Genomic DNA, 72,089 nt, shown 5'->3' on the forward strand with positions numbered 1-72,089 from the left:
TGCTATAATATTTCTATTTGTCATGTTCTCACAATTCGAACTATGAAGAGGGATGTCGTAATCATAATCGAATTTGAGAACGCAATTAACATTTCCATATATATAGAATTTCCTTATGCTGAACCATTCCAACATTGCATTCATATATATATATATATCCTTGACTAAATTTGATTAAAATTTCAATCTAAGCTTTTAGATTTGAAATGAAGTATAAATTCCTCTCCCTTAGTTATAGCAAAACAACTTTTCAAACCCTGCAACTTTGCGAATCGAAACTTTTGTTTTCTATAATTAACATTGCTAACTTGCAACACTTAGTGTAATAATTGTGCTCCCACTAGCATAATAATTACATTCTTATTAGCATAACACTTATGCTCCCACTAGCTTTGACATGTACTCAGAAATCATCTGGACTTCTATAAATCAATACTTATTGACTTCCTTACCAAAGTTCAGATTTCTGGTACGAGTTGCTTCGATAATACTTTATCTATGCCTTTCCAACTCATACACATTTCCTTAGATAGCTCACATGTGTGTCTAAACAATTTTAGAACTTACATCAATAAGTCTCAAATGTTTAGACCTTTGCCATTTCTCACAATTCGAACTATGAAGAGGAATGCCGTAATCATAATCGAAATTGAGAATGCAAATATCACAATTACTAACTCTTTAAATTCTTCTTAGTGAAAGCGTTTCCTCACAATCATTTTCATGAATTAGAGAGAAACCTTATGACACTTAGATTTTTATGGTGTATGTGTTCCTATCCATGTGAATCTGTCATAACCATAATCACAAGACAAGGTTAGTGACAAATCATATGGATTGAACTTGTTCAATCTTAATTTCTTGCCACCCGGGGGCACAAGGGCCTACTATTGCTTCCAAGTTGTTATGCAAACAATTGAGCACTCATAGAACTCACATGCATAGTCAACTTTAACTGGAATGGGCAGACAAACGAGAATACGTCAACACGATAGGTTACAAACCTCAAGTCGTATGCTAGCGATAAACAATCGGTTTTATTCTTGATTAGTTCTTGAAACTTGTCAAAATCCTTAAGACTCCCACTGACCTCTTGACATATAAGAATTTCTTGTGAAGAACCATTCCTTGACAAACAAATATTCAAGAGTTAGTGCGGATTCTTATCAAGACAAACACCTCACATAATTGGTTTTTGTTGGTCTTTGTTTTATCCAAAACATCACAACTTACCAATTTCAAATGTACAAGAGTAGAAAACATTAGACTCTACATTTGATAAGTGTTATAAACCTTTCTTAAGATTGTGTCACTCAAGGCACAATCTTGGAGTATGACTCTAAGACTTGATTTTGGAACGAAGTATGACTCATCTTCTTGACTTAACCATTTCAACAATTCACGATTCCTCTTTTTAGCAATACAAATGTACTAAGATATCCTTAGAAGACCAATTATGATATGGTTTTCCATAATCATTAAGATGATCATAAAACAAGATACTAAAGTACTCTCCAATCTTTTCAGATTGGAGAAACTTTTATCTTTCTGCCTAATTTGATTCTTCTCATTCGTTCTGCCAAACATTGAAACTATTTCAATGTTTCAGAATTACACTTAAACTTGTAAGCATAACCATATTTACTGAACTTTAGTAAATTATAACGAATAGTCTTATCGCTTTTTGTGGTGGGACTTGACCAACGCACAACCAAGTGTACCCAATCCCCTAGTCCTTCACTTGACTCATATATACATGTGAACAATGAATTAGTCTTAATTTCCCAAAGACAAAAATTCTTATTCATCATACAATACCACTTGCATGATTCCAAGTTTCTATCCAACTGAAACTTGGGTGATGAGAATCTTTCCTTATTTGGTAAATTTTGACGCTACCACAAATAAAAGAATCAAATCCATTTTCTAATATTGCTATTAATGGAATCATATAAACAACAATTTTCACAAATGCCATTGTAAGGAAACTTAAAATAAGATAAAAAAAAACTTTTCTTTATTTATAAAACTGCGGAAAATTTTTCCTTACAATGAAATTACAAATGAAAACTATGTTGTTATCTATTCCTAAGCAATCTATCACAACTCTTAAGCAAAAACTCAAAATTCTGATCACCGAACCATGCAATCGAAATCTATATCTTTGCGATCAGAATCAACTTATTCTTCCTTTAAGTTTCCTTTCTTTTCTTCAAGTCTCCAAAACATCAAAATGTAATTACATTACATCATGTATTAAGAATATCCAAATAGGAACTTAAAATAGAGTTAGATATTGGACTTACCTGAAGTAGAGTAAAACTTTTTGACTTTACCATCCGTATAATCTTTCAGGAAAATAGAGCAACTTCGCAACCAATGCCCCTTCTCTTGGCAATAGGAACATATGGACCTTTTGGGAATAGTATACTGGACTATCTCAGACTTAGCCTTTCTCTTTACCATTTGGTCAATCGACTTGACTATGGCTGATCCTTTTCCATTGGGAAGAGAAAGCTTTTATGGACTTCCAATGTCACCATTGTCAATGTCCTTGGAAGTTTGGGAAGTAGATCTTCCAATCAAATTTGATTTACTAGTGCACCAAATCATTGCTGATTAAATAGGTAAGATCGATATGGGTCATGTCGTGATCTGTCATATAGTAGTCCTTAATGAACCCGCTATATGACTAGGGAAGCGATTGAAGAACCCAGTCAACAACCAACTTCCTTGAGACTTCGACACCCAACTCTCCCAGCCTGTCAATATGTAACTTCATCTCCAAGATGTCGGCACATACAGACTTCCATCTTTGTGTTTGCTTGCCAATAGGGCTTGAGTGACCTTAAACTTTTCAAGTCTTTGAACTTGCGTGTTAAGGAGAATAATTGGAGGAGATGGAGGAAGTGAAGTATAATTTCCAGTCCCATTAATGCACGACAAAGGGATTAATCTTTCACCTTGATCGCCATATGGGATATTATCTTCATTAGAAAGCTTTTTCTAAGAAAATAAGGAAGACCATAATTGTCAGAACTAGACATCTATGAGGGAGAAATTCAAGTTAGTTGATTTAAGTCCTTAATATAACACCCAAAACGAAATATTAAGGCTAGGACCCAACACAATATTCTACAGTTGCGAAAAGGGATGCCGTAATCCAATTGTAGAATATTTGAAGGTAGGTAAATGACAATTCACCAATTTCCACCATGAAAAACGAAATAGATTGTTAAGTTTTAATTGGATTTAAAATTCCTAGATCCTTTGAGATTCATTGAACTTTTCAATGACATGTTTAAATCTCGATTGTGCCCTTCAAGTTTGTGACTAGGATGCCAAGGATCACAAACAAGGTGTGAATAACCATGCAAATTAGCTTGGTACACCAATGTTACAAATCACCTAATCAATGTGCCGGTTAACCACACACGCTCCATTGATCTGTGATTAACATCAAGTTACCCTTTGCCACACATTTTCAGTCCCAAATTAGTGTGCCGGTTAACCACACATGCTCCACTAACGACTTAACAAGGTGCAAAGTGCAATTTCATGGAATAGCACCATTTTCACATTTTTCCTAAAGTAACTAAGATTGGGAATTTAATAAAAGTTTAGTTACTTTATAATTATCGTTATACTTTTAATGAAAATTAATGTCCTATCCTACCCGTTCGGCTAACGACCCTACACCAGTCAAGGAAGCGGTGGGTGAGAGTGGACACCCATTAAACTGCCATTTTATAGGCAATAACCTTATACCCCCCTTATAGACCGGCTTCGTGAATGAGGCATACTAACGATAAGACTGACTTGTCTTATACATACATACATATATATATATATATATATATATATATATATATATATATAATTATTAAACTTATAATAATATAATAGTATAAGGGTTGAATTTTAACTCTTAAAACTCTAGGGTTTGGAACTAAAGTATTCAAAAGTGAGACTTTACAAATTCCATAACTTGAGGGAAAGTTTTGAAACTTGTCAAAACTTTTGGTTTCCATAACTTATGAGTTTAATGTGGTTTTTATGAAAAACTTTTCAAGTTCCATAACTTGAGGACAAGTTATGGAAGACTTTAAAACCATTTAAAATGACTCTTAAAAATGAGACTTTTCATTTTCCATAACTTGAGGACAAGTTATGGATATCATTAAAATCATTTAGATCATTATTTAATTAACACAATAATCAAAAAGTACATACATGATCTAGTTAAACTCATAAGAACAAGATAATTCATATCATCAATCTTCAAGAAATTAGCCTAATCATATAAACTAATATAAATCTTGAAATTATGACAATTATCTTTTAATTGGACAAGCATGATCATTACCTTATGAAAAAACAGATTTCATGGTTCAAAAAACAGTTTGGGGTAATGATCCTAATCCAATTTCTGGCCAAAACCCAAAATTTTGCACCCTGGAGCACTTACTCGACGAGTTGATGAACTGGACTCGCCAAGTTCATGCTTTACTCAGTTGACTCGTCGATTCTGTTCATGGACTCAACGAGTTCATCAGACAGAATGCAAAAAATCGATTTTTCCAGCTTTGAAAATTAAGCAAGCATCAAATATAATAGAAAACAACCCATGGCTCTGATACCACTGATGGGTTTTGTATACTACAACATCCTATGGTGCACATACAACCCTAAATGCTTTGGATCTATGTTTTCTCTAATTATACATGCAATATTGTTTCCAAAGCATTAAGCCTACAACTAGCATACAATTAACATAAACGACATATAAATTAGTTATATAATTACCTCTTTGTTGTAGCTTGTAGTTTTGGCCTTTAAGAACTTAGTGCCCCAAATGTTGCACCTCAAATGGTTCACAACACACCTTGGACAAAGGATTACTTTTGAGAGAGTATTCTTGCACTAGAAATCGTCTCCATGAACTCTTACAACATTAGGTTGTCGATTTTAGCTATGGGGTGCTCTATATATATGTTAGGAATCCGAGAGTCATGGGTAAACCCTAATCCATACTCTTGGGCTTATTATCCATGATCCATGATTCAAGTGGGCTAACTCTTTATGGATTCTTCCATAAACTTAGTCCATCATGTATCATAAGCCCAAAACATATATATATATATATATATATATATATATATATATATATATATATATATATATATATATATATATAACTAATTTACACAATTAGTCCCCATTAATTTAATTAGTCTCTTTTGATCACTAAATTAATTCTTGATCAATACTAATTAAACCATATGATTTCATATTAATATATTAGAACTTATAATATATTAATAAATCATAAATAACCACTTCTCAAAAGTCCATCCTATCAAATTGTCATGGTGATATGCAACCGAAATGGACCACGCTACTTTCGGGTCAAGTACATACCAATTATCGTTATGGGCTTAGACACCTAATCCAACACCAAGAACACTCAAAAACTTGCAAAAGCTCACACAAGTGACATAACTCAGGATTAGGGTGTTAGAGAGGGTTTGGAGGCTGATAAGGATGCTCAAAATGAAGATATAATGTTCTTTAAATAGGGGGCAACCCTTAAAATTAGGGTTTGACATCTGGGGTAGTATGCCCTGCGTACCACACGTACGCCGAACGTACTAGTTGGCCATCCGCGATCATTAGAAATGTATGAGTATGCTGCACGTACTCATACGTATGCCCTGCGTATGACTAAGTCTGCGAGCCTTTTTCTTTAAGGGACCAAATGTGCCACTTTTGTAAAGATTCAAGAGATAATAAAATATACCTGATTTCGAGATGTTACAGTCTAACTGTTGAATTTCCCAACGAAGAGAAAAAGGCACCGAAAGAACTAAAAAAATGGTAGTTGTCTTAATCACCGGATTGAAAGTACTAAACAAATTCACCCCGTGCTCTTGGTTGAAACTGCTTGCTACAAAATGAGCTTTATAATGCTCGTTTAATCCCTTTGGGTGTCACTTGATCCCAAAAATCCACTTACAAGTAACGTGAGTAACATTAGGGGGGACGAGAGACAAGAGACCAAGTGTTATTTCGCATCGAAGCATCATATTCTAACTTCATTACATTTAACTAACAAGTGTGTTTAATAGCTTGAGATGTATGACGGAGTCCAGTTAAAGTATAATCAAGAATGGAGGTATGGATTGATTTTAGCTTGAGAGAGTTTGTACGAGCTCTTGTAACTATAAGGCGTTAATCAAAATCAACAGGACGGTAATGACTAGGTATAGATTGTTTAGCCTGAGAACTAATTTTGAGACGTTGGTGTGAAGGAGAGAAGGAGGCGGTGAAGTTAATGGTGGTGAGGCTAGTTGGTTCTCATTTGGCATTGACTATATTGTGGAGGCATGATCGAGAATGGTAGAAGATATCGGCTCTAATGGTGTAGTAGAAGAAGACTTACTAGAGTGGTTGTGAAAGGTAGTAGAATGATAAACTTCCTCGTTGAAAATGACATGTCGAGAGATATAGATTCGAGATGTGGGTGATGGAAGCATAAGTACCCTTTATGTGATGCACTGTACACAATGAAGATACAAGGAAAGGAGCAGGAATCCATTTTATGAGCGTTGTATGGGCGTGAAAAAGGATAACACAAGAAACCGAAAGAGTAAATTAAAGCATAGAAAGGAATTTTGTTGTAAAGTTTGGAATAAGGCGACTGATGGTTGAGCTTGGGAGTTATGGTACGATTATGAAGATAGGTAGCCGTTTTAAACGCATGTTCCTCGAATTCTTGAGAAAGAGAAGACTAAGCTAGGAAGGACAAGCCCTTTTTTCAATGACCACCCTGTTTCGGCGTTCGACAACACCATTTTGTGCTGAAGTGTATGGACATGAAATGCTATGGTTTATGCCATATGTTTGTAGGAATGAGGAGATATTACAAAATTCCCCAACCCCAATCCATTTGTAGGTTTTTTATTTCACACCTAGATTGTGTTTTAATCATGTTTTGAAAATTAATAAAGGTGGAAAGAACCTGTGATTTATGAGATAAAAAGGTAAATGTAAACAAATTTTGTAAACTCATCAACAAAGAGAACAAAATATCGATTGACATTTATTGAAAATAGAGGAGAAGGCCCATAAACATCAGAGTACAATAACTCAAAAGGTTTGTTATAAGAAATATGAGAATGCGATTAATGTAGCCGGTGACTTTTTCCTAAATGACATGGTTCACACACATGTGATACTTCATTTGATGTAGTAGGAAGTTGAAAACAGGACACAAGACTTTTGAGAATAGTTTCATGTGGATGTGCAAGACTGTTGTGCCATCCAATCAGAGAAGTGCGAACACCATAGAGAGCCCTAAAAGAGTGAGCTTTATTGGTAGGTGGAGAAAGATGATTGAGCCCATTAACAACGTGGCCGTGAAGCACCGATTTTCCCTGAAAGGTCTTAACAGTACAATGATTAGGCCAAAATTCCATGAAAACTTGATTATCATTTGAGAGTTTCGAAACACTGAGCAGATTTTTGGATAATTTAGAAACAATAAGCACACTTGGTAAATGTAATTTAGATAGAGTGGATGAGCCATAATGTGAAATAGACAGTTGGTTACCATTCCCAACTTGAAGTTTGTCATCGCCTGTATAAGAATCTGAAATATGGAGCTTGTTGATGTCGGGTGACACATGCTACGTTCCACGTGTATCAAAGTACTAGGTTGGGTCTATTATAGCAGAAGGGCTGCTATAATTTACTGAATAAGCCTGCTTGGTTGGATCTTTAGGATTCTCACGCCGTGATGGATAATATGCATGATTGATCCTTTGTCAACAATATATGGCTTCATGGCCTAGCTTGTTACAAATTTGGCATTGAACACGTCTGCGACATTGATTAGAATGTTGTGGAGGAGCCTTGTAGTTTTTAGAGGAATTACCAGAAGAGTGGGATTGTGTAAAGGACCGATTATTTGATCTAAAAGCAACATTTGCTTATAACGAAGGCATTAAGGAAGGAGGAACTTACAATGAAGCTTGGCGAGCAATTTCATGTTCCAATCGGGCCTCTTCCTGAAGTAGATGTCCCAAAAGATCATCAAAGGTAGCATTATCATACTTCATTAGAAAACAAAGGTGAAGGAACCATAAGAAGCATCCACGCCGTTGAGAATACAGATGATAAGATCTTCTTCAGACACATGTTGGAGACTCTCCTCGAGGGAATCAACAATGGAGTGCTTTCACTCTATTTAAACCATCATAGAGAGCACCCTTAAGAGTTGATAATTTAGTCTTCATCGCCATATAAAGGGCTCGAGTTTTCACCTAAAAAGTATGTTCTAGGGCTTGCTAAGTATACTGTGAAGAAGAGGACGGGGCAAAGGTGGCAAGGTAGCACTTTGATAGAGTAGATTTGATATAAAGAAGAACAAAGGGACCCCTATTCTTCCAGGTAATGAACTCCTGATTCGGAGTGGTAGTGATCATACCGGTTGATTCTGTGGTGGAAAGTGTTTCTGGAGGTGCTATAGGATTAAGAATAAAGGATTCTAAGTCAAAGGTTTCAAGGGCAGTAACAATAGCAGTTCACCATAGGGAGTAATTGTCCATGTCAAACTTGATGCTAATGGAAGGAATATGGAAATAATGAGCCAAATTCTCCTCCAAGATCCCCATTTTCACTATCCAATATGCACCATTTCTTCTCCTTCCCCTCATTCTTAGACTATCCATGTTCTCCGCCTTCAACTTCCTAGGAACCGTTCCCGCTAGCATGGATTACTACCATGAAAATGAGCCCTCAAATGGATTGACGAATATGAAACCTTTGTAGAACGGATCATCGCTTTCGCCCGTGTAGAAAGTATATTCTTCTACGACACCTTCTGTTCCATATTGTCGCTAAAAAGAGGGCTCATGTTGGGGCTAAGATTATTGGATGAATTGATCTCGTGAGACAAGGGTTTGTACTATGACTTCACGTGCTTGCTTTATAGCCTGTTGAAGATGAAGTTGTGTGAAGAACAATTGGAGGCAATCGTGGATAATGTAGTGGAGATTGAGAGAGAATTAATTTGTGAAGCATTACCGTGTGGGCTGGTGGGGATGAACGCCGATCTTATGAGCACATACATCGAGTTTGTAGCAAATCGATGGGTTGTTGCTTTGGGATATGGGGAGAAGTATAACGTTAAGAACCCATTTGATTGGATGGAGCTGATTTCATTTCACAAGAAGACCAATTTCTTCGAAAAAAGGGCTGGTGAATACCAAAATCCGAACTCTTTGTGTGACATTCATATTCTGCATATTTGTTTTGATTTCAACGAATTTGAAGAAAGCCAATGTTCAATTTTGAATTGGATTGAACTTCCTAAATATATGCATATAGTCGGTTTTCATCCATTCTTAGACCGGAGGGTGTGGGTGGGAAACTCCCCTCACTTTTTGTGGGTCACAACACCATTTCCGTCACTTTCCTTTCCCTCACATAAACCCAAGGAATGGGTGGGAAGCTTCCCTTACTATTTGTTTTTTTTTAAATTAATTCATTTTTATGATTTATAATTTTTAAATTAATAATAAACGTAAAATTTAATTAAAAAGAAAATGCATTACATTAATTTAAATAAAAATTACAATATACCTAAGATTTAAAAAAGTAGAATATTAAAAAAAAACACAAACAAAAAATCAAACAAACCAACAGCAACCTATGAAAAATATTTTTTCATAATTTTTTCCCTCTTCTTCATCACGAGCTCGAAAGCCGGTCCCGAGAGATGGTCAGTGTTTTCCATCAAGAACTTCATATACTCCATTTCTTGTCTCTCGTTCTTCCTTCTTCCTTCTTCCTTGCTTCTTATTTTTCTTTTTCGAACCCCAAACGTTCAGCGAAATTAAGATTATATCGATCAAACGACGTTATTTTCCGCATTTCGTCAAGGTCCATGCTGAAATCCGATGCACCCGAAGAAGTCCCTTTTCCCTTCCTCTTTGCTTTTTCCCTACCCATTGGTCTGACAATTTCTTCTAGCTCGAGTTCGTCCTCTTGATTTAAATATGGACTAACCCGAGCATCAGAGGAAGTTGTGTAACCACAAAAGCCCGTTTTCGTTCGCTTTGATTGTTGTACTCCAAAAATAAAATATTGCTCGTATTTTTTTCCACCTAGGACTTTTAACCAATAATTTCCAACAATCGTGCCACTTGAATGGTTTTCCGACTTCCTTAAGGTAAAATTGCAAAGTTTCTTGAAGTATTTCTTCGTCGCCTTGGCCAATTCTTCGTTGAGTTTTTAGGTTGTTGTACAACCCGTTTATTTTTGAAACCCCCTTGCTATTTCTCGAAACTTCGAATTAATTTGGTGTTTAGTACGGTAGTCGCCATCTTTTCCTAGCTCCTCCCGAAACCGTTCTAAAATGCGAAACCAAAAATGATCTCACGGTTGTGCATGTCCCGTCTTCGAATCCTCAGAAATGTCAACCCAAGCTTTTACCAAAACTAGCTCTTCTTGTGGAAGCCATGGTATCGACCTTTGTCTTCCCGGTTGTGCGACACCCTCACACGCTTGTTGTTTTCCTTTGCGTCGTTGTGGGGGTGGTGTGGGTTGAGTTTCGCGAACCATCTCTTCTTCTTCCGAGTCATCCAACTCATCAACAAGTTGGAATTGTTGTTGGGTTTGAGTTTGAGTTTGGGTTTGGGTTTGCGGTTGGGTTTGGGTTTGAGGTTGATTTGACGAATGTTGATCGGGAAAAACAACAAAGTTTGAAAACATTTGCGGAGTAATATTTGGAACTTGGACCGGGTAATATTGTCTAACATTTTGGTATTGAAATTTTAGTGGAGATTGAATGGGAGCATCGAGTTGGAGATGATAAACTCCTTGTGATGAAGAATCGATAACAAAAATGTGTCGAGTAGAGGTGCTTAAACTCGAAACATGAGTTTTTTTTTCCTTCTATCGGAGGTTGGGGTTTGATTGTTAGGATTCATTTTTTTTTTGAAGAAAATAGAGGTTGGGGTTTGATTGAAGGTAAATGAGTATGAGTATTTATAGAGGTTGTAGATGGTAAAAAAAATTACATTTTAAATGATATAGCCGTTGGAAATAAAAAAAGAAAAAAAAATCAAAATTTAACGTTTTTTAACGGTTGTTTTCAAAAAAAAAATAAATCTATCCAATACCTTAAGAGCGAGAACGCGGCAAACCCTCCCCCCACCTCCTCCCCGCGCAGCGCTTCCCGCACCCACGATGCGGTGTTCATCGGAGCGGGAAACGCCCCGCCTCTCCTTCCCGCACCGGCTCCGTCCGGTCTTATTCTTCATATTCATTTATTTCAACGAAGTGTACTTTTTGTGAATAATGTCTTTGTTCTGAATGGCGAATTACAGATTTCAAGGAAAATGCCAAGAATTCAATTGTGGTTTGAATATGATATTATTCTCATTTTATATTTTGTAAATAGCGAATTTCATAAGCTTTTAGTTGCTAATATGAGATTATTTTTACATCGTTGACCGGTTTTTTAATTGATTTAGAAAGAGTTGTAGATTGCGTTAGATTCATCATTTAGTATTTATATAATCTTACTGTGTAGAGGAAGCTTGTTCAAAGACCAGAAAGAGTAAAATCGGTGGACCTACATCCAATAGAACCATGGTAATGATGCACATCTCATTGGGTGAGAGAGGTATAGATTGTATCTTTTTTATTGGATATGCTGAGCATTCCAAAGCATATAGATTCTATGTTTTAGAATCTAATGACTCTGTGTCTGTAAACACAGTGATAGAGTCAAGAGCTGCTATCTTTGATGAAGAAAGATTTACATCTATACCTAGACCAAGGGACATGATTCATCAATCTTCCAGCAAGAGTACTACTCAAGCTGAAGATGTTTCTGGTGGTGCAAGTTCTGTACCTAAACATAGGAAAAACACCAGAGCTAGAAAAGCTAAGTCTTTTGGATCTGATTTTCAACTTTATCTAGTTGAAGGAACAAGGAATGAGACTATATGTCAACATCAATATTGTTTTAATATTGAGGAGGATCCAAAGACTTTTAGTGAAGCTATGACTTCTAGGGATGTTCATTTCTGGAAAGAAGCAATTCAAGATGAAATTGATTCTATCATGCATAACAATACTTGGGTATTGTCTGATTTACCTCCTGGTTGCAAGGCATTAGGATGTAAATGGATCCTCAAAAGAAAAATGAAGGTGGATGGCACAATTGATAAGTATAAAGCCATATTGGTTATCCAAGGCTTTAGACAAAAGGAAGGCATTGATTTCTTTGATACTTATGCTCCTGTTGCTAGAATTTACACTATTAGATTATTATTAGCTCTTGCAGCTATACATAATCTTGTGATTCACCAAATGGATGTGAAAACTGCATTCTTGAATGGTGACTTGGATGAGGAAATATACATGAAACAACTTGAAGGGTTTGTGATGCTTGGAAATGAACACAAAGTGTGCAAGTTGAAGAAATCATTATATGGTTTGAAACAAGCACCAAAACAATGGCATCAAAAGTTTGATGATGTTGTCTTGTCTAATGGTTTTGCATTAAACCAAGCTGACAAGTGTGTATATAGCAAATTTGATACTTTTGGTAAAGGAGTCATGATTTGTTTATATATGGATGATATGTTGATTTTTGGTACTGATTTAGAAGAAGTTGATAAAGCCAAGAAATTCTTATCATCCAGTTTTGATATGAAAAACATGGGGGAGGCTGAGGTAATTCTTGGTATAAGAATTAGAAAAGGAAACAATGGAATTTCAATTTCTCAATCTCATTACATTGAGAAGATATTGAAAAAGTTTAACTTTGACAAAGCTCTCCTGTTAGCACTCCTATAGATCCTAGTCTTAAGCTTCTACCTAATAAAGGATCTCTAGTGTCTCAACTTGAATACTCAAGGGCTATTGGTTGTCTCATGTATGCCATGATTAGTACTAGGCCTGATATAGCTTATGTTGTAGGAAGGCTTAGTAGATATACTAGTAATCCTAGTACACATCATTGGCAAGCTGTGAGTAGAGTATTCAAGTACTTAAAAGGGACCATGAATTATGGTTTAACTTATAGTGGATATCCTTCTATTTTGGAAGGTTATTCAGATACCAGCTGGATTAACAACTTAGAGGATCACTCCTCTACTAGTGGTTGGGTGTTTCTTCTTGGAGGAGGTGTCATTTCTTGGGTATCTAAGAAACATACTTGTATTACTAACTCAACCATGGAGTCTGAGTTTGTTGCTTTGTCTGCTGCTGGTAAAGAAGCTGAGTGGCTAAGGAATTTGATTTATGAAATTCCATTGTGGCCCAAACCGATATCTACCATTTCTATCAGATGTGATAGTGCTGCAACCTTGGCTAAGGCTTATAGTCAAGTGTTCAATGGAAAGTCTAGACATTTAGGTGTTAGACATAGCATGATTCGTGAGCTCATCATGACTGCTGTGATATTTGTGGAGTTTATAAGAACCCAGTTGAATTTAGCCGATCATCTAACCAAAAGGTTAGCAAGAGATATTGTGCACAAGGCGGCTGTAGGGATGGGCTTAAAGTCCAATTAAAATCTTTTATATTGAGATACCCAATTCCCATCTAATGTGATATTAGATGTTGAATTCAATGTGGAAAGCTTGATATTTGAAAATTGGAACACATTATTATCATCATCCCAAGGTATGTGTTCAGTAATGCTAGTAAAGGAGGTTGAATTTATATTCTTAATAGTTCTTTTGAAAAATTGCATTTGCAGGTGCAAAAATAAAAGGACTACCTATATAAGCATGAAGTTTAGATGCTTCAAGAAGTTAGGACTTGATTTTGATATGCTTATTGAAGGATGGGACACAAGCTAGTAAAATATAGTGTCAAGTTAGAACTTATGAGAATGTAAACTGTTGTGTGTATTATCTTCATGTATTCACTATGGATAGAAATGGTTCAATCCTTAGTGACACCCTAATATTCGAATATTTGGATTGTGTAATATACTAATGTGAAATTCAATCGTCACGACATTTCATTTATGCATCAGTTTGTTGGTGTTATGTTTCATTTTAAGTTAATCAAGATTACACTTAAATGGGGGAGGTTTGTTGGTGATTTGTTATCATCAATATTATTTAAGTGTAATGGGATTACGTTGTTGACCAAAAGAGATCTTGATAAATATTAAACAAGTAAGGAAGGTGTGGAGTACACACTTGTTTAAGTTTGATCAAGTTTCAAAGTACAATGTCATTTAGGGGCGAAGCCCCTAAACGAACGGGGGTCCGGGGGCAGCGCCCCTGGGAGCGGGGTCCAAGGAGCGGCAGCCCCTGGCGGGGTCCAAGCGGCAGAGAAAGATCATAAAGTCGGATTTTCAGAGAATTGACCATTGTTTGACCCTTATTCAAACTTCCATTTTTATGACAGTTTTTATAGTTTTATGACAATTTGAAACTGTCATATGACAGTTTTCAGACAAAGATCATAAAGTCGGTTTTGGTCTCATTTCTGGTATATACGAAACTATCTTCAAAACATTCTAAGTTCTTGTCTCTCTGAGTCTTATCCGATTAAAGAATATTGGGAGTACCACCCAAATGCTTTAATCTGATAGTGTTTAACACAATTCTCAGAATTCCAAGCCTTTCTATACCTCATCTTTCTAACATCATATCTCATATAATAGTATATAATTATCTATGTTAACGACTGATGTATTTTAGAACGAAATTGGCTGATATTGCTTGGGCTTGGTTATAACTTATATGCGTTTAATAGCTTAACCTTGATCCACAATATAAATTTGTGAGAAAGTGGTTATACATGTGTGGAAATATCAAAGCAAAATTAGGTGCAGACATTAGAAGGTCACATACAAAATGTATCTGTCGTATGCTTCCATCATGAACTCCTAATAATTATAATATAATTATAATAGTTTCTGAAGATGGTACTATACGTATATGTCACTCTACAACTTCTAGTCAGACGACTGGGGTTAAGAGATTAATCCTCACGTGAACATGCTGGCTAGCTACCCCTTGTGTGGCATAGGGTGGTGGCTCCCCTAATTGCCTAATGTTGAAAATATGGGATAAAAGCTGGTAGTGGTTCCTTGATGACACTAACCACGAGTCTGGAATATTCAAGCCGCCAAATTTGTGAGTTGAACGTATGATATTGACAAAGGGTGTGAATAGTTGCATGCATTGCATCTCATTTTATGACATAATCACGGTTTATCCCTTTTATGCGAATTGTGGGACTTATGAGTTCTTTTGGAATAATATGGTTCAATGTCGATCCTTTGGGCATATAAGACCCTTCAATTTGATTTGGGTTATTAAATCCCAAGTGTTCTAGTATTTGAACTTCTTTTTGGAGGTTTGGTTCGAGTTAGTTGGGTTTACATCCTCACTCTCTAAACGAACCAATCTCGAGTAACTTGCTAGGCAAATCCACTGCCTAACTTATTTTTATGTGTATTCAGATTGAATAATTTAAGAGACTAGAGGTGCAGAACATTTTAAAAGACCCCGACTTGTGGGGAACTTGAATCTTGTTTATGATACCTATTAACACCTCGCATTATGAAACAATCAAACATTTTGAACACTTTTGGGACCATTTGTTATTCCACAAAGCTTTTAAAACCCATATTCAAAAAAAAAAAAAACTAAAATGGTTTTAAATGTGTGTTTTCAAACTACCGAGGGTTGTTACACTCAAAATTCTATCCGATTATAAATAATATCATCTTACTTTCATTACTTTCTATTACAACATTATTCTTTCAATTCTTCTCTTATTAAACCATTATACTTTAAAAAATCTTTCCATCAAATCATTGTACTTACATTTTTTCCTTTAACGTACAATACTTTCAAAACTCTACCAAAATATTGCTTTGTGTTTGAATGAAGTTTTGGGTAGACTTTTTGAAGTATTAAAAATAAATGAAAGTAGGATGCTATGGTAAACAATTAAAAAAAATACATTGCTATATTTTCAATTAAATTCTTTCAAGAGTTTCGCTTAGGCATGAGCATTTGGAGTGTTTGGACTGGACCGAACCGAACCGACCCATACCGGTCTTTATGGTTCCCGATTTATTAGATTTTGGGGTTTCCGGTTCCAACGAAAGAACCGCATCAGACCGGATTTAGAATTGGACATAAAATTTTGTAATATGATGTGTTATGAAAATCGTAAAAAAATATTGAAAAATCTAATGAACATGAGGTTTTCACCATCTGAAAAGCTGTAAGAGTCTGCTTTAGTTCTTATTTACAAGTCATAAAGTGATTTTGAGTGTAACATGGTTGAAAAAGTGCTACAACAAAGAGTTGGAAAATGAATTTGGGCAGAAATCTGATAGTTGTAATGTTGTAAAAATCGTATAAAATCATAAATTTTTTTTTATTGAACATGAGGTTGGTGACATTTGAAAGTTGTTGAAGTAGAAAGTGATTTCGAGTGTAAAAGGGTTAAAAAGTGCTATATCATAGGGCTAAAAATGACTTTGGACTGAAATCATGTTTTGGAACCGATAACCAACACGACACTAGTTTAGACTATGGTGGTCCGGTTCCGATTCTATTTTTCCCTTTCAATCTCTTGTCGTATTTGGATCTTTTCTCAGTTCAGCTGCATCTTGGTTAATAAGCATATTTCATTTTTTTTTTTTTAAATTGTTATATTGTTGTGTGAATTAAACGGTTCGATAATTGGGTTGGGAGTGAACCGGTAGGGTTATTTTGTTAGTATTTTAATATTTTAAAGGCAGACACCCGCCCTATTTTGTAGGTGAAATGCATTTTGTTTAAAGGCAGATGAAGGAAGGAGAGAGAGAGAGGAAAGGGGTGGGGGATTCGTTTTTTCTTTCTTTCTTCTTCGTCGTTCTACATTTTATATTACAAAGGCTTTTTTCGTGACGGAATTCATCTTTCTCTCTCGCGCTCTCCAAATTGCCGATTCCGCTCTCCCTGAATGCCTCACCAGTGTTCAGGGTCTCTTTCTCTTCTCTTCTCATCCTCCTTTTTCTCTTTTAATCCAATCCTATCCTCCGTTCGTCAATTTTACAACACTTTGTTTTTGTTATTCACAAAGACCAAGTGCTCGTGGATTTTGGAATGGAGGAGTAGTATTACATTCATTTCAAGGCCAAGGTTCCAATTTCCAGATCACACGCATTAACATTAACATTAACATGCGATTTCTTTTTTTATTTCCTCTTGCAGTTAATTGTGGCAATCTATCACCGGAGGAGCGAGGGAATTAACGATGGTATCAACTCCAATATTGATTACACATTTCAATAGATCGAAGATCTGAAGCGTAAATTGTTCTAATTTCCGTTTTAATTCCGCAGGTGGTCGGAGATTAGCGACCTGGATCTTGCAGTTGACATATGAATAATTGAATATGCCAATGTCAAGTGAGAACATATATCCCTCTCCCTATGAATTTACGTTTCTATCTTCCTTACAGTTTTAGGAATCCCATAATTAATTAGGTCATGAAAAGTTGCAATTCACTCGACTGCTAATGTAAATCGTAATAATGATAAATTCATACCATAAAATTGATTTGAAATAAATAACAATCAGCAAATTGTAATTTTCGCCTGAAATTTTGGAAAGAACATGAATGCTGCGATTAATAAGGAACACTGTTAGCCATAATGTTTTTGGTAAAGTAGGGGAAGTATGGTATAGATGATCGATCATGTATGCATGTGCTAATTATGGTTAATGTATCTGCAGGTCAATTGTAGCTACTTGTTATTTTGATTTTTTTGGCAGACATGTGATGGCTAATCTCCTAGGGAAAGACGAACCCTCTGAAAGATATTCTTAGAACCTGCTCTTTTAGCATGTGTTGCAGCCATTCATACCTTGATGATATACACCAGGATGGCTGTAGTTGTTGATCATGCTCATGGATTTAGGCCACTTGCTCGACTCCCAAGATGCAGACTCCAATCTTACTCTCACTTCGATCCTACCATGCTTGAATTCACCCATAACATCACACATCCCTCCAATCTCACCCCTAATTTTCACAGAAGCTATTCCACCCCATGCCTTTCCTTAGCCACAAAAGCAAAGGAAGAGTTTGAATCCCCAAATCCACGAATCGAAATCATCAGCGGTCGTAAGGCTCCAATGGTTCACGCCCTTGTAGCCGAGGTTGCAATCGCATTAGCATCCGGGGTCAAACCCAAACCCGTGTCCAGTGGTCTTGGTGGGGCCTACTATCTACAATCAAGAAAAGGCAACACTATTGCAGTCGTTAAGCCAGCCGATGAAGAACCACTAGCCTTCAACAATCCTAAAGGGTTTGCGGGTCGGATGCTGGGTCAACCCGGGATGAAACGCTCCATCCGAGTTGGCGAAACGGGGCTCCGGGAACTCGCTGCTTATTTGCTTGACCATGATGGTTTTGCAGGCGTCCCTCCTTCAGCACTTGTCAAAATCTGTCATGTCACGTTCAACATAAACAATTCAACTTCAACTTCAACTTCATCTCCACCCTTCAAAATCACATCAATACAACGATATGTAGAGCACGAAACAGATGCAGGAGACTTGGGACCTTCCGGATTCTCAATCAGTTCAGTTCACCGTATCGGGATCCTTGACATCCGGCTTCTTAATCTGGACAGACATGCGGGAAACATGCTTGTGAAGAATTTCCATGGAAGTTATGCTGCTGGGGTGGCTGAACTTATCCCAATTGATCACGGGTTTTGTTTACCCGAATCATTAGACGACCCGTATTTCGAATGGCTCCATTGGCCCCAAAGTTCAATGCCCTTTTCAGAAACAGAAGCCGAGTATATCTCAAATCTTGACCCGTTTAAAGATGCTGAACTTTTAAGAACCGAACTTCCTTTAATCCGAGAATGCTCCGTACGTGTTTTCATACTTTGTACAATTTTCTTGAAAAGGGCGACATGTGCTGGACTTTCTCTTGCTGATATTGGTCAAATGATGACTAGAGAGTTCATCGGAGGTGAAGAGAATTGGAGTATTTTGGAAAATATTTGCATGAACGCGAAAGCTAAATTGGAGGCCGAATTAACAACAAACACAAGTAATGAAGTCAAAGATGATGAAATGTTTGCGTTTGATGAGAATTTGAACACGAACGATGACGTTTCAATGCATCCGGCATCCGTAAAACCACAAAAAACAATGAAATTTTTAGCCGTTGATGCGCGTTTGGCAAGATTAGTACAAGAATGTGATATAAAAGAGGGTGGGTGTGGTCCGAATCCGATGATACTAAGAAGTGTAAGTTTTGCGGGTCATAACAACAATCATGAGAATGGGGTGTGTGTTTCGTTTGAGGAAATTAAGGAAGACGAATGGTTATTGTTCTTGGAGTGTTTTGAGGAGCTTTTGCCAGAGGCTTTTGAGGAGAAAAAGAGCACGAGCTTGTTTAAACAGAGGTTAGGAAGTTCTTGTGAATTCTGAAAGAAAAACGATTGAGATTTCGTGAACAAAAACAGGTACTAAACTGATTTTCGCTTTGTTATTGATCATCATCATCATCTTCTTCAACAAGTAACTGTACATTATAAACATAGCCAAAAAAAACTACCACTCATGTTGTAGGTTGTAGATAATTTGTATGTGTCGGAAAAGCGAAGGGCTAATCTTGCCATCCTTTCCATCTGCCCTTTAGGTTGTCTTATTTTTATCAACTTTTATTTGTAATTACTGGATTGTATGCACATATCTGTCTCTCTAAATATAGTTTCATGATTTCCCTTTGCGATTGAAATCTAACAAATCTTAAACAATAATCGTCCATCAAATCATATTAAGTCCATAAGATGTTCTTGAGAAGCGTAAAGAATTGGAAGTCTAACCCTTGGCTGGTTATCAGAAGTATTAGATCTATCAGGGCAAAAAACTATATATAAGCTTGCAGATCCATCCATTTCTAACCAGTATAGATGTTTTCCGGCGCCATAACCACCCAGAAGTTTGTATGAGGTTTCCGATTGATCCATAGCAACACACATGTCTTCGTTACCTGATTAATTAATAATATACAACTAAATTAATCTTATGCAAAACTCACTGGATAATTTTTGTGTAATATAAAAAAAACTAAACTTACAGGCGGCGAACTCTATCTGGGTGTGATAAATGAAATCCAGAACTGCAGACATGTCTCTTTCGAATTGATGAAAAGGTCCGGAGTCGAAATTTAGTTTTCGTAACTTGCAGACTCCCTCTCCGATCTCCATCATCGCGCCTTTATGATTCTGTTAAAATAAAAAACATATGAGATGAAAGTTAATTAATTAATTGTTGGAATTGGATGAGAAAGTGACCTACCTGATTGAAGAGATGGTGGAAGCCGACGGCGCACTGTAGGATTCCGTGAACGAGGGATCTGATGGGATCTTCGGAATCGTTCCAAATTGATTCTAGAAAGTCATGGCATCCATGGTAATCTCTGCTGTTAAATAGCGCCACCGCCTCTGTGAACTTAGCGCCGCCACCGACCAAATCGTCTTCATCATCGTCATCTTCGTCTTCTTCGATGGAACGTCTACCAGGAGGAAAACGATACGATGCTGATGGCTTGTAATTGTAGTTGGATGATGATGATGATGAGAACTGATTCTTGTAATAGAAAGATGGGAAATGGCGGGAGATTGAATTTGATGGTAGAGTTCCTACTCCTAGAAGAAGAGAAGGTAATAGGAGGGGGATTTTGATGAGTGGGAGTGAGCAAACATCCATGATTTGTTTTCTATTCGCTTCGATTTCTTTTCTGTTTTTGCTTATTTGCTTGGATTTATGGTTTTTGTGGTTGTGGGGTTTTCAGAGTCCGAGTCATCGACTTTTTCCAACCATAATATTTGGCCTTAAAAAAAAAAAGAAAAATCTTCTATGCAACCTCTACAGGAGTTTGTAAAGGGTTAAATATTGGGTTGGGTTCGGGTTGGCGGGTCACGGGTTGGTGGGTCAGAATACATTGACTCAATCCAACCCATATAATATATGGGTTCGTGGGTTGGCGGATCACGAGTTGCCGGGTTGAAAACATCAACCCAATCCAACTCATATAACCCGTATAAATATATGAGTTCATGGGTTAGTGGGTCGAACCCAACCCATATAACCCATTTAATAAGCAACACATTTTAAAATGAAATTGAAAAATACAAATAAAATGAAGTCATAAAGTCTTAAACATTCAACATAAAGTCATAAACATCCAAATAAAATTGAAAATCAACACGTTCATGCAAAGTGTAATTGTTCAAACATATCCAAAAATCAAATGCGATAGTTCCCATTTCTTCCTCCAACATCGACTTCTTCAAGATGATCTTCAAATAGAAACAATATGCAAAATTAAATTTATGATCTTTTGAAAGCTACATAAATAATTATACAAAAAAAACTCACCAAATGACAACCTAAAGTATGTTGGAATTTGTAGCCTTCGTATTGAATTCGTTGATGTTCAAATTCATTACATTTTGAGTTCGGTTGTCAACAGCCACATTCAAATCAACTGCACAAGGAATAGGAAAAAAAGAACAATTAGTACAAAATTTTAGTTAATACAAATAAATTATGAAATATTACCTTTTTCTCTAAACAACCAATCCCTAGTACAAACTAAAGCTTCAACCACATCAGGCTTCATGGAACTTCGATATTCATTCAGAATTCTTCCACCAAGACTAAAAGCCGATTCATATGCTACTGTTGAAACGGGAACAGAAAGTATATCCATAGCTAATTTAGCTAATTTTGGATACCTATATTGTTGGGCTTTCCAAAAGTCAAGCATATTAACAGAAAAAGTTCTTTTAGGTCTTGGCTCAAGAAGGTATACATGCAATTGACTTGTGGTATTGGAACCCGAATCATCATTATCATATTCGTCAAACTCCTATAGTTAAAAATAATATATATAAAAACGAATTAGTAATTTAGTATATTTAAAAACTAAACTATAAAAGCAAATTTAATGATAATTAGAAAATGTGATTTACCTCAAGAATGTTGTTTTGATTAGAATCTCCCCCAACATTACTTTGTCTAATGTTTTCAATGCTCCCTTGATGTGATGTCGAGTCGAATGTGGTTGCATTTTTTGAATCTTGCATGTATTCATCATAAAGTTCATAAAGGGCACTCTCAATAGCCTTAAATTGTGATGAACCTTCTCCATAAAGTTTTTTATAGAAAAAGTCAACAAACATCAACTTATATCTAGGATCAAACACCACGGCTATAGCTAACAGAAGATAAAAATCAACCCAATATTTATTTGAACTTATTCCCCATTTGAGTAGCTATTTTTTCATATACTCATCAGGACTTTTCATCTCTTCAACCAACATAAAATGTATTCCAAAGATTTGAGGGAAATACAAATTTGAAGCAGGATAAAGAGATCCCGAGAACTGAAAAGCCGCATCATAAAACACTTTCAGAAAGCTACACATTTTCTCAATTCTTTCCCATTCATCAGAAGACGGGCAATCTTGAAAGTTAGAATCACTCAAACTAAGATGCGAAAAGGTTAGTCGATAATAAAGTTCACAAGAAAGCATCCTATACGTGGAATTCCACCTAGTAGGAACATCTTGCATCAAAGCTTTATTGGTGTCCAAAAGATTTTGTGAGCAACATTGACAAAACCTTGTTTTTCTTGCTGAAGATCCTTTGACATATTTCACACATTCTCTAAATTTTTCCACATCAACATCAATTTGTTTCAACCCATCTTGAACAATCAAATTAAGAATATGGGCACAACATCTCAAATGAAACAGCTTACCATCATATACTAAAGAAGTCATCAAACGAAATTGATTCTTAAGCAATCCAACGCAAACATCATTGGAGGAAGCATTATCCAAAGTGATAGAAAACAACTTCCTTTCAATTACCCAACTTTTTATCAACCCACTAATCATTTCCGCAATAGCAACACCAGTATGTGGAGGAGGGAATTCGGAAAAATTTAAAATCCTCTTCTGTAAGACCCAATTGCTATCAACATAATGGGCAATCAAACTTAAATAACCATTTGTAACAATAGATGTCCTAGTATCAGAAGTCAAACATATTCTACTTGGACATTTAAGCAACTCGCCACGAAGTCTATCACATTGACTTGCATATAACTTTTTGACGTCTGCCTTTGTTGTGTTCCTACAAATATGACTGGCATTTGGTTCCAAGTATTTGCAAACATTTCTAATTCCTTCATACTCAACAACGGATAATGGCAAGTCATGTCTAACAATAGCTTCAATCAACAATTTCTTAAGTCTTTCTTAACTAAAATTTGGAGTTCTCATATTCATTACACCTTTGCTAGCAGAAATCATATATTGACCAATATCTATGGTATTATTATTTTCACATTTGGTTCGATGGCGAATTAGATTACCGGTACTGCAAGCACTTCTTGCTTGATATCTTTTACCACATTTGTTGCACACATAATATAAGATTTCATCTGGTGTTTTTCTAGGTAATTTAGTAAAACTTTTCCAAACATCAGAATTTGTTGTCCTCGTTTTTCTTTTCTTTGTAGAAGTACTTTCAAGTCCTTGAGATTCATTTGGTGCTGCAACTTCTTTAACTTAATCATCACTTTCACTTTCTTCATTGTCACCCTCCACATTATTGTCAACAATGATATCTTCATTATCTTTCATAATTCACTAGAAAACCACAAAAGAAATCATCAATTATCTAACAGGTTAGAAGCAAAGCAAATAAAAAAAATGCAGTGGGTTCATTATGAATCTGATTTGTGTAATGCTTGTTCTAGGTATCATTTATTTCTCAAATTTTTAGGGTTTTACACTGGGACTCGACGAGTTGGGGAGCCCCAACTCGACGAGTAAAGGTCTTTTCGGACGCGGGACTTAAGGTCTACTCGATGAGTTGGAAGGAACCGACTCGACGAGTTGGAAGGCCCCGACTCGACGAGTAGACACTGGAAAAGGAAACCCTAATTTTCAGGGTTTTGTACCCTATTTAAATAACTTATGGCTCATTTATGGCCTCCCTCATCGTCCTTACTGTCCAGAGAGAAACCCTAGCCGTGCTTTAGTGCTTTCTTGAGTTAGTGTGAGCTTTGGAGAGTAAATCTTGTGCTCTTTGGAAGGAAACTTGAAGATTGAGAACATTAAAGTGAGAAGGAGTCTATAGATCCGACATCTACTGTGTTTTGGCAACCATCTTGAGGTATAAAGTTGCTACCTTGACCTTTATTTGCTTAGATCTCCTCTTATAGAAGTAAATGGTCACTTTTGGTACATAATGGTGTCATTCTCGGATTTGAACTTGTCATGTGGATATGGTTTCAGATCTAGACACCTCTAGGCCTCAATGAACATAAAGTTGCTCACTTTATCTACTCTTGGCCCTTCTCCATGCCCAAAACCTTGTATGAAGCTTAGTTTTAGTGTTTTAGCCTCTTGAGGTCTTGCATGCACGTAAAGTTTGCAACTTTACGTGGTATTTCAGTCTTAAGGGACTAGATCTGTAGTTTGGGGCATTGGATTCGATTGGAAGGGGCTGAACACGTTAAGACATGGAAACTCGACGAGTTGCCCTGGCAACTCGACGAGTTGGATTGGGTTTTCCCGTTTTCTGTATGCAAAGTAAACTCGGCGAGTTGATAAGATAACCCGACGAGTTGGTTAGGGTTTTCCCCGACTTTCTGAACCCTAAAGGAAATCGACGAGTTGCTAGATGCACTCGACGAGTTGGTTCAACATGGATTGTTGACCTTGACTTTGACCATGGTTGACCAAGTTTGACTTTGAAGGTATTTTTGGTATTTCGGGATTTTAACAACGTTAGTCACATGATGGTTGTAGGAAGTTGAGTTGGAGTTGTGGGTTGGGACTTATCTTATCTTATCTTATCAGTTCAACATACTTGAGAGGTGAGTCTCCTCACCATACCAATGGGTCTAAGGCACCAAGGCCGACCCATTTTGTGATATATGGTACACCGGTTGATGTAGTGATATGTGGTATGCTAGTTGGTTATATGCCAGGTGGTATGCTAGTTGTATATGTGATACTTGCATGAAAGACCATAGGGGAGCCCATGACGCTTGGATGTAAGACAATGTGGGGGAGCCCATGGATTTTCATGTAAAGACCATGGGGGGGCCCATGACACTTGGATGTCAGACCATGTGGGGGGAGCCCATGGCTTTCCAGCTAAAGACCATGGGGGAGCCCATGACACTTAGGTGTAAGACCATGTGGGGGAGCCCATGCCATCCTAGAGTAAGACCCTGGTAGGAGCCCACGACATCCTTATATGTTTGTATGCATAGCTTGTGGTTTATGTAGCTTATATAGCTAATATGGTTTATGTGATTATGTGGATTCTGCGGGGTATGCTCTGGGGAACTCACTAAGCATTAGCTTACAGTTTGTTGATTGTTTCAGGTACTTCAGAGCCTAAGGGCAAGGGCAATGTAAGATGGCGCGACATGCACTCTCTCAGGCATTTTATGGGTACACTTTGATATTTGAAATAAAATGTTGATGTTATGAATTTGAAAACAATTGTCATTGAGATTTTATGGTTTATGGGAATGTTTTGATTATTTAAAAATGAAAAATTATTTGAAAAATTTGGGTCGTTACAAGTTGGTATCAGAACCTTGTTTTGAGGGATTCGGGCACACTCTCGGGTGTGTCAGGACTCAAACTAAGGAAATGGTAAAATTGTTTTCAGAAATCAAAAGTAAAAACTTCTTAAAATGGAAAAAGGGGAGAGTGCAATGCGCATGATCGGCCGAGCTCAAGTAAGTAGTTCCCCAATATGTTAGCCATGTTATACTGCTAATTGGATTATGATAGTCGGATGGATTTTGCTATGTGTATGCTTTAAAAATTGTATACGGTTAGGATCTTATAGCCTTAGAATGATTGATTTGGTCTTATTTACTGTTCCTTGTCTGGTTGTGGTCCTAGGGTAGAGTCTATTATTCGAAAGTCTATTTGATCCTGTTCTGTGTATAATTTGCATACATAAGGCAACCTGTTATGATTGATTTGAGTTCTGGTTTGATGGGATTGAGCAAACCTTAGGATAACCTAGGATTTGAATATGCAGCAGCCTATGAGATATGTTTTGTTCTGGGACGAATTAGAGTTATCAGGTAGAGCTTTGGGGAAGGTACAGGTAGGTGTGGAAGGTAGTATTGGGCCCGTACCACTGAAAGCACATGACCTGTACCCGAACTGATGTTAGATCTGGAAGCTCTAAGGAGAACCGGTGTGGGAAGATCCCCTTTTTGATTATCTTGATCATTTTGTCTTATCAGGATGGTGGTGACACGATTTGGAGCAGGAGGATCAGGATCAGGATCAGGATCAGGATCCGGATCTGGGTCGGGCGACGGTACCGAGCCCATTGATGAGAGGCTGCACGAGCTTATTGCAGCCGAGGTTACGAGGGGCATCCTTGACGCTACCCCAGTGATTTTTGGGACAGTCAAGGAAGGGATGATGGAGATCATGGAGGAGCGGCTCAGGTCGTTCAGATCCGAGATTGCTGCAGGCCAGATCGGGCCCGAACTCCCTCGTTCCAGGAGTTTAAGGCGTGTGGGGTACCAGAGTTCTTCGGGGTCAGGGACCCCATAGTTAGCCGATGCTGGGTGGCAGACATGGAGAACGCCCAGCACACGAGCTCTTGCCCTGATGCGGCAAAGGTGGGGTTTGCTTCGTGTATGCTGAGGGACCGAGCCCGGGACTGGTGGGGAAGGTGACCAGTCAGGTGAGGGCAGCTGGCGTGGATAAGATGACATGGGCAGAGTTTGTCAGAGGCTTTGATCTGGAGTTTGCACCACCCATTGAGGTGCAAAGATTAGTGAGGGAGTTCCAGGAGCTCCAACAGACCACCGAGACTGTGGTGGAGATCACTGCTAAGTTTCGGGAACGAGCATTGTTGATCCCGCGGTATGCTATGGACGAGGATATGAGGAGGACGAGGTATCATTCCATGTTGAGGGATGATATCTGAAAGTTTGTGAGATTTGCATGGTGCAAAACCCTGAATGAGATGGTGGAGAAGACCCGTGAGAGGGAGATGGAGTTGGAGTTCCGCACCAAGTGGAAGCCAGAGCAGATTTAGATAGATGTAGGTCAGGCTAAAAAGCCTAAGACCTCTGATTCTTCCAGTAGGGGCCAGCAGGGCCATGGCCGGTGTGCCAAGTGAGGTAAGCCGCACAGTGGGGCTTGTCAGCGGGCTCGGGATGTTACGCGTGTGGCCAGCCGGGTCACATGAGCAGGGATTGCCCCAAGAAGGGCTTGATTTGTTTCCACTACAACCAGACCGGCCATAAACATGCCGATTGTCCAAGGTTACTGGGAGGAGGAGGAGCAGCGGCGGCGCCTGCGCCCGCCACAATGAGGATCACTAATGGCCGCCCTGCTAAGGCGGATGCTCCTGCGGTGAAGAGTTGCGCGTTTCAGTTGACTACTGAGGAGGCTCGGGCAATGCCAAACGTCGTGGCTGGTACGTATTTTATTTTTCTGCTTGATATTGAATTGTATTGCTTATGTGTATATGTATGCTCATGTATAGGGATCTTTTTGGTCAATGGTATGTCGGCTCACGTTCTATTCGATTCGGGTGCTACCCGATCGTTTGTATATCTTGCGCTTAGCAAGAAGTTTTGGGATGCGCCGAGGACTTTGGATTCCCCGCTTGAGGTTGAGATTTCGGATGACCGAACTGTGAGTGCTGCGAGAGTGTATCGGGACTGTGTCCTGAATGTGCTTGGGGAGAGGTTCCGTGTTACTCTAGTCCCGATACCGTTGCGAGGGATGGAGGTGATCGTCGGGATGGACTGGTTGGGGGCCAATGGGGCCATGATAGATTGCGAATGCCAGCTGGTGAGAGTTCGAACCCCAAGTGGGGGAGAACTAGTTATTCATGGGGAGAGGGCCTCGCAGGGGCCAACACTCTGTTCAGCTGCGAGGGCTAGGAGAATTCTCCATCAGGGTTGTTCGAAATTTTTTACATACATCTCGGATACGAGGGTTGAGCCCACGACAGATTTGGGTAGTGTACCGGTTGTACGAGATTTTCGGGATGTCTTTCCCGATGAGTTGCCAGGGGTGCCTCCGGAGAGGCAAGCATAGTTTCGCAGTGATTTGGTGTCGGGTGTCGCTCCGATAGCTAAGGCGTTGTACCGGCTAGCTCTGCCTGAGATCCATGAGCTGTCTACGCAGCTTCAAGAGTTGTCTACACAGCTTCAGGAGCTGCTAGACCGAGGGTTTATTCGTCCGAGCAGTTCTCCGTGGGGAGCACCGATCCTGTTCGTGAAAAAAGAAGGACGAGTCACACAGGATGTGTATTGATTATCGAGAGTTGAACAAGATAACGGTGAAAAACCGTTATCCGCTCCCGAGTATCGATTATTTGTTCGATCAACTGCAAGGTGCATCTTGGTTTTCCAAGATTGATCTTCGGTCGGGGTACCATCAGATGAGGATTAGGGATGAGGATATATGGAAGACAACTTTCAGGACGCGGTACGGCCACTATGAGTTTGTGGTGATGCCATTCTGGCTCACCAATGCCCCAGCAGCGTTCATGGATCTCATGAACAGGGTGTGTAGGCCGATGTTGGATCGGTCAGTGATTGTATTTATCGAGAATATCTTGGTCTATTCTAAGACCAAGGAGCAACATGAGCAGCATTTAAGGGAGGTATTAGAGACACTGAGGACGGAAAGGCTTTATGCCAAGTTCTCAAAGTGTGATTTCTGGTTGAGAGAGGTGCAGTTTTTAGGGCACATCATCAACCAAGAGGGCATTTTGGTTAATCCAGCCAAGATTGAGGTAGTGATACGGTGAGAAGTACCGAAGAATGCATCTGAAATTCGTAGCTTCTTGGGTCTAGCGGGGTACTATCGGAGATTCATCCAGGATTTCTCCAAGATCGTCGTACCTTTGACACGTTTGACCAAAAAGAATGTGACATTTTGGTGGGGTTCGGACCAACAGTTGGCTTTCGAGACCTTGAGACAGAGGTTATGTGAGGCCCCGATCTTAGCACTACCTGATGGGTTAGATGATTTGGTGGTGTATTGTGATGCGTCTATCACAGGGTTAGGCGTTGTTTTGATGCAGAGGGGGCATGTGATCGCGTACGCCTCGAGGCAGCTGAAGCCTCATGAGGAGAACTACCCCACTCACGACCTGGAATTGGGGGATATGGTGTTTTCCCTCAAAATCGGGAGGCATTACTTGTATGAAGTTCGGTGCACCATCTTTAGTGACCATAAAAGTTTGAAGTACTTGATGGATCAGCAAAACCTGAACATGCGGCAGAGGAGGTGGTTAGATGTACTGAAGGATTATGATTGTGAAATCCTGTACCACCCAGGGAAGGCCAATGTGGTGGCCGACGCTTTGAGTCGCAAGGCGGCAAGTGCTCCAATTAGGGACGTTTGTTTAAGGATGACAATGATCTCTCCTTATTGGATATGATTAAAGAGGCTCAGGTGGAGGGTTTGAAGAAAGAGAACTGGAAGATAGAGCGGATTCGGGGCCAGTTTCCCCTGTTTGTTCGGGATAGTCGAGGTCTTCTGACACAGTGTGGCTGGGTGTGGGTACCGGTAACCGGGGGTGTAAGGCAGAAGATCTTGGAGGAGGCACACAGATCCAAGTTCTCTATTCACCCGGGGGCCACGAAGATGTATAGAAATCTGAGGTTGAGTTACTGGTGGCCCTGCATGAAGCGGGAGATTGCGTGGTTCGTGGAGCGGTGCTTGACCTGCAGGAAGGTCAAGGCCGAACATCAGAGGCCTCACGACAAGGTTCAGCCGTTACCCATTCCCATGTGGAAATGGGAAGAGATCACCATGGACTTCATCACGAAGTTACCGAGGACGGCGATGGGTGTGGATGTCATATGGGTTATTATGGATAGATTGATGAAGAGTGCCCGGTTTATTCCGATCTCCGAGAGCATCTCCACTGAGAAATTAGCGAATATTTATGTGCGGGAGGTGGTGGTTAGGCACGTGGTACCAGTGTCGGTGGTCTCTAACCGGGATGTCCGATTTACATCTAGATTATGGAGAAAGTTCCACAAGGAACTGGGCACTCAATTACATTTCAACATGGATTACCACCCCCAGACAGATGGCCAGAGTGAGAGGACGATCCAGACACTGGAGGATATGCTTCGGGCATGTGTATTGGATTTTGGAGGGAATTGGGATACATACCTCCCACTACCAGAGTTTTCATATAATAATAGTTATCATGCTAGTATCGACCGACCCCCGTTTGAGATGTTGTATGGTCGGAGGTGTAGGACCCCTGTTTGTTGGGGTGAGGTAGGGCATCGAGTCATGGGGAGCACCGAGGTGGTGCTCAATACTACTGAGTTGATTCAACAGGTGCGCGATAGGCTGCGAGTTGCACAGAGCCGTCAGAAAAGCTATGCTGACCGGCGCCGATCGGATCTCGAGTTTCAGGTGGGGGATTTCGTCTTGCTGAAAGTGTCACCATGGAAGGGTGTCATTAGGTTTCGGAAGAGGGGCGAGCTAGGGCCCCGATACATTGGACCTTTCAGGAATACTGCTTGGGTGGGCAAGGTGGCTTATCGCTTGGATCTGCCGGACGAGCTTAGCCAGATACACAACACCTTCCATGTGTCTCAGCTTCGGAAGTGTGTCATAGATGAGGCCGCAGTTATTTCTCTAGACGACATTCAGGTGGATGAGAGCCTGAACTACATTGAGAGGCCCGTTGCGGTTTTGGATAGGAAGACTAAGGTCTTTCGCAACAAGGAAGTGAAGCTAGTGAAGGTGCAATGGCAGCACCGAAGAGGCTCCGAATGGACATGGGAGCCGGAAGATGAGATACGAGACCACCACCCAGATTTGTTTACATCAGCAGACTTCGAGGACGAAGTCTAGTTCAAGTGGGGGAGATCTGTAACGCTTGTTCAAGGTATCATTTATTTCTCAAATTTTTAGGGTTTTGCATTGGGACTCGACGAGTTGGGGAGCCCCAACTCGACGAGTAAAGGTCTTTTCGGATGCGGGACTTAGGGTCTACGCGACGAGTTGGAAGGCCCCGACTCGACGAGTAGACACTGGAAAAGGAAACCCTAATTTTCAGGGGTTTGTACCCTATTTAAAGAACTTATGGCTCATTTATGGCCTCCCTCATCATCCTTACTGTCCAGAGAGAAACCCTAGCCGTGCTTTAGTGCTTTCTTGAGTAAGTGTGAGCTTTGGAGAGTAAATCTTGTCCTCTTTGGAAGGAAACTTGAAGATTTAGAATATTGAAGCGAGAAGGAGTCTATAGATCCTGCATCTACTCTGTTTTGGCAACCATCTTGAGGTATAAAGTTGCTACCTTGACCATTATTTGCTTAGATCTCCTCTTATGGAAATATTGTTGGATAAGGTGTCTAAGTCCATAACTATTTCTGGTATGTACTTGACCCGACACGACATGGTCCATTGGGGTTGCATGGCACCATGCAATTGGATAAACTAAAATGAGAGAAATAACACTTATGGTTTATTAATATATTATAAGTTCTAATATATTAATAATATTATTTAATTAGTTTGATCAAGAATTAATTTAGAATTAATTAAGTGATCAAAAGATAACTAATTAAATATATGGGTAGATTATGTAAATCTTCCATATCTTATATAGTGGGCTAAGAGGCTCCATGGATTATCAAGTTGGGTTCCACCCATAGGATGCTCCATGGAGTTAACCCATGGATCATGAAATGAAGAGTCATGTTACATTAGGGTTTACCTAATGCAACACACTATATAAAAAAAGGTGTTCTCCCCAAAATCGGCGACACTAAGAAACAAGAGGGCTAGAGCCGATTTTTCAAGTGTAAGATTCTCTCAAAGTTTACTCCTTTGCATTTGGTGTTGTGTGAAGCATTTGAGGCATCACACGTGGGGTGCTAGGCTCACAAGGTTTAAAGGATCATAATCAACAACAAGGTAAGTTATTCTATCTTTCATTCAAGTTAAAAATGTTCCCCATGTATGCTAGATAGGAATATAACCTTGGAATTCAACTTTGCATGATTATTAGACAAACATAGATCCAAGGTTATTAGGGTTGCATGTACACTTAGGAAGTGTTAGAATGCTCAAAACCCATCAGTGGTATCAAAGCCTAGGTTTGTTTGTTGTTTTTTGTGTGCAAACAGCTTGAAAAAAAATCGTTTTTCTGTTTTCTGCTCGTATGAAAGTTTGCACATTTGTTGCTGGAAATGGACTAGAAACATTACCCTAAACTGTTTTGATGTTTTAAAGCTTGTTTTAGATGGTGTAATGTTTATGCTAATCCATTTACAATGGCAATTATTAAAATTACAAGTTTTTTTAAGTGTAATTTTTTGATTCTTGAAAGTGTTCATATTCATGTTCTTGAACTTATGAAGATTAGATGATCATAGGAATTGTTTGTAACCTTCATGGTAGTTTAATTCATGATCATAATGTGTTTTAATGGAGTCCATAACTTGTCCTCAAGTTATGGAAAACCAAAAGTCTCACTTTTATTAAAGCCATTAAAAGAACACAAGAGTTATAAAAATGAAGAGTCTTCATTTTTATTACTCAATTAATTCATAAGTTATAAGAAATGAAAAGTTTTGGAAGTTTACAAAACTTGCCCTCAAGTTTTGGAACATGTAAAGTCTTGATTAAAACTTTAGTTCCAACCCTTATAATTTTAAAAGTTAAAATTCAACCCTTATACTTTATAATATTATAAGTTACTAATATATATATGTATAACGTCAAGTCGTCTTACCGCTAGTACGCCTCATTCACGAAGCCGGTCTATAAGGGGGGTATAAGGTTGTTGCCTATAAAATGGCAACTTAATGGGTGTCCACTCTCACCCACCGCTTCCTTGATTGGTGGAGGGTCGTTAGCCGAACGGGTAAGACAAGGACTTATAAATTCTCATTAAAAGTATGATGAGTATTATAAAGTAACTAAATGCTTTTATTAAATTCCCAATCTTAGTTACTTTAGGAAAATGTGAATAAGGTGCTAATCCATGAAATTACACTTTACACTTTGTTTAAGTCGTTGGTGGAGCGTGTGTGGTTAACCGACACACTAACTTGGACTTAACAAGGTAGGTAAAGGGTGACTTAAGGTTTACCATAGCATCGGTGGAGCGTGTGTGGTTTACCGGCACATTGATTGAGTGATAAAACTTGAGGGTACCAAGTGATTTGTATGGTTACTTCACACCTCGTTTTGTGATCCTCGGTATCCCAGTCACAAAACTTGGAGGGCACACTCGAGATTGAAACATGCATTTGAAAAGTTCATTGAATCTCAAAAGAATCTAGGAATTTCTAAGAACCAATTAAAAACCTAATATTTATATTTCGTTTTTCATGGTGGAAATTGGTGAATCGTCATTCACCTACCTTTCAAATATGTTATAGCTTGGATTACGGCATACCTCTTCTAAGTTATAATATATTGTGATTGGATCCTAGCCTTAATATTACATTTGGGTGTTTTATTAAGGACTCTCTTAATATCTAAACTAATCTTGTTCTCTTCTTTCAGATGTCTTCAAACAATGGTGCTTCTGGCTCTAATCCTAATGGCTCCTTTACCCTTATGAACTTGTGTGGGAAAGTCACTTTTGATGGATCCAACTTTAATGAATGGATCAGAAACATCAAGATGATTACCCACTACGAGGACAAAGAATATGTCCTTGACAAGGAGCTTAAGGAGATTGATGAGACCACTGCAACTCCCCAGGAGATCGCTGACTTCCGGGCACATGAAAGGGATGCTACAAAAGTGGCATGCATCATGTTGGCCACCATGACATCGGAACTCCAAAAGTCCTATGAGGACTTCTACCCTTTTGAAATGCACCAAGATCTGATGGAAAGATACCATCAAAGTGCACGATAAGAGAGGTATGAAATCATATGCTCTATCATAACAACCATGATGAAGGACGGGGAATCCGTTACGAGCCACATGCAGAAAATGCAAAGGTATGTGGATCGGTTGCTGAAGCTTAATGTGAACTTCCCTGAGGAGCTTGCAATAGATATCATTTTGCACTCCTTACCATCGTGCTATGATCAATTCCGCATGACATATCACATGAATAAGGAAGAGGTCACACTCAGCAAACTTCAGGGACTCCTCAAGACCGCAGAAACAGGTCTTAAGGGTAAGTCGGTTGTTAACACTCCTACTCCAAACTCCGCCCCGGTTTTGGCAATCGGGAAAGGTAGAGGGAAGAAGAGGAAGAGCTCTTCGAAGGGTACCAAGGCTAGGACCCTTGATGGCTCTTCTTCAAGTGGAACCAAGAAACGTTTTGTCACTCCTTCTTCTGATCCTAATGAGGCTGAATGCTTCTATTGCCATGAAAAGTCACATTGGAAGCGGAACTGCCCAAAGTACCAGCAAGATGTGAAGGATGGGAAAGTTAAACCCAACCATGCAGGTATTTACACTATCTTATCTAATAACTCACCCCATTCTAACTCTTGGGTCCTTGATACCGGTTGTGGTATTCATATCTGTTCTGATTTGCAGGGACTAAGAAGAAGTGAGAATGTGGAGCATGGAAGAATAAACTTAATCATGGGGAATAGGAAAGCGTTACCTGTCACTAAGATTGGAGTTTATACTTTATCGCTAAGTAGTGGGTTTAGTTTAGATTTGAATAAATGTTGTTATTCGCCAGAAATGGCAATAAATATTATTTCCTTTTATGCATTGTATAAACAAGGTTTCACCTTTTCATTTGATAATGAAGTTGGTTCGATTAATGCTTTCTTTAATAATGTTCTTTATTTTAAAGCATTACCTTGTGATGGTGTGTATGAAACTGTATCTGTGGTTGATAACTTAGGAAATAATGTATTGTGTATTGATTCTGTTAATGATAATAACTTGGATAAAGCATCATTATGGCATTGTCGTCTTGGACATATAAGCAAGAAACGCATAGGCCAACTCCAAAAGGATGGAGTATTGGAGTCATTTGACCTAAAGTCAGATGATAGTTGCGAATCATGCTTACTTGGAAAAATGACAAAGTCACCCTTCACAGGTTCTTGTGAGAGGGGTGAAGGTTTGTTGGATCTTATACACACGGATGTGTGTGGGCCCTTCAAACATGCCCACAAGATTGCTAATCGTTATTATTTGACTTTTACTGATGATTACAGTAGATATGGATATGTCTACTTAATCAAGCATAAGTCAGAGACTTTTGAGAGGTTTAAAGAGTTTAAACAGGAAGTCGAGAATCAATTGGGCAGGAGCATTAAGATGCTTCGATCCGATCGAGGTGGTGAGTATCTTAGTTCAGAGTTCCTCGACTATCTTAGGGAATGTGGGATTGTCTCACAATTGACACCTCCCAGGACACCGCAGTTGAATGGTGTAGCTGAGAGGCGTAATCGAACCTTGTTGGATATGGTTCGTTCCATGATGATTCGAGCTTCGCTACCAATCTCATTTTGGGGGTATGCCTTAGAGACTGCCGCCCATATCCTTAATCTAGTTCCCACAAAGAAAGTTGCCAAAACTCCTCATGAGATGTGGACTGGTAAAGTACCCAAACTAGACCACATTAAGATTTGGGGTTGCGAGGCTTTCGTGAGACGCGAGACTCATGATAAGCTCGAACCTCGAAGTGAGAGGTGTATTTTCATCGGCTACCCACATAAATCCTTTGGTTACCTCTTCTACAGACCTAGTGAGAATGTGGTCTTTGTAGCTAGGAGGGCTTTCTTTCGAGAGAGAGAGAGTTCATAAGCCAAGGAGACAGTGGGAGGCAAGTTGACCTTGAAGAAATTCAAGAGTCAAGTGGTGAAGGAACTTCAAACCCTAGCACTCAACTTGAGGAGGAAACTTCTGTTGAGCCAATTGACAAGTCTGTACCTCTGAGGTGTTCCACAAGGGTTAGGAATGCACCTGAGCATTACTATGGATTCCATATTACTGCGGAAGGTGATACACTTATCAGTGATGAGACACTGATAGGTCTGGATGAACCTAACAGTTACGTGGAAGCCATGACAGGCCCTGAGTCAGCCAAGTGGAAAGAGGCAATGGACATCGAGATACAGTCCATGTATGACAATCAAGTTTGGAACTTGGTTGAGAATGTACCAGGTCGTAAGACTATAGGGTGCAAATGGATCTTCAAGAAGAAGACCGACATGGATGGTAATGTACACACTTATAAGGCACGACTGGTTGCAAAGGGTTTCTCACAAACTCCGGGAGTTGATTATGATGAGACCTTTTCTCCAGTGGCCAAGATTAAGTCTATTAGGGTTCTGTTAGCCATAGCTGCATTTCATGACTATGAAATATGGCAAATGGATGTCAAAACCGCTTTCCTTAATGGAAAGTTGGCTGAGGATGTTTACATGAGTCAGCCAGAGGGTTTTGTCAATACAGAGTACCCTAATAAAGTGTGTAAGCTTGAGAAATCTATTTATGGGTTAAAGCAAGCACCTCGCAGATGGAATCTTTGCTTTGATGAGAAAGTCAAAGAATTTGGCTTTTCTAGGAGTGAAGATGAATCTTGTGTATATGTCAAGGCTAGTGGGAGTATAGTTAGCTTTTTGGTATTGTATGTGGATGACATACTACTCATAGGAAATGACATCCCAACTCTACAGGAAGTTAAGTCCTGGCTTGGGAAGTGTTTCTCTATGAAGGACCTAGGAGAAGCTGCCTATATTCTAGGGATAAGGATCTTGAGAGACCGGAGTAAAAGACTAATTGGACTTAGTCAGAGTACCTACTTGGATAAGGTGCTGAAGGGATTCGGCATGCAGGACTCCAAGAAAGGAGAGTTACCCATCCAGAGTAACGCCAGATTGAGTAAGACACAAAGCCCTAGTACTGAGGCTGAGATAGCAGAAATGAGTCGAATACCTTATGCTTCGGCTGTAGGATCGATCATGTATGCTATGACGTGTACTCGACCTGATGTAGCCTTTGCTTTGAGCATGGTTAGCAGGTATCAGGGGAACCCTGGCAAGGCACACTGGACTGCGGTAAAGAATATCCTCAAGTACCTACGGAGGACTAAGGACTGGGTCCTTACCCTCGGTGGGAGTGAAGACTTGAGAGTTGTAGGGTATAGTGATGCTAGCTTTCAGACTGATAGGGATAATTTCCGCTCTCAGTCAGGCTGGGTCTTTACCTTAAATGGAGGAGCAATTTCTTGGAAGAGTTCCAAGCAAGAGACAGTGGCTGATTCAACTTGCGAATCAGAGTATATAGCAGCTAGCGAGGCAGCAAAGGAGGCGATATGGCTGAAGAACTTCATTGGAGACCTTGGAGTTGTAGCAGCTATTAAAGAGCCAATGGAAATTTTCTGTGATAGTGAAAGTGCAGTTGCCTTAGCCAAGGAACCAAGGGATCACGGGAGATCCAGACACATCGACATAAAATACCATTTCATCAGACATCGAATAGAAGAAGGACTCCTCGTGGCAAAGAGGGTATCATCGGATGAGAATCCAGAAGATCCCCTCACGAAGGGACTGACTCGGGTTAAGCATCTCCAGCATGCTCGGAGCATAGGGCTGAAGGATGATATTAGATTTAGTAGTTAGATAACCTTGAAATTTGTAAAGTGTAATTGACATTAGATGATGAATAAAAGGTGTTTTATTTATGAGTAAAGTGTTGCTATCTCTTGTCGATCGTTTACTATATTTCTTTTGCATGTTTTGACTTCCAGAATAATTATGTTTGGTATATCATATTATTCGAACCTCCACAGTCGGTCATATGTCGGAAGTAGGTATGAATCAAGACTGTCATGATTGGTTGCAGAGGTCTAAGTTGTTGGACATGGCTACAACACTCATGAGTGCTCATAAGTTCTGAGCATTAGACTCAACCCACGCTCACTGGAATCACTTCATGGAATTTATCTCGAGTGATCGTGAGACGGTAATATCATATAAGTCTTCAAACCTAGAGATATGATTTGTTACTTATGAGTTGGTTATGCATTGATTGTACGTTAACGCATTGGTAACTCGATGTTATAAAACGTGCTTTTGTGTATAATTCAATGAGTGGTAGAACAAACATATGAGTCGAAGTTTATCTGTTCCTTCTTGGATTAGAAGCTGATATCTGGGCCCCTCGATGATTTTGTTTTGACCTATGTACCGGGCCCGGTCAGAACTAAGTTGATGTGTTCAATTAAGTTCTTTGTCAAACAAATCGGAAATCGGGAAACAAACTGCTGGACAATAAGTAAGACATTGTTCCATGTATTTGTCCGGCTGATATCTAGAACAGAGGATTATATGATCACTTATCTTAAATGGCGTATCATCATCTTCTCAGTTCCGAGAGACCTTGAAAGAGCTACGATTGCCGATTGGTTCCTGAAGTATTGCAGTTATAGTTATTAGACTTATCCAAGTGGGAGACTGTTGGATAAGGTGTCTAAGTCCATAACTATTTCTGGTATGTACTTGACCCGACACGACATGGTCCATTGGGGTTGCATGGCACCATGCAATTGGATAAACTAAAATGAGAGAAATAACACTTATGGTTTATTAATATATTATAAGTTCTAATATATTAATAATATTATTTAATTAGTTTGATCAAGAATTAATTTAGAATTAATTAAGTGATCAAAAGATAACTAATTAAATATATGGGTAGATTATGTAAATCTTCCATATCTTATATAGTGGGCTAAGAGGCTCCATGGATTATCAAGTTGGGTTCCACCCATAGGATGCTCCATGGAGTTAACCCATGGATCATGAAATGAAGAGTCATGTTACATTAGGGTTTACCTAATGCAACACACTATATAAAAAAAGGTGTTCTCCCCAAAATCGGCGACACTAAGAAACAAGAGGGCTAGAGCCGATTTTTCAAGTGTAAGATTCTCTCAAAGTTTACTCCTTTGCATTTGGTGTTGTGTGAAGCATTTGAGGCATCACACGTGGGGTGCTAGGCTCACAAGGTTTAAAGGATCATAATCAACAACAAGGTAAGTTATTCTATCTTTCATTCAAGTTAAAAATGTTCCCCATGTATGCTAGATAGGAATATAACCTTGGAATTCAACTTTGCATGATTATTAGACAAACATAGATCCAAGGTTATTAGGGTTGCATGTACACTTAGGAAGTGTTAGAATGCTCAAAACCCATCAAATATATGGTCACTTTTGGTACATAATGGTGTTATTATCGGATTTGAACTTGTCATGAGGATATGGTTTCAGATCTAGACACCTCTAGGCCTCCATGAACATAAAGTTGCTCACTTTATCTAGTCTTGGCCCTTCTCGATGCCTAAAACCTTGTATGAAGCTTAGTTTTAGTGTTTTAGCCTCTTGAGGCCTTGCATGCACGTAAAGTTTGCAACTTTACATGGTATTTCAGTCCTAAGGGACTAGATCTGTAGTTTGGGGCTTTGGATTCGACTGGAATAGGCTGAACACTTTAAGAAATGGAAACTCGACGAGTTTCCCTGGCAACTGGATGAGTTAGATCGGGTTTTCCCGTTTTCTGCATGCAGAGTAAACTCGGCGAGTTGATAAGATAACCCGACGAGTTGGTTAGGGTTTTCCCCGACTTTCTGAACCCTGAAGGAACTCGACGAGTTGCTAGATGCACTCGACGATTTGGGTCAACATGGATTGTTGACCTTGACTATTGACCTTGACTTTGGCCATGGTTGACCAAGTTTGACTTTGAGGGTATTTTTGGTATTTTGGGATTTTAACAACATTAGTCACATGATGGTTGTAGGAAGTTGAGTTGGAGCTGCGAGTTGGGACTTATCTTATCTTATCTTATCAGTTCAACTTACTTGAGAGGTGAGTCTCCTCACCATACCAATGGGTCTAAGGCACCAAGGCCGACCCATTTTGTGATATATGGTACACCGGTTGATGTAGTGATATGTGGTATGCTAGTTGGTTATATGCCAGGTGGTATGCTAGTTGTATATGTGATACTTGCATGAAAGACCATGGGGAAGCCCATGACGCTTGGATGTAAGACAATGTGGGGGAGCTCATGGATTTTCATGTAAAGACCATGGGGGAGCCCATGACACTTTGATGTCAGACCATGTGGGGGGAGCCCATGGCTTTCCAGCTAAAGACCATGGGGGAGCCCATGACACTTAGGTGTAAGACCATGTGGGGGAGCCCATGCCATCCTGGAGTAAGACCCTGGTAGGAGCCCACGACATCCTTATATGTTTGTATGCATAGCTTGTGGTTTATGTAACTTATATAGATAATATTGTTTATGTGATTATGTAGATTATGTGGGGTATGCTCTGGGGAACTCACTAAGCATTAGCTTACAGTTTGTTGATTGTTTCAGGTACTTCGAAGCCTAAGGGCAAGGGCAATGTTTGATGGCGCGACATGCACTCTCTCAGACATTTTATGGGGACACTTTGATATTTGAAATAAAATATTGATGTTATGAATTTGAAAACAATTGTCATTGAGATTTTATGGTTTATGGGAATGTTTTGATTATTTAAAAATGAAAATTTTATTTGAAAATTTTGGGTCATTACAATTTGTTTGTCACATTTTTGGCATATTATTTATTCATTTTAGGAGATTGGAATTTAGAAGAAAATCAAACAGAAAACAAAGGGTAACAGGTTAACAAGTTCTTATTAACACGAAATCAATTCAGCAACCAAAAAACAAGTTCTTATCAACAACACAACAATCAAACAAAAAATAGAAGCAAGCTCATGAATTCTCAACAGGTCAACAACTTCAAAACTAAGAAACTACTGTGATTATGTGAAGGTAGCTTATTATCAAGTATTCAAGTTGTTTGGATAATAATTTTTCAAGATGAACACGATTTTTCAGAAGGAATTAGTCATAATAGATACATAGGGATAGTGGATTATCCCGATTGTTTAGTCAGTCAGTCTTATTCATCAGAAGAAGAGAAGAAGTCAAGGTCTGGTGTTAACATTTAAAAATTTGAAGTTCTTGTCGACTTGTTGAGTTGATGTATGTACTACACAACTCCGAAATTAAGTTACAATCAACGAGAGTTAGAGTCTTAGACTGTTACTTACCGGAGGATGGAGGTGGGTTAGGGTCGGACCGCTGGAGCATATGAGTGACAACGACGAGTGTTGTGTGACAGTTGATTCTGGAGGACGAGTGGTGTGCGACACTGCGACAGTCGATGCCTCAATCGATGTAGTCGTGAGTTTGGAGACAAGAGTTCTTTTTGATTACGGCTTTTTACTTCTTAGGGCACACTGAGTTGAACTCGAAGATGTTTAGGAATTCGGAAAACGAAAATCAAAAATTCAAAATTGATAAATAATTAAATATATTTTTTAAACATAATATATATAATCGGGTTGGTAGGTTGACCCGCAAACTCAAACAGGTAACCCAACCCAACCCATGAAATAAACGGGTTGACGGATCAAAAATCTCAACCCAAACCTGTTTATTTTTGTGTTGGGCAGTGTCCGGTTACAAGTTGGGTCGATGATTGCCACTCCTAGGTTAAACACCAGCAAATTAACTATTTTTAATATATAAAACTAGCATTTAAGGTGTTTGTTTTTTTGAAGCAAAAATTCATGAAGTCTGCAGACCACCTCTGCAACCCTATGCAACAGAAGAGGTGGACGAAACGGCTGCAGACTGTAATAAGAAGCGTGTTTGTTTTTTAACATATGCATGCTGCTACAAATATTCAAAAAATAAAATAAATTGATTTTATATAATGGAAATAGTTTTTTAATACCGAAAATTTAATAATGTATGGAATTTCAGCAAAAAACAATGATATTTCAACAAAATATAATGACATTTCAGCAAGAAATTATCATTATTCAATATAAAAAAACGAAAAAATCATTTAGCAAAAATAAACAAAAAAAAAAAAAACGAAAAAAAAGAAGGCGAAACAAGAATTCAACAACATATAATCAAAATTCATCAAGATTTCATCAAGAAAAAAAGAAGATGTTGGAAGAGGTTTGAAGAGGCAATACAAGTGCTGCCCCAAGCAGAACACACGTAGAGATTTTTTACTCCGAAGACTTCTAAAAAATAAACAGTTGCAAGATGAAAAGTGTTGCGCGTGTGCTGCACCACACAACAATAAGAGGTCTGGAGAGATTTTTTATTAAAAAAACAAGCAACACCTAAGTCATTCTTTGTGTTTGTGGCATTTACACAGAGTTTCTGAAAATAAAGACAAATTGCCAATATTGATTATGTACATCCACTTTTGATAGTACCCAAGTTTGGATCTTTGAAAAAGCTAGTTATGGCATTCTTGGCGATCTCATTTACATTGAAGATTTGTTATTATTAGATGTTTTTCCCCAAAGCGAGTTCGCCACCAACTCTAGCAGCACCATACGTTAAAATTTGTCACTTTTTAATGTATTTACCTGCTGAACCTGGGGTTTTTGATGCATACAAGTATTTTTATTGGAACTTTGATACATAACTAATGGAATCCTTAAGATATCCCTATTACTTGATAAAAGGATATTGTCAGTATCGGTATAATTATTCTCTCATGTTCGGCTATAGCAAGAGCCCCTGAATCTAGAGTCGCTTGGCCTTCCAATCCAATTCCAACAATACACTTCTCGGACTGAGAAAGAGGGACTGCTTGTATGAGAAAAAATAAATTAAATAAATGTTGCTAAGTATACTAAAAGATAGTATAACTAAAGCATGGATTAAATCCACATTGACAAAAAAAGTTTGTTACATACCACTTTGGATATGGTATACCGACTTGACATCTAAATTAGACAATAAAAATAAAATATGGAAGATTTTTAATTATCTAAAAAGAAAACTAAAATAATTGCAATAAAATAAACAAAAACTAGGTTTTAAAGAAATTACCGTTTGAGACAATTTTGGCTGTGTTTATTTCAACAATATGCAATTAAATGTATACAATTGAATGTGAATTGATGCTTAAACAACTTTTAACCTAAGTTGGTACTAGCAATATTAATAAGCTCTAATATCATTTTTACATGTCAAATTATCTAGTCAAAATAAGATTTCTAACTAGATCTAACCTTACAAACCCCAATCTAAATAAGTTTTTGAATAAGATTGAAAAGTTACATTAGCTTCATCACAAGTATTAAACAATATTCAAGGCTTCTCGTAAGTCCAGAAATGTAAAAATATGATTTTATGTTTAGAAAAAATTAAATCCAAATTTAGAATCAATACGCGGTTTGTTACTTGTGCTTATTCATAAAACAATTACATATTTTATAAATTAACTAACTTTACATGAGTTATGATATGACTAAATGCAATATAACCGGTTTAATTAGACATGGTAAAAGATGCATAAAATGCATCTAACAGTTACCTCTCATGTGGTGTTGGTGTGATGGCTTAGTTGGACTTAGTTATATGGGGAGAGAATTGTTTAGTGTGCTTTGTGCTAACTTTATATAGGTCCCAAGGATAACAATATGTGTTGGGTTTTTTCAAATTCGTTTTCCCAAAAACGTTAATAACAGCAACGGAAGCTTAAAAATAGAATAAATTTAAAACTCTTTTTAACACACTATGGATCATTTTGTAATCATGGAAAAATTAAATCGGCCATAGAAAGGAAAAAAACAACCTTTGAAGACTTTAATTCCTCTCAGAGGTTGGAAGTTGATGAAGATGACAAACAACTTAAAGTAAAGCTTCTTTAGAAGTATCCACCAAGCAAGGATACCAAATAAGCCTTAAGGAGAACCTACTTGTAAGCCTTTACTTCAAGCACCAAATTGCAAGGACAAGGAGTGAAACATCCCAAAATTTCCAATAAATTTAAACTTTTTAAATAACATAAATCACCCATTTAATATCTTTTATTCAAAATAAATTTAAAATCAAAACCCAAGATCAATTCAATTACCAAAACAATTATCAGTTATAATTCTAAAATTTATGAAAAACACATTCAATCCATCATCAAAAATTCAATATCTCGCATCGAGCTAGTGTGTACAACCATGTCCGACCATCTAGTGTACCTGATATAGTATGTTTAAGGAAAATGGGTAAGCACAAAGCTAATTGAATTCCACACATACACAGTATCATATCATATAATCCTTACCCCTATACACAGATAAAAACGGTATAAAACACATAACCACACATGCATATCAAAGAACGAATCAGTAACATTCATACTCTATTGGGACACATTGGCTAGGACCGATCCCCCTTTCTCAGTACATCGAGCCCTTGGGACACATTGGCTAAGCCTGATCCCTCATACCCGAACCCATTGGGACACATTGGCCATGTTCGATCCCCCATGCTCAGCTCGTCGAGCCTTTAGGAAACATTGGCTACGCTCGATCCCCACTCGGATTCGCTGAGTCCTACCATGCATAATCCCCAATACGCGAGGGAAACCAATAAACTATACCCCGCCTAGTACTACTCACATAAACAACACATAACACACAAGAGCTATCGTAAATAGAATATAACACAACACAGTGTAGTGAGAAACTCACCTCCAAGAGCAAAGCAACCTTCAAAGCATCTCGAGACTCACTCACACCTGCTTGTCCTTCACACTTCCTAATAATAATAATTTAAGTTAAGTTTAGTTACTTATTTTCCCTAATTATGCGAATAGACTAAGGGATAAAATTTACAGCTTTCTACATAAAAATTGGGGTATGTTCGGGACCTGTTTTTCCCACCTTGAACTCCATATTTTTCAAAACTGTATCACATGCAGATAGATTAAGTTCTTAGCTTTAAAAGTTGTAACAACGTAAATTTTCAAACCAAAATTCTCAATTTAAAAACACATTTTTCTCAATCCAAAAATCTCTCAAGTGTCACAATATCAAATCATCAAATACATTTCCAAAAACTGTATATATAACAACTCTAGGATCCTCTCAAAACATAACTCAATCTCTGATGTGTGTACAATCAAGCCGGCGCCTTCCCGTGATCCTGAGAAGTACTTGAAACATATAACACATAACACGGTAAGCACGAAGCTTAGTGAGTTCCCCAAAATACCCCACATATCTCATTAGCCTCTCATAGTTATACTCAGATAAGACCCCCCGACCAATGTGTCTCAGTAGGACCCTCTGGTCCCACAACTCAGCTGGACCCTCCGGTCACTCAACTCGACAACTCAATATAATACACAACATATATATATCATGAGGATAATAAGGAGGATATCTCAATACACTGTATATGCACATAAGACCCTCCGGTCACACATAGATTACCACTCAAGGTAAGTATAGTGAGAAGACTCACCTCGTAAGAACTCGGATAATCTCGAACTCGAATCACCGGTCTAGCCTCCGCCTAACACAACGATAATTATCCCTAATTATTAACGGCTCTTACTGAAGCTAAACTAACCCTTCTACAAACTCACAGAAGGGTAAAAGACCATTTTACCCCTCCATGGGCTTAATAGTCCACAAATTGAACAAACCCTAATAGTCAACCAAAAAGTCAACGGCAGGGAGTACGCTGCGCGTACCAGCTCTCTACGCTGGGCGTACTCGGCTGCCATGCAGGCATCGGGGATGCTCGACCCCTATGCTGCGCGTACTGGGATTACGCCCAGCGTACAACCCAGTTTCACTCTGCTCACCCATTTGGTCTTAATCAGTTAAGACCTTGGCTCATTTCACAGATCTGGACTCCCTTAATAGCTCTTAATCCATAAAGTCAGCGACTTTAAGCCTTTGCATGGCTGATATGGTCACAAACACACAAAACACTCACTCTCTTATCTCAAAAAGCTCATATCTCATGCATGGCTTGATTCCAACGACCAAGATTGTATTTTTATGACATTACACCACTAATCACACTCAAAGGGGTTGATCATAGTCTCTGGAGCTCAATATCTCATAAAGTCTCAAACTTTTGGGATAAAAACCCTAAAATGCTCTACTATGATGCATAAAACAAAAGAGTGAGAAAGCTTGAAGCTTTATACCTCTATGTGAAGCTCCCAACACAGATATGCTCAGATCCAAGGGCCTGGACTCTCACTCCTTCTTCTCCAAAGCTTCTTTTTCACTTCAAGAACACACAACGACTCTCAAAGGCTCTCAAATGCACTTACAAGCTCACAAGCTCTAAGAAAGAAGGTTTAGGGAACAAGAGGGTTTGTTGTCTGAGAATGGTGGCCAGGAATGAGGCCATCATATCCTTTATATAGGAGACTCACCCTAAATTAGGGTTTTCACTCTGGGCCTAGTACGCCCAGCATACCCTCGGGTACGCCCAACGTACTAGGTGGCTTCCGCGTCAAATGCACGCATATGAGTACGCTGAGCGTACACTCGCGTACGCCCCGCGTACTCATTCACCACCTTTTCTCAATAAAGGGCTAAAATGGACAAGTACTCAAAAGGTCAAGGTTTACAAGGTATAACTGAACTTGGGATGTTACAATTCTCTCCCACTAGAATCATACTTCGCCCTCGAAGTCATGCTATGGAAATAACTCTGGATACTGCTCTCGCATCTCGGACTCCGGCTCCTAAGTGCACTCGGACCCCTTCCGATGTTGCCACTGGACCTGAACCAGGGACACCTCATTGTTACTCAGAACCTTCACTTTCCTATCCAAAATCACAATCGGCCTCTCAATATAATTCAGGCTCGCATCCACCTGAATGTCCTCTAATGGTACCACTGCCGTCTCGTCGGCTACACACTTCCTCAACTGAGTCACGTGGAAGGTGTTATGAATCTGGCTCAACTCTGCTGGTAGCTCTAACCGGTAGGCTACCCTACCTACTCTAAAGATCACTCTGAAAGGACCAATGTATCGGGGCCCCAGCTTGCACCGTTTCCTGAATCGGATCACCCCTTCCATGGGGATACCTTTAGGAGGACAAAATCTCCAACCTGGAACTCTAGCTCGGATCGTCTCTGGTCTGCATAACTCTTCTGACGACTCTAGGCCGTCAGTAATCGCTGTCTGACCTATTGAATCTGCTCGGTCGTCTTGAGCACTATCTCAGTGCTCCCCATCACTCTCTACCCCACCTCTCCCCAACAGATGGGAGTTCGACATCTCCTCCCGTACAGAAGCTCGAAGGGAGGCATGCCAATACTAGAATTATGGTTGCTGTTGTAAGAAAACTAAGCCAAGGGTAGATAAGTGTCCCGACTTCCACCGAAGTCCATGACACATGCACGCAACATGTCCTCAAGCGTCTGAATCGTCCGCTCACTCTGCCCGTCCGTCTGTGGGTGGTAGGTTGTACTGAAGTGTAGCCGGGTACCCAGCTCCTCATGAAACTTCTTCCAGAACCTGGAAGTAAAATGCACATCCCGATCCGACACTATCGATGTCGGTACCCCATGCCGTGCCACCACCTCTCGTACGTAGATCTCGGCCAACCTTTCTGCAGAAGAACTCTCACTGATAGTAAGGAAGTGAGCACTCTTAGTTAACCGGTCTACAATCACCCAAATCGCGTCAACCCCACGCACAGTCCTCGGTAACTTGGTGATAAAATCCATGGAAATATGTTCCCACTTCCACTGGGGAACCTCTAGTGGCTGCAACTTGCCATGAGGACGCTGGTGCTCGGCCTTAACCCGACGACAGGTCAAGCACCTCTCAACTACCCATGCCACATCTCTCTTCATACAGGGCTACCAGTAATCTCTCTTCAGATCCAAATAAATCTTCGTGGCTCCTGGGTGGATCGAGAATCTCGATCTAGGCGCCTCCTCCAACAAAACACGGCGAGCTCCAATTGTATAGGGCACCCAAATCCGCCCATGGAAAGTCATAAGCCCACGATTATCCATCACATACTCGGAAACCTGCCCAATCACCCGCTCTCTCTTGCGGTTCTCCGGTCTCACAGCCTCTACCTGAGCCTGTCAGATGGTATCTAAGACTGGAGTCATCACCGTCATCCTCATACACACATCCCGGATCAGAGCGCTCTCAGCTCTGCGACTCAAGGCATCGACTACCACATTAGCCTTGCCTGGGTGATATAAGATCTCGCAATCGTAGTCCTTAACTACATCCAACCATCTCCTCTGCCTCATATTCAGGTTGGGATGATCCATCAGGTACTTCAGGCTCTTATGGTCCGTGTATATGATACACCGGACACGATAAAGATAGTGGCGCCAAATCTTCAGGGCGAACACCATCGCCCCCAACTCCAGGTCGTGGGTGGGATATCTCGTCTCATGAGGCTTCAGCTGCCTCGATGCATATGCTATCACGTGCCCCTTCTGCATCAACACCACGCCCATCCCAGATATAGAAGCATCACAATAAACCACAAAGTCCTCCACTCCCTCGGGAAGGGATAACACCGGGGCTTCGCACAATCTCTAGCGAAGGGTATCAAATGAGGCCTGCTGCTCGGGACCCCAATTAAAGGTAACACCCTTTCGGGTCAGCCTGGTGAGAGGAACGACAATCTTGGAGAAATCTCTGATGAATCTCCAATAGTAACCGGCTAAACCCAGAAAACTCTTGATCTCGATCGGAGATCTCGGCACCTCCCAACTCATAACTGCCTCAATCTTGGCCGGGTCGACCAATATCCCATTCTGATTAACGAGATGTCCCAGGAACTGGACCTCTCGTAACCAGAAATCACACTTGGAGAATTTGGCATAAAGCCTCTCCATCCTCAACACTACAAGAATCTCTCTAAGATGCTCCTCATGCTGCTCTCTGGATCTTGAATACACTAGGATATCGTCGATGAACACGATCAACGATCGATCCAACATAGGCCTGCACACCCGGTTCATGAGGTCCATGAACGCTGCTGGTGCATTGGTGAGCCCGAAAGGCATCACCACAAACTCGTAGTGCCCATAACGAGTTCTAAAGGCCGTCTTTTGAATATCCTCCTCGCAAACTCTCATTTGATGATATCCAGATCTCAAATCAATCTTGGAGAACCAAGATGCCCCCTGCAACTGATCAAATAGATCGTTGATCCTCGGAAGTGGATAACGGTTCTTGACTGTTAGCTTGTTCAACTCCCGGTAATCAATGCACATCCTGTGCGAACCATCCTTTTCTTTGACAAAAAGGATCGGAGCTCCCTACGGTGAGCTACTCGGTCTAATAAAACCCTTCCCCAGCAGCTCCTGGAGCTGTGAGGATAACTCTTGCATCTCTGGTGGCGCAAGGCGATAAGGTGACTTGGCGATAGGCGCCGCTCCCAGTACCAAATCAATCCGAAACTCCACCTGCCTCTCGGGAGGCACACCTGGAAACTCTTCGGGAAAAACATCCATAAACTCACATACTATCAGAACCTCGGCGATAGAACTAGGCCTCTCTGTAGCAACCTGCGTATCCATCACATACTCCAAAAAGCCCATGCAACCCTGCTGTAAACTCTGTCTCGCTCTGGCAGCAGAGCAGAAGGCTGATCCAGATCTAGTACCCTCGCCGTACACCGTAAGTACTACCCCACTGGGGTCTCGTATAGTCACTAACTGTTGCTCGCAGTCTATCACAGCTCCAACTTGACTCAACCAGTCCATGCCCACTATGACACAAACATCACCCATAGCGATCGGTACCAGGTCTATCGGAAACTTAACACCAAAAATCTCTAGTATACACTCACAAATCACGTCAGTTGCAAAAACCGCATGCTCGTCGGCTATAGAAACCCTCAGAGGTCGACTCAACGTCTTACGTCGGATACTGATGTGACGACTAAAAGCTACGGACACGAAAGATCGACTCGCACCCGAGTCAAATAACACCAAAGCAGGTACAAAGCTCACAAGAAAAGTACCTATACACGACACAATATAAGCACATATATCTCAAAAGAATAATAATAAGAATACATACCGGCCACGACGTCAGGTGCTGCGCGGACTTCCTCCGCTGTCAGCTGAAAGGCTCTCCCACGAACCCTCAGTGTCTCGGCCTTTGTTGGCCGACTCTTAGTAACACGCAAAGCAGCAGGTGCAGATCCTTGTGCTGATCCCTGCACGAGCTGAGGGCACTCGGCCTTCCGATGGCCGGTCTGGTTGCAGTGGAAGCAAACTGAAAACCCCTTGGGGAAATCCTTCGCCATGTGCCCCTCTTGCCGCACTTGCCACAAGTGCGGCCCTTCTGGCCCCCAGCTCTGGTATGAGCGGGCTTAGCCCACTTCGTCGCCTTATGGCCCCCAGCTCTGGTCTCCGGTCCCTACCCCGGGACTCCTCCTCCTCCCTGTTCTGCAGCTCAAGCTCAATCTCCCTCCTCCTGGCATTGGCCTGAAGCTCAGCCAATGTCCTGTATGACGAGTTCGCCACGAACTCTCCTATATCCCTCCTCAATATTCTCAAATATCGGCTCACACGTTCCTGCTCAGTTGACACGTGCTCAGGGCAAAACATCGCCCTATCGTGAAACATCCTCGAAATATCAGTCACTGACTTTGTCTTCTGCTTGAGAGACAGAAACTCCTGTGCCAATTGTTCCCTCTCCACCGGGGGAACATACTCGTCTCGGAACATCAGAACAAATCTCTCCCATGTAACTGCAGTAAGATCTGCAGAGGTAAAGCTGGCTATCACAAACTTCCACCATTCCTTCGCTCCCAAGCGAAGCTGGTTCAGCGCAAACCGAACTCTCAAGTGATCTGGGCATGAACATGTGTAAAAACATCCCTTGATATCAGATATCCATCTCATCGCAGCAATCGGATCCTGTGTACCATTAAACTCTGGTGGCTTCGTGTTGCTAAACTCCCGGAACAACAACAAGTCACCTCCATGTGGCCTAGCAGCGGCGACAACTGCAGTGGCTGTAGCAGCAGCAGCCTCAGTGACAGCAGCGTATCGCTTGTCAAACGTCTCAATCAGGGTGGTCTTAATAGACCCAAACATCTCAGGAATCTCCGCTCGAATAGCTGTGGCCACCTCCTCGTGAATCATCCTGCGAATGTCATCATCACTAGTCCCACTGCCTCCTGGGTTGGGGCGTGTACCCACCATGATGTCTCTGAAACACAACACAAAAATCATTAGAGACTTGCTCGAGCATACTCACACTCGATCACTCATCCCTACTTGTCCTTAGTTTCCTAAGGATTCTTACTTAGGTTGCATACAGATTTGGTGCTTTCAGTAGTACGAGCCTAATACTACCTTCCACACCTGGCCTATAGTCACCCCAAGTCCTCCTCCTAGGATTCTAATTCACAAGTACTCTATCTCTCACGAATATCAGACTACTCTCTTAGTAGAACCTTACCACTCATCTAGATATCTCCTCTAGATTATCCCTTGCCTCATAATTCTCTCTCTAAGTGATCTTGCTCGATACTCTCACTCAGCACATACTCAAAGCACATAACAGATAGCAACGACTCCTAAGCTAAGGCATCACAAATCAGGCAACCCTAGCCCTAAAATATGAAATACCCAACCTATCCTCTAGCATGCATCACTAACATCCCATAAATATCTCATAACACAAATAAGTAAGGGTATTTTGGGAAATCACCGTTCGGGCTCTGGCTGATTGTACACACTGCTCCTTCTCGATTTCTCTTAAAACTCTTTCTCATTTATAGAATAATTCATTTCTTTTGAAAATCTTTCTCAAATCCTTAGTTTGAGTTCACACATACCCGAAGGTGCATCCGAATCCCTCAAACCAAGGCTCTGATACCAACTTGTAACAACGTAAATTTTCAAACCAAAATTTTCAATTTAAAAACACATTTTTCTCAATCCAAAAATCTCTCAAGTGTCACAATATCAAATCATCAAACACATTTCCAAAAACTGTATATATAACAACTCTAGGATCCTCTCAAAACATAACTCAATCTCTGATGTGTGTACAATCAAGTCGGCGCCTTCCCGTGATCCTGAGAAGTACCTGAAACACATAACACATAACACGGTAAGCACGAAGCTTAGTGAGTTCCCTAAAATACCACACATATCTCATTAGCCTTTAATGGCTATACTCAGATAAGACCCTCCGGTCAATGTGTCTCAGTGGGACCCTCTGGTCCCACAACTCAGTTGGACCCTCCGGTCCCTCAACTCGGCAACTCAATATAATACACAACATATATATATATATATATATATATATATATATATATATATATATATATATATATATATATATATATATATATATATATATATATATATATCACAAGGACAATAAGCAGGATATCTCAATACACAGTATATGCACATAAGACCCTCCGGTCACACATAGATTACCACTCAAGGTAAGTATAGTGAGAAGACTCACCTCGTAAGAACTCGGATAATCTCGAACTCGAATCACCGGTCTAGCCTCCGCCTAACACAACGATAATTATCCCTAATTATTAACGGCTCTTACTAAAGCTAAACTAAACCTTCTACAAACTCACAAAAGGGTAAAAAACCATTTTACCCCTCCATGGGCTTAATAGTCCACAAATTGACCAAACCCTAAAAGTCAACCAAAAAGTCAACGGCAGGGAGTACGCTGCGTATACCGCTCTCTAAGCTGGTTGTACTCGACTGCCATGCAGGCATCGGGGATGCTCGACCCCTATGCTGCGCGTACTGGGATTACGCCCAGCGTACGTCCCAGTTTCACTCTTCTCACCCATTTGGTCTTAATCAGTTAATGTTGGGTTTTGAGCATTCTAACACTCCTATGGTGTACATGCAACCCTATAAACCTTGGATCTATGTTTTCTCTATTATACATGCAAATATTAACTATTCCAAGGTTTCATCATATCTAGCATATTATGAAGCACCTATACTACAAAGTTCTAGTTAGATGACATACCTTTTGATGTAGCTTGATGTCTTCAAGCTTTAAGAGCTTAGCCCCAATAGTGTGGAAGCCTCAAATGGAATCACAAATCACCAAAACACCTTGGAAGAACTTGAGAGAATATGTATGCACACTAAAATCGGCCCACTCTTATTTTCACACACTTGTGCCAATTTTGTGAGCCAATGACCCCTTTATATATTATGGAGGATTAGGGTTACATCCATGTAAACCCTAATACCCATGACCTTTCATTTACATAGGATCCATGGGTTAAAAGCTCCATGGACCATCCATGAAAGCTTAGCCCAACCTAAATGAACTTGGCCCATTCCATATATATAAGAGTCCATATTTAATTAGTTCTTTTCGATCACTTAATTAATTCTAAATTAATTCTTGATCAATACTAATTAAATAATATGATTCCATATTAATATATTAGAACTTATAATATATTAATATAAATCATAAATATACTATTCTCAAAAGACTATCCATATAAATTGTGCCGGTGAAGTGCAACCCAAATGGACCATGCCGGGTCGGGTCAAGTACATACCAAATATAGTTATGGACTTAGACATTAATCCAACAGTCTCCCACTTGGATAAGTCTAAAACTATTATTGAGTATGACTTCAAAACCTAACTGGCAATCGTAGCTCTTAAAGCCGCTGTCGAACCCTGACCTTGTCAATGACTTGTCCATTAGATAAGGGATCATATATTCCTCCATTGTAGATATCATATGGACTGAGACATGGATTATAATCATTCTCTCTGTCCATTTGTTGTTTCCCTATTTTCGATTTATGATGACTGACTGATTGAACAAATCAAATCAGTCTTGGCTTGGCCAAGCACCCACATGTGTCATCGCTAAATCATCGAGGGGCCCACAAATATCGCTTTTATCCCGAAGGTAAAAGGAATGGATAAACTTCGACTCATATGGCTTGTTCTACTACTTGTTGAATCATACACAAAGGCACGTTTTATAACATCGAGTTACCAATGCGTTTTCGTGTAATCAATGTATAACCAACTTATAGTAACAACTCATATCTCTAGGTTTGAAGAATATAAGATATTATCGTCTCATGATCACTCGTGATAAAATCCATGAAGTGATTCAAATGAGCGCGGGTTGAATCCAATACTCAGAACTTATGAGCACTCATGAGTGTTGTAGCACCACTTTGTCCACCGACTTGGACCTCTACAAACCAACCCATGACAGTCTTGATTCATATCTACTTCCAACATATGACCGACTGTGGATGGTTTGAATAACTTAATCATTCAGGAAGAGCGACTTAGTTATTCTGGAAGTCAAAACATGCAAAGTGAAACACAAGAATAAATGAATCAAATATGGTATCAAACCCTATGAATATAAATAAACACTTTTATTTATCACCATACTGATTACTCATTATTCATTGTTTCGGTTTTATCAACTTTATACTTGAATTAAAAACACTAGTTGTCCCATGCTCCAAGCATGTACACTATGTTTTTCTTAAACAATAGCTTTGCCATACACCAAGTATGCACTCTATGTTTTTCTATGATCCTTACTTTGTGAAATAAACCAATTGAACATAATTTCAATGATTCTAATTTCACACTCCCAAATCCTTATCGAAAAATGTGAGAATTTCAAATTCCTATCATTTATCGAAATCTGTTTAGATTTTAAACTTATATGCACTGACCCTCCTGTAATGAATATGTACAAAGTCACAAAGACTTGTCAACAGTCATTATAAGGTATTCCAATGGAGATCAACTCCATGGAAACTAAGTCTCATATTCAAAGTACATTGCTTTGGACATGCTTCTTGCATTAAGTTTTCTAATCTTACACAGATAACTTCCACTTATGGAGACAACTCCATATTCTCATTTTGACTATCACTTCTGAATAAGAGATGCCTCTTTTCAGAATATGTCAGTATGGTCCTTCCAAAATTAGCACTATACTTCCAACTGTCCCTGAGCAACCAATCTTTGGTAAACCTCAGATTGTCCTCGACAATTGGTTAATCATTTTAGTCATATCCAATTCTAGACCTTTTCCCTTCTTAATGCCTCTGGGCATTTGGAAAAATTTAGAAATGACAAATATTATAGCACATGCAATCGATCCTGTACCCAAAGCAAATGGTACACGATTCATGATGTCTCACATAAAGACATGATTCTAGACCAGTCTTTTGCTACAATATTTTTATTTGCCCTGTTTTCAAAATTTGACTATGAAGAGGGATGCCGTAATCATAATCGAATTTTGAGAACGCAATATACAGAATTTCCTTAAGTTGAGAATGCAACCAATTGAGAACTTTCAGAACTCCTATGCAAAGCCAACTTTAACTGGAATGGGCACAGAATATGTCAACACGATAGGTTATAAACCTCAAGTCGTGTGCTAGTGAAGAACCTCAGGTTTTATTCTTGATTAGTTCTTGAAGTTCTTTTTAGGATCTTTAAGACTCCCACTATCCTCTTGACATATAAGACTATCTTGCTAAATATTCAAGAGATAGTGCAGATTCTTTATCAAGACAAACACTTCACACAATTGGCCTTAGTTGGTCTTTGTTTTATCCAAAACATCACAACTTACCAATTTCAAATGTACAAGAGTAGGACACTTTTACTCTTACATTTGACAAGTGTTTTAAACCTTTCTTTAAGATATGTCACTCATGTTATAATCTTGGAGTATGACTCTAAGAATTGTTTTGGAACGAAGTATGACTCATCTTCCTGATCTAACCATTTCAACAATTCATGACTCCTCTTCTTAGTCATAAGAATGCACTAAGATGACCTTTAGAGGACTGATTGTGATATTATTTCTAAATCATTAAGATGATCACAAACATGATACTAAAGTACTCTCCCATCTTTTCAGATTTGAGAAACTTTTATCTTTCTGCCTAATTTGATTCTTCCCATTCGTTTTGCCATACATTGAGACTTTTCCAATGTTTTAGAATTATACTTAAACTTGTAAGTATAACCATATTTACTAAACTTTAGTAAATCAAATAGTCTTAACGAGCTTTGTGGTGGACATGACCAGTGCACAAGAATATGTACTCCATCCCTTTAGTCCTTCACTTGACTCACACATCCATGTGAACAAGTAATTAGTTTTGATTTTCTAATGCTTGAAAGTTCTCATTCATCATACTATTCAACTTGCATGATTCCAAGTTTCGGTCCAATTGAAACTTGGGTGATGAGGAACTTTCCTGATTTGGTAAATTTAGACACTACCACAAATGAAAGAATCAAATCCATTTTCCAATATTGCTGTCAGTGGAATCATATAAGCAACAATTTTCCACAAATGCCATTATAAGGATACTTCAAATAAATAAAATTAAACAATTTTCTTTTATTTTAAAACTTTGCGGAAAAACTTATCCTTACAATCCACATGGAAAATTGTTGTTATCTATTCCTTAGCAATATATCATAACTTCTTAAGCAACTGCTCAAAATTCTGATGCGATCGAAATCCACCTTCGCGATTAGAATTAGCATATACTTCCTTTAAGATTTCTCTCTATTCTTTGATTCTTAAAACATCAACATGTGACCCAGTCACATCATGTAATGAGGATCTCAGAATAGAACTTAACATAGTTAGATAATGGGCTCTACTTGATGTAGAGTCAAACTTATTGAGTTTAACATCCTTAGGTAAATTTGGCAGCTTTGCAATCAACGCCCCTTCCTTTGGCAAAATAAACATATGGACCCTTTGGTAATGGGACTATCTCAGACTTAGCCTTGCTCTTTACCATTTGGTCAACCGGGTTGACTATGGCCAATCCCTTTCCATTGGGAAGAGAATGCTTTTTCTGGATTTCCAGTGTCACCATTGTCACTGTCCATAAAGTTTTTGGGAAGTTGATCTTCTAATCAAATTTGCTTTACTATCGTTCCAAATCATTGCTGATTCAGCAGCACCAAGCAAATAGATATGATCATTAAGGTTCATGTCGTAGTCTGTTTCATAGTAGTCCCAAAGGAACTCACTATGTGACTTAGAAAGTGATTGAACATCCAACTTTCTCAAGACTTTGACACCCAACTCTCCCGGCTTGTCAATATGTGACTTCATCTCTAAGATGTTATCACACATAGACCTTGCTTGCCATTAGGGCTTGAGTGACTTTGAACTTGTGGGTTAGGGAGAATAATTGGAGGAGGTAGAGGAAGAGAAGTATGACTTCCATGAGCCAAACTCGGGAAGTCATATTCATTAGGAAAGCTTGGTTTGGGAAGATCATTGTTGTCTAAACAAGACATCAACAATGGGAGAAATTCACGTAAAGTTGATTTAAGTCCTTAATATAACACCCAATATGATATATTAAGGCTAGGACCCAACAAACTATTTTATAACTTGGAAGAGGGATGCCGTAATCCAAGCTATAAAATATTTGAAGGTAGGTGAATGACGATTCACCAATTTCCACCAAGATAAACGAAATGTATTATTAGGTTTTAATTGGTTTTGAAACTCCTAGATTCTTTTGAGATTCATTGAACTTTTCAATGGCATGTTTCAATCTCGAGTGTGCCCTTCAGGTTTTGTGACTGGGATGCCGAGGATCACAAAACAAGGTGTGAAGTAACCATGCAAATATACTTGGTACCCTTAATATTTACCCCTCAATCGATGTGCCGGTTAACCACACACGCTCCAACGATACTATGATAAACATTAAGTTACCCTTTGCCTACCTTGTTAAGTCCAGGTTAGTGTGCCGGTTAACCACACACGCTCTACTAACAGCTTAAACAAAGTGCAAAGTGTAATTTCATGGATTAGCACCTTATTCACATTTTCCTAAGTAACTAAGATTGGGAATTTATAAGTGTTTAGTTACTTAGTATTTATCATTATACTTATAATGAAGGGAGAATTATAGTCCTTGTCCTACCTGTTCGGCTAACGACCCTCCACCGGTCAAGGAAGCGGTGAGTGAGAGTGGACACCCATTAAACTGCCATTTTATAGGCAGTAACCTTATACCCCCCTTATAGACCGACTTCGTGAATGAGGCCTACTAATGGTAAGACGACTTGCTCTTATACATATAATATATTAAACTTTTAATATTATAATAGTATAAGGGTGTATTTTAGACATTTAAAATACTTGGTGGTTTAATCTATTAATTAAACTAGACTTTTAATTTAATTAAACTCAAACCATATATTTATGGATTAATAATACTCTTTTAATTAAACGCTTTAATTAACTATTAATAAAGTCCATAAGAGTTAATTTGAACTATTCAACAAAACATCATAATTCCAATTATTAAACTCAAAATTAAAACCATTTAATTAATTGTTTAAGTTATGAACCCAAGAGTTTTAGAATTCAATTCTTTTTTTTCATAAAAAACTTTTCTCAAATTCCAAAACTTGAGGGCAAGTTTTGTAATTCTTGAAAACCTTTGGATTCCATAACTTATGGAATTAATGGTGTTTTATGATGAAACTTTCCATGTTCCATAAGTTAAGAACAAGTTATGGAATTCTTTAAAACATTAACACCAAATATGTAACTCCATAAAACTTTGAATCAAATTTTTTTTTAAAAAAAAACTTTCATATCCATAACTTATGGAAGTTTCAAAAACCCTTAAGATCACAACTTTAAAAAAAAACTTTTGAGCTCCAAAATTTTATGACAAAATATGTAACTCCTTAAAACATTTAGATCAAACTTTTAAAACTAATAAAATAATCATATCATTTTATCTTTTACTAAATTTGACCTAATTCACCTCATATAACAAATGATTCAAATTTTACAAATAATTCGTTTTTCATAAAACAAGTAATTATCTTAAAATTTGACAAACGTCATGTCTTTTTTTCCTTTTTTTTCCAACTTGAAAATAAAACATTTGCATCAATATAACAGAAAACAACTCATGGCTCTGATACCACTGTTGGGTTTTGAGCATTCTAACACTCCTATGGTGTACATGCAACCCGATGACATACCTTTTGATGTAGCTTGATGTCTTCAAGCTTTAAGAGCTTAGCCCCAATAGTGTGGAAGCCTCAAATAGAATCACAAATCACCAAAACACCTTGGAAGAACTTGAGAAAATATGTATGCACACTAAAATCGGCCCACTCTTATTTTCACACACTTGTGCCAATTTTGTGAGCCAATGACCCCTTTATATATTATGGAGGATTAGGGTTACATCCATGTAAACCCTAATACCCATGACCTTTCATTTACATAGGATCCATGGGTTAAAAGCTCCATGGACCATCCATGAAAGCTTAGCCCAACCTAAATGAACTTGGCCCATTCCATATATATAAGAGTCCATATTTAATTAGTTCTTTTCGATCACTTAATTAATTCTAAATTAATTCTTGATCAATACTAATTAAATAATATGATTCCATATTAATATATTAGAACTTATAATATATTAATATAAATCATAAATATACTATTCTCAAAAGACTATCCATATAAATTGTGTCGGTGAAGTGCAACCCAAATGGACCATGCCGGGTCGGGTCAAGTACATACCAAATATAGTTATGGACTTAGACATTAATCCAACAGTCTCCCACTTGGATAAGTCTAAAACTATTATTGAGTATGACTTCAAAACCTAACTAGCAATCGTAGCTCTTAAAGCCGCTGTCGAACCCTGACCTTGTCAATGACTTGTCCATTAGATAAGGGATCATATATTCCTCCATTGTAGATATCATATGGACTGAGACATGGATTATAATCATTCTCTCTGTCCATTTGTTGTTTCCCGATTTTCGATTTATGATGACTGACTGATTGAACAAATCAAATCAGTCTTGGCTTGGCCAAGCACCCACATGTGTCATCGCTAAATCATCGAGGGGCCCACAGATATCGCTTTTATCCCGAAGGTAAAAGGAATGGATAAACTTCGACTCATATGGCTTGTTCTACTACTTGTTGAATCATACACAAAGGCACGTTTTATAACATCGAGTTACCAATGCGTTTTCGTGCAATCAATGTATAACCAACTCATAGTAACAACTCATATCTCTAGGTTTGAAGAATATAAGATATTATCGTCTCATGATCACTCGTGATAAAATCCATGAAGTGATTCAAATGAGCGCGGGTTGAATCCAATACTCAGAACTTATGAGCACTCATGAGTGTTGTAGCACCACTTTGTCCACCGACTTGGACCTCTACAAACCAACCCATGACAATCTTGATTCATATCTACTTCCAACATATGACCGACTGTGGATGGTTTGAATAACTTAATCATTCAGGAAGAGCGACTTAGTTATTCTGGAAGTCAAAACATGCAAAGTGAAACACAAGAATAAATGAATCAAATATGGTATCAAACCCTATGAATATAAATAAACACTTTTATTTATCACCATACTGATTACTCATTATTCATTGTTTCGGTTTTATCAACTTTATACTTGAATTAAAAACACTAGTTGTCCCATGCTCCAAGCATGTACACTATGTTTTTCTTAAACAATAGCTTTGCCATACACCAAGTATGCACTCTATGTTTGTCTATAATCCTTACTTTGTGAAATAAACCAATTGAACATAATTTCAATGATTCTAATTTCACACTCCCAAATCCTTATCGAAAAATGTGAGAATTTCAAATTCCTATCATTTATCGAAATTTGTTTAGATTTTAAACTTATATGCACTGACCCTCCTGTAATGAATATGTACAAAGTCACAAAGACTTGTCAACAGTCATTATAAGGTATTCCAATGGAGATCAACTCCATGGAAACTAAGTCTCATATTCAAAGTACATTGCTTTGGACATGCTTCTTGCATTAAGTTTTCTAATCTTACATAGATAACTTCCACCTATGGAGACAACTCCATATTCTCATTTTGACTATCACTTCTGAATAAGAGATGCCTCTAGACAGATTAGTGCATTTCCAGAAATTCACAGCTTTGGCTTTTTTGGGTCAATTACCTTCTTAACCCATTAAGACCCAATCCAAAATGGTTTATAACCTGAAAAATAAGTCCTTAACAGTAGTGAAAAACCATTGAGTCCAAATAATAATCTCAACTTCAATGATGACTCAAAGTATACGATTTTTAATGAGAAACAAAAGTATAATGCCCTTTTGGTAACTTTATCAAGTTAGGGTTTGTGTTTCTCATCAAAGACCAACAAGGAACCAAATAGAAAACCGCTTACAAGCAACCTAGGGAGATGGCTGATGACAGATGGTCGAAGCCACCCTACGGTGGTGGCGGTTCTAGGATGAAATCAAACTAAAGAAAGAAGAAGAAAGGAGGAAATTGGAAAGCTTATATGAACGGATTAACAATATCGCCACTAGCACCCTAGCACCACCCTACAAACCGCAACATTAGAAACTCCCGCAACAAGCTCTCTCGATCGCCACACTCACCTTCGACCTCCCTTTTCTTTTGCGTCGTACACACAACGACAAACACACACATTTCACACTGTTTCTTCTTTAGGCTTAATAAAGGCTTGAATGGGTTAACTAATGGGCTAATTAGGCTGCCAAAAATTAAAAAATCACACAATCCCGTCACCAAATAGGGTTAAAATCTGAATTTTACAAAATAAACCCCCATGTTAGCCAGAATGACCAAAACAACCCCCTTTAACAAAATCCTTGACATTGTAGATTTCCTAACTTGCCACTTTCGGTCCCTTTTCTGAAAATAAATTACAAAACCCTCTAATATGCAAATCTTAATTATTAATTCATTTTTAATTATTATAGACTCACTTAAAAATTATATACCGCCTTTTATTTAATTATATTTATACTTATATTCTTTCATTAAAATAACTAACGGAAAACGGGGTATTTTTCCCCCCGTTTGAATCGGACTTCCTCGAAGGCACTTGTAACATCCCAAAATTCAAGACAAAAATTTTCATTTTTAAATAAGTAATTATAAAACCATTTGTCTGAAAACATCCATAGTATCAACTCATAACAAAACCAATGTACCAATAGTAAAAAAATGTCACGATAAAACAACATCAGAGCATAATTCCCAAAGATCTCGTGTGCGGAAAATGTAGTGTGATGCGCTGTGATCATGTCGTCTCCTTCCCCTTTGAAGAGGAAGTACATGAAACCAAAACTGAAAACTGTAAGCACAAAGCTTAGTGAGTTCCCCCATCATACCACATACCATACAATAACATACTGCCTACCATATCCGGGTGCTGGCCTACCCCTTCGGTCTCTTTCAACCGGTAACTGCCTAGCATATCAGGGTGCTGGCCTATCCCTTCGGTCTCTTTCAACCGGTAACTGCCTAGCATATCAGGGTGTTGGCCTACCCCTTTGGTCCATTTGACCGGTAACTGCCTAGCATATCAGGGTGCTGGCCTACCCCTTCGGTCCTTTCGACCGGTAACAGGGACTATTTCAACCCCTATTAATACCATATATCTTCCTAGTACATAAACACACAAGTCACATACTGCCTAGCATATATGGGTGTTGGCCTACCCCTTCGGTCCTTTCGACCGGTAACGGGGTCTATCCCACCCCTCCTACCACTATCACATAATATCATAACATACTAGCACATAAAGCATAACAGATAGTGGCATACCAGACAATTATCACAAAGACAATCATCTCTACTATAATCAACTACTAGTGGGCCGACATTGGTGCCTTCGACCCACTTCTACTGGAAGGTAACTCACCTCAAATGTTGTAAAGTAGCTGAAGGGTCCTCGGCTCTGAAATCAACCCCACTCAAACTCCTACACATAAAATATTTCCTTTAATTCCCTTTTCATACTCACAACCCCTTAAGGGTCCATTTTGGTTAAAGTCAAGGTCAAAGTCAACATTCTGGGTTGACTCAACTCACCAAGTTGGTCCATCAACTCCCCGAGTTCCATAAATCATAAAATCCTGAAATCGCGATCCAACTCGTCGAGTTCTTTCACAACTCGTCGAGTTCATCCTATCAACAGAATCGGGACTTTCCAAATCAGCTCGTCGAGTACGTCCTTGAACTCGTCGAGTCCTTCATTTTACAGAATCGGGACACTCCGACCCAACTCGTCGAGTTCTTCAGTCTGTTAAGCTTTCTTAATGTATTAAGCCATTATTCTTCGAATCTAAGTCCCATATTCCAGATCTGGGTCGAATACACATCTAGGAGGGTAAAGTTTCCGACTTTACCCATTAAGACCCATCCTAGAAGAAATGAGCCTTAACCCTTACTCAAAATGGCTTATTTCCAACTTCAAAAACCATTAAAACTTCGATATAAGTCATGTGGTCATAGATCTGGACTTTAGGGATGATTTGGTTACCTAAAGTTCCCATCATTACTTGCATGAATGGCCTACTTGGCTCAAAAGACCAAAAAGGTGGTCTACAAGTTGCATGGGACTTCCATGGCCATAAAGTTGGCACCTTTATGCCATAAAGTCCCCTAAAGACCCTAGATCTAAAGGGTTTGCCCACATGGGACATCCAAATCCCAAAAGCCAACATACTTGGACCAAATCATGAAGAAAACAACCTAAAACTAGATCAAAGCATGCTATAGACAAGGTAGGAGCTTTATACCTCAGATGAACCAGAAATGGAGCTCAACTTCTAGATCTACTCTCCTCCTACACGTCATTGCTCCTTCTTCAAGTATCTCCTTCTTCAAAATCACAAAGTATGCACACAAATGGCTCAAAACTCTCAAAAGTAAATTAGGGTTTTGTGGCTAGGGTTTGGGACAATGGAGGTTGTAAATGAGGCCAACTTATGGAGGTTAAGGTGTTTAAATAGGGTGCAAAACCCTTAAAATTAGGGTTTCATTCTTCCATTCCTACTCGTCGAGTAGACTTCATATCTCGCGTCCCAATCCTTCTCTACTCGGCGAGTTTGGGGCCTCCAACCCGTCGAGTTTCTATACAAAAATGAATAATTTAAGAATTAAATACATACTTGGAGCCGGGAGTTACAACACTGCTAGCAAAATTCTTTGTAACATGCGCCTGCAACTCCACTTTCAGCTCTCAGGTCCACCTGGGACATTTCTAATGTCGTCATTGATCTTTTACTAAATCAATTCCTTGTGCACGATGTGTTCATCTCTCCGTCAAGGATAGAAACCAGCTTCTTTACATAATTGAGCTGCTCACCAAACTGAAACACATCATTCGGCTTAAGCATAACATCCTGAGGTTTAAACCATGTGTTTACTCTAATCGTATACTCCTGAGGTATTATTCTGGGAAAAACTCTGCTAATGAAAGATATCAATACCAATTACTCCTGAGGTTTAAACCATGTGTTTACTCTAATCGTATACTCGTGGGTAGAACAACCTGCTAAACCGAAACTAAACATCCATCTCCTCCTGGAACCTTTCCCAAAATTGAGACATAGACTATATCTTATTTGAGACCATAAAAACCGGCATCCTGGCCAAGCTATAACCTCCTAGCGTAGATATCTTTTCGTTTCCTCCGGCGTAGGAACACATACCTGACCTTAATATGTCAAATAACCCTGACTATCCCGACTGGCAGTCAAAATTTTGCTTGAAATTCCCAGTCCATTTGGCGTTCTCATCCTGAAATGCCACTCCATGCCGCTTTTTCATCAACTCAAATTGGGAGTAAAAGTCGTCATTCGTAGACATAACTCACGAAGTGGCTCACTAGTCGACTTCGACTAAGGGCATCAACAACTACATTTACTTTATTGGGATAGTAAAGTATCTTGCCATCAAAATCCTTATCCATGTCTAGCAACATAGTCCAACTGTTTGCAAAACTCTCATAACTCTAAAATTTCCGTTACCGACTCTCTAAGGTTGACGATCATTCCTGCTTCTTCAGGTACAAAACTGACTATTCCTTTATCAAGGAACTCCACCACTCCCAAATGAAGCAATGTCTTGATGAACACCTCTCCAACATCCTGACAGAGACATTCGTCCCGCCACTCATCCATATAACTCCTAGTACTCAAGCTATCTTTCTAACAAATCAACACTTCTAACTACATAGACAAGGTGTATCTTATATATTGGCTAGAAATCCTCCATTGATATTCCCAACTCAGACTACATTGTTTCTCTTCGCATTCCAGGTCTCATACCTCGTGTCGAACCGTACGCCATGATACCCTCATCAATCGATTACTGGACAATCAAACTAACTAGTCTAAACATGCCTACAATACCTACCAATTGTAATCTCATAACCCACCATTTTGGGTCCATAGACATGTAATCATCCTTCCATAGACTCATATCTTTCTGATTACCATTCTCTCTGCTCACGACAACTCGCCGATCTCGCTATCATCCTGAACGGTCCTGTTTGGCTCACGACTGACACCTCAATGGCCCCATAGGTATACAACCATCATCCTATTAACCTGAAAGAACCGATCCATCATTCCACATTCCCTGACAACAATAGCCAAAGACAAACTAAGATATCGAACCTTAGGAATCTAGATCTATCTGGTCTTCAGACCATGCCTCAAGTCTCGAAGCATTCATCAAACAAGAATAGGTAGGGGACTCTCGCCACAATTCTAAACCAGGGTCTAACCGGAAGCCTAACATATGAGTCGATGACGATGGCTCAAAACGCATGGCAACCACTTACCCAAAACAAGTTGTACCCGCTATAATGATCGAATCCATAACATTCTTGAATATATATATATATATATATATATATATATATATATATATATATATATATATATATATATATATATATATATATATATATATATATATATATATATATATAACAGGCCGCAATGATACCCTATTCCTGAACTGAATCATCCATCTCGAATGGTTGTCTGCTTTTTCTCTCCCTACATGTCAACTAGAAGGACTAGAGATTTCAAAATTTTACAGCAGTTGTATCAAGTCTTCCGTACTATATTGAGTTATGTGCAATCCTCGAACCTTATCTTGGGGAGTAACTCTCCCTCACTTGGAATCCGACGAACCTCTATTGATACCCCTAGATGGATCAAGTCGCAATCTATCTTAAACGAATCACACCATTCAGATTCTAGGCGATCAGTCATATTATGGCACTAAGTAGGCCTTCAATCTCACGAACTCTACCATGCAACACCTAAGACCAGATTAATACGAAACCCATATGATGCTCGGATGGTATGTCCAGTAAGTCTTCAAGAGACACATCCATGAAACTCTCCAACAACCTTCTCCTCATCTACCATCTTCTATTCTTCGTCACCGTACCTATTCTTCATAATTTCTAAACACTCTTCACTGTAATGAAACATGTAAATTCACGCCCTACAACCACACATATATCTCGTGATCGACTAAGGTATCACCCTGAACCAATGGTTCTCCCCGCTTGGGTTCGAACCCGTACCCGTTTGTGATAACAAACAATACTCGCACTAACATGACTATCCATATATTTTTGCTATCGCACATAGTTCGAGCACCACCATCAGAATAAGTCAATCTGTAACCTCTCGCCAAAGATTTATAAGGAGTAACCATGGTAACCATAGGTAACCGTTAGTGTCCTATCATCGACGACCTCAACCACATGAGAATGAAATAAACACAAAAATATCACGAACCTGTTGATCCTAAAAGCATAAGATATGAACGAGGTGTAGTCCCACCATCAATAATCACTAAGGCTGTCGAGTAACTAATTCTAAGGCTACGTAGACCTACTCATGCAACTTCCCATACATAGTCACACTATAATTGATACATATCCCACTATACATACCCGAGCGTATGTAACAACGATGTGATGACAACCATATAAAGCACGAAGAATACATACAAACTATGTCTCGATGCCCTGCCCCAACTCCTTACAAACTATAGATACTGGGACTTGTGTCACCCCTTTCGCTAAGCACACATATTTGACACTAATGTAACCAAGACATAACTCTACCTCCAGTGAGCAGTCCTAATAAGCATGTTACTTCCATTCGTACCTACCACATTTGAACTTGCGTCGTACAGACACAAGGGTCCTTCCATCCTTACCATAGACGTCATGGTTTTTCTGACCTCCAGTTCTTAACATAACAACACCAAATCTCTTGATGCTTGTTAGCAGATTCGGGCCCCATGTCCGCTTCTCTTTGCTAGTCGCATCACTGAACTAAAACCAATGACACTGTGTTGTGTTTTCTGAACAAGTCCTAGAGCCCTCTACTCTAAACCGCGTAATTGATATTCTGTTTAATATAAAAAGAAATCAACACCATCTAACTAAATGGTTATCGTTACTCTACCTTGTCCATTTGTTCACTAGTACCTATGAGCACCATTCCCAATAACATATGACACCATTGTCACAATCATCGCTAGAATCACATCGACACTTAACATAGTAACAGATCCTGAAGCACCATTCCTCGAAAACACCTACTCACAATCGAAAGGGGAAAATTGCGATTTCTACAATTTAATAATAAACATATAACCATGTCAACATTACTACACTCAGCTCATTGGGTTCCCCCGTGACTTCTCTTGACTCGGGCGTGGATCCTGTGCTTTTGATAGCAGGGGCCCTACTACTATTGTCCACACCGATCCATGCCTGCTCCAAGGTCCATCCCGAAGTAGCCAAGTCACTTCTCGCCGACAATTCTAACGATGTGCCCTACATAATCGCAAGCCAACACTCTTCCTAGCTCGCTACCGCCTACTAGTCCTCTCATAGCACACTGTCCCACTACCAACTAACCTCCATGAAATGCGTAACTATAAATAACTAGAGGTGACATAGCCACCTGAACTGATGATCCTACTCTAGAGCCACGACCAAACAAGGAACAAACAAGAAAGCCTAGATCAAGAGTTCTAAGTCTATCCTACATGACTACATACAGTCCCTAGGGAACTCCACTTGATGATAACCAATATACCACTACTACAACATCCTATCATATAAGGATATATACACAGATCTAGTAGATCACTATAACACAACAACATCCTATATACCAAGATACATATGTAACATATCACTACAACATAGCAACATCCTATATACCAAGACACAGATCTAACAGATCACTACAACACAGTAGCATACTAAACACCAACAATCCAATTAATACATAACTGTATATACTCAGATGTGAGATAGACACCCAGACAGGTGATCCTACTCTAGAGCCACAACCAAACAATGAACATGTAAGAAAGCCTAGATCAAGAGTCCTCAATTTATCTTACATGACTATATACAGTCCCAATGGCATCCCTCCACTAAAAGATAACCAAAACTAGTGGGCCGCCATTGGTGCCTTCGACCCACGGGTACAATGAGGCAAAACTCATCTGAATCGAAGAACCTTGAAACACTGAGATATGCTCCCTTCTGCACTGCTTGCTCCTGCAAATTCGCTAATCATCACAACCATGTAAAACCTTAATCAATAGTCTAAAACCCCCAAGCTTGACCCAAAGCCAAACTTGGTCAAAAATTCAATGGTCAACAAAAGTCAACAAAAGTCAAAGTCCAAGGTTGCTGAGTATGCCCAATATACTCAACGTACGCTGAGTGTACACGACCTGTCTTCACTCCTCCATTAAGCACTTTATCCATTAAGGCCTTTTGTCCAGAGCTCAGATCTAGACTCAGAACATCGACTTAATTCATAAACTTTCCACCTTATGACTTTCCATGGCTAGAAAAGGTCAAAAAGCTAAAACCCTAACTTATTAACCCATTAAGACATCATAAATCTTATATGGAAGGGATAGAAGGACCAAGATCACATTTTTATGGTTCCTAATAGCTCCATAATGGGCAAAGTTTCCAACTTTATCCATTAGGATGGTCCAAACAACTAAGATCTAGTCTTTAAGTCTCAAAGGGACCAAAAGTGCATCTCTCTCAACTTAATCTATTAAGTCTAAGTCTCTAACATTCAGATCTAAATCAATATGATGTTTATATGGATAAAGTTTCCAACTTTATCCAAAACAAGGTCACAAACTTTCAAGATCTAGAATTTATGCACTAAAGTGACCAAAAACTCATAACACCCAAAACTAGATAGATCTAACAAACGCATCATCAAGATTCAAGCTTTATACCTCCAGAAGAAAGATCAAGGTGAACAAGTTCTGGATCTACAAGCTCCAATGTAACCAACACTTCTCCAATGAGCTCATTCTTCTCCAAGATGCACCAAGAACACTACAAAGCACTTAAAAACACTTTCTTTTGCTCACAAGGCTCAAACTAGGGTTAGGGTTTCAAGGGAGGACGTTGGAGAGGTGGAGGCTGAGAATGGAAAGGGTTTAGGGAAGTTAAGGAGCTTAAATAGGGCTCAAAACCCCGAAATTAGGGTTTGGGTTCTAATCACGTATGCCCAACGTACTCCTGGTACGCTCAACGTACCAGGTTGAATCTCCACGATCACCGTTGTGACATCCCCTAATTTCTCGGCCAGAAAAGACCGATTTAATTTATGCTTTTTAAAATAAAATCAGAGAAATCTTTTCAAAAGATGTTGCGGAATAGGTCCCCAAAATAAAACATGATAAAAGTTTATCAAAACCCTTCTTTAAGAAGGTATATATTTTCCATATATGGGCGAGCCTCCTGATCCAACGGCTGAGAAGTCTCCAGGTGGCGCAGATCCGGAGCGAGGGGCACTTGGGCTCGCACATGGCTGCGCATGCGAAGGCTTGCTGGCAGCTTCTTACTGGACCGAGGTCTAGGGTCCGAAGTAGAGGGGTCCGTGGCTCATTGCGAGGGTTCGGTCACGAGGAAAAGGGTACGCATCACCTTCTCACTGGACCGCTTCGGATCGGCTCTCCGGTTCGGATGACTCAGCAGCATTTCGGACACGTGGCTCGCATGACTCACCAATTTCGGACACGTGGCACGTTCTAAGCGAAGGTCACGTGGCCGAAGCCACCTATGCGAATTTTCTCGATTTTTGTGCAAAAACTTCTAAAATCCATAACTTTCGCATACGAGCTCCGTTTTTTATGTTCTTTATATGCACGCGTAGGTAAAATTACGCTCTACAACTTTCGTTTAGACTTCGTTGGCTAATTTTGACTTTAATTTTTATATTATTATTTTTAACAGACCGGGACAGGAAATCCGTTAAAAATTCATAACTTCTTCATCCGACGTCCGTTTTCGTCTGTCTTTTTACCGTTGTGCTACTAATGACGAGACCTTCGATTCTCGTTTAGGTCGTGTCGGCTAAAAATCATGCGATCTAAAATTCGAGTTTTTAGCCGTCTACTGCTAAGCTGAAACTTCGAAAAATCATAACTTCCTCATACGAAGTCAGATTTGGGCGTTCTTTTTATACCTACTCTCGGTTTAACGAACACTACGAGTTTAGTTTAGATCACTAAGGCTAAAAAGTAGTTTATCAAAACCTCACTTTTTACGATATTCAGCACCGTGCCGGTTTTGTCGTGAAACTTCGACAGGTCATAACTTCTTCGTTATAACTCGGATTTCGGTATTCTTTATATATCCGTAATCCTTGTCACGGCCAATACAACTTTATTAATAGATATCGGCTTTATCTAATATTTATTTTTGATGCTCATTTTTATTTCTTAATTATTTAACTCCTAGTAATTAAGCATAAAACACATAAAACACATAATATTCACATAATTACTTTTCATTTCTTCAAAATGAGTTACAAAGGTTAACCTAGACTATCACCTTAATATTAATGCCTAGGCTAGAAACACGAGTGTTACAATTCTCTCCCCCTTAGGATGATTCCGTCCTCGGAATCACATATCACCAAACAACTGCGGGTAGCGAGTCATCATGTCACTCTCCGTTTCCCAGGTGAGATTTGGTCCATTCGTATGTTTCCAGCGCACAAGCACTAAATCAACCATCTTGCGTCGCAACTTCATAGTCTTACGGTCAACGATTGCCTCAGGTTCTTCGATCAACCTCTTGTTTTCATCCAACCTTAATTCAGAAATGGAAATTATGTCGGGCACATCTCCCGTGAACTTTCTCAAATAACACACATGAAAGGTGTTATGAATACCCTCCAGTTCTTCCGGTAATTCTAGCTTGTAAGCTTGATTCCCGATCCTCTGAAGAACTTTAAATGGTCCAATAAACCTTGGACTCAACTTTCCCCTTTTACCAAATCTTATAAGTCCCTTCCACGACGAGACTTTAAGTAAAACCGAATCTCCAACTTCGAAGGATATCAGTTGTCTTTTCTTGTCAGCATAACTCTTTTGACGATCTTGAGCAGCTAACATCCTTTCCCTTATCACTTTCAACTTTTCAGCAGTCTGATGGACTATTTCAGGTCCCATAAACTGCTTTTCCCCAGCTTCCAGCCAACATGATGGCATTCGACACTTTTCCCCATACAAAGCGTGATATGGTGCCATCTTAATGCTTGAGTGGAAACTATTATTATAGGAAAATTTTACTAGAGGTAAGTGTTCATCCCAGTTACCTTGGAATTCTAGTGTACATGCTCTCAGCATATCCTCCAATGTTTGAATCGTTCGTTCGCTTTGACCATCAGTTTGCGGATGGTAAGCTGTACTCAAACACAACTTGGTACCCAATTTCTCTTGTAGACTTCTCCAAAACCTTGAGGTAAAACGGCTGTCAAGATCAGATACAATCGTTAACGAAACACCGTGTAGCCTCACGATTTCCTTCACATAAGAATTCACAAGTTTATCCATAGACCATTTCTCGTTAGCGGCTATGAAATGCGCACTCTTAGTGAAGCGATCAACGACCACCCAAATCATGTCGTGACCGTTCCTTGTTCTGGGCAGTTTAGTCACAAAATCCATGGTAATGTCCTCCCATTTACCCATGGGTACAGGTAAAGGTTCTAAACTCCCATATGGTTTCTGATGTTGTGCCTTAACCCTAGCACAAGTTACACACTCAGCCACATACTTAGCAACATCGAGCTTCATCGTCGGCCACCAGTAATAGGGTTTTAGATCCCTATACATTTTCGTACTGCCGGGATGAATCGAGTACATGGTTTTGTGAGCTTCTTCCATCAGAAGACCTCTTACTCCTCCCATCTTAGGTACCC

At 39.3% G+C, this 72,089-nt stretch overlaps 2 protein-coding genes across 2 annotated transcripts; one reads left to right on the forward strand and one right to left on the reverse strand.

The window, feature by feature from the left end:
• The first annotated feature begins 16,822 nt into the window (after window positions 1-16,822).
• On the forward strand, window positions 16,823-19,806 carry LOC145129864 (phosphatidylinositol 4-kinase gamma 8-like). The gene is made up of 4 exons (XM_079064680.1): window positions 16,823-17,024; window positions 17,256-17,301; window positions 17,387-17,452; window positions 17,781-19,806. The coding sequence occupies exon 4, from the start codon at window positions 17,916-17,918 to the stop codon at window positions 19,494-19,496; it is 1,581 nt and encodes a 526-aa protein (XP_078920806.1). The 5' UTR covers window positions 16,823-17,024; window positions 17,256-17,301; window positions 17,387-17,452; window positions 17,781-17,915; the 3' UTR covers window positions 19,497-19,806.
• Window positions 19,765-20,842, reverse strand: LOC145129865 (DUF309 domain protein). The gene is made up of 3 exons (XM_079064681.1): window positions 20,370-20,842; window positions 20,149-20,296; window positions 19,765-20,061 (listed from the first exon to the last, which is right to left on the reverse strand). The coding sequence occupies exons 1-3, from the start codon at window positions 20,778-20,780 to the stop codon at window positions 19,841-19,843; spliced, it is 780 nt and encodes a 259-aa protein (XP_078920807.1). The 5' UTR covers window positions 20,781-20,842; the 3' UTR covers window positions 19,765-19,840.
• Between the last annotated feature and the right edge of the window lie 51,247 nt (window positions 20,843-72,089).

The sequence above is a fragment of the Lactuca virosa genome, chromosome 8, assembly GCF_052849685.1.
Source record: "Lactuca virosa cultivar CGN04683 chromosome 8, Lactuca_virosa_CGN04683_v6, whole genome shotgun sequence".
NCBI classification, from domain to species: domain Eukaryota; kingdom Viridiplantae; phylum Streptophyta; class Magnoliopsida; order Asterales; family Asteraceae; genus Lactuca; species Lactuca virosa.

Excerpts from the sequence above, each read along its gene's own strand:
- LOC145129864 (XM_079064680.1), top strand. The coding sequence starts at position 17,916 with ATGATATACACCAGGATGGCTGTAGTTGTTGATCATGCTCATGGATTT.
- LOC145129865 (XM_079064681.1), bottom strand. The coding sequence starts at position 20,780 with ATGGATGTTTGCTCACTCCCACTCATCAAAATCCCCCTCCTATTACCT. Across the intron at positions 20,297-20,369 it reads TCCACCATCTCTTCAATCAG|AATCATAAAGGCGCGATGAT; the intron begins GTAGGTCACTTT and ends TTATTTTAACAG. Across the intron at positions 20,062-20,148 it reads CCAGATAGAGTTCGCCGCCT|GTAACGAAGACATGTGTGTT; the intron begins GTAAGTTTAGTT and ends TTAATTAATCAG.